Source organism: Aethalodelphis obliquidens, unplaced genomic scaffold (assembly GCF_003676395.1).
Source record: "Aethalodelphis obliquidens isolate GAN/ISIS:26980383/991018 unplaced genomic scaffold, ASM367639v1 scaffold3, whole genome shotgun sequence".
In the NCBI taxonomy this organism is placed as follows: Eukaryota; Metazoa; Chordata; class Mammalia; order Artiodactyla; family Delphinidae; genus Aethalodelphis; species Aethalodelphis obliquidens.
In genome coordinates, this window is record NW_020837947.1 from 63,368,926 (window position 1) to 63,441,014 (window position 72,089).

Genomic DNA, 72,089 nt, shown 5'->3' on the forward strand with positions numbered 1-72,089 from the left:
AAGGCAACATGGTTTTGATTATTACCTGCAATCCCAAAGAAATTGCAAATAAATTCCTAAAATCAAAGTTGAATGCAATTGTTTGAGTAGTTGATTGAGCTCATTAGTTTCATTTATTTGTCTTATATTGTAACATTTTTTATTTAAATATTTATTGAGCATCCACAGTGCGGTGTGCAGTGATGTTGAGAAGATGAATAAGGTAACTCTAGCAGTTCACAAGAATCTCAAAGCCTGGTGAAAGAATAAAAATCATTACAATTTAAGTCAGAAACTGCTGCGGGACTAATATATAAATTATTGTTATACCCAGAGGAGCTAATAAGTCTGAACCTTGTATAATCACAAGGATTTTACTGGTCTAGCCATAAAAGAAAGTAGACTTTAAGCAGAGAAAACAATATATGTACAGGCATGCAGGTGTGTTCCATTTGTAGGGCTGTGGGCTCAGTTACTACAATGAAAAGAGGAGCATGGCAGGAATACACACTTTCAAATAGGTGGAAGCAGCTTCCAACATGATAAATGTACGATACAACTATCAAAGTAAGAGTAAATGAAGGTTAAAATGTGATTCAAATAAGCGATGGACAGAAAATCCAGAAAAAAAGAATTGGCTGCAAATAAGCATAAAACTCAGCTCCGAATTTTTCGGCAGCAAAAGTAAAAATATAATAATTTGAAAGGAAGGAAACAAAATATCTTTTTTAATCATAATGTTATTAATTCATTCATTAGGAGAGTCTAACTTTTCACTAATATAAATTCAAAGAAGAATTTATGGGACAAATCGTTATATGTATTTGTTTAACATAAGGGTCTAGGTCAATAGTAACAACTTTTAGAGCATGTGAAAAAGTTCTCAATAGGCATGCTTTTAAAAAGCTTCCTTTAAAAAGTTGCCTTCATTTTCCGATTATAAACTAAGGTAGGCTTGCTATAGAATACTTGGAAACTATAAAAGGACAAAGAATAAGGAAGAAAAGTAAAGTCATACCACTTAGAGATATCACCGTCAACATCTGTATGTACTCACTTCCTGTCCTTCTTCTCCCTAAGTCATCACTACATGAACATCTACATTATCTAAATGAGATTTCCATTAACCTCACGGCTGACTTTTCAGACTACCTTCAATTTTGAGGCAGATTTAGTCCTTTCAAAAACAACCCCCAAATCCCAAACCCAAGGAGTATATGTTTACAATGACAATTTTTAGAGAACTTCTCCATAAGAGTCTTTACAACTTAACTGAAGATCGATGGCCTTACAAGGATGGGTCCCCTTGCATAGTGACCCATTTTTCTTGGTATATTCACAGTAGAAGTCCTCTCCCAAAGGTGCTCCCCCTACCTCTCATTGCCTGATTCTGTCGTGACATCTAACAGACAGGGTCACAAACCACTGCCACAGGTTGGACACACATGCATGCGCGCGCGCACACACACACACACACACGGTCTCCTCATGAGAGGTTCACAAAGTATGGGAAATTATACAAAAGTTTATCCACATCTCTACCTTCTCATCTTCAAACATAGCCTTTTAATGTTTATATAACACAATAGGAGAGTATAAAATATATATTAACCATTCTCTTATTCTTGGGATATTGAAACAAAGACGTGTGTGTGTGTGTGTATTTTCCTTACAGTAATAAATATCACTATGAAGAAATTCTTGTGTATAAAATTTGAAGGCAGCTCTGATTATCTCTTTAAGGCTCTTGACTTCTTTTTAGAAGGATAAGTGCCTTTCCTTATCCTTTAGAAGGATAAGTGCCTTAGAAGGATAAATGCCTTTCCCAGCATTGTATTGATTCCTATTTTTAAAAAATATATAATAGATACACATACACAATCATTGATTTACACATACACAATCATTGATTTAACTTTTTTTATTACTTGTGAGGATAAAGCTCTTTCATCTGTAAATACTTCATCTAAATTCCATTTATACTTCATCTTATGTAGATTTCCTGGTTCTTCCCCTTGTTTACTCTTGGGATGTGCATTGTTTAGGCTAACCTAGGTTTTTCCCCCCGGTAGCTTTCAATGACAAAGGTTTTTGTTCTATCGTTCATGCTAGTGTCCTGATGGGTTGACTGGGGTTCTGTGCCTTATTGCCCTTCCTCATCATCATGCTGGGACCCAACTGAAAGAACAGCCACTATCTGAAATTGTCCCTACTGTACATCTAATAAATATTAAATGTTCATTGTACTCTCATTTTACCTTTATGTAAATATGCATAATTAAAATAAAAATTAGAAAAATTTATAAAATTTATTTAAACTAAAATTTCGACTACTTTCAAGAATATTTTTCATCCAGCAAAGAAGCTACTTTGTCTCCTGGGACTATAATGCTGCTATATCTAAGGGATTGGAAATTCCTAGAAAGACTTCTCAAACAGGTAAACATGTTCCTCTCTAATCAAGAAGGAGCCAAGTGTGTCAGGCAGGGAACTTGCCTAAGCTTTTCAAAGACTCCTGTGAAAATCTTCAGAAATGGAGCTCTTAGCAGCCTTAATTCTGCTCTCCCACTTCGAGCAGATGCAAGTCACTCCAAATGCCATCTCACAGCTTCCTTTCCTGCCCTCACTGGATTCTCCTCTTGTTTGCCCAGCTGTCACATTTCTTTCCTTCCGCCCTTCACAGTTCAAGTTCTTTCCACTTGGCTCCAAAGCCAGACCTCACAGTAGGGTAAGTAAGGCAAGAGGGAACAGGTATCATTACCTGGAGCCAATTACATTTTTTCTTCTCCACTTATGCCCAGAAGAAATATGGTAAAACTATTAGAAACAAAAGTAACAAAAGACTTTATGTCACCTATTTCCTTGCTGTCCTGAAATTCTGTTGAAGACGGTGAGATCAGTCGGTCTTCCGTCAAGTCTGCGTGTTCAACTACCCATTAAAAGACACTCTTCAAAGTGTTTTTTCCCTAATGTGGAGCATTTTATATTGACACACATTACTTGATCAGTGTTTATTTTCCTTATGATTCACTTTAAATTGATTCAATTTAAGTGATTACTTATGATTTTTAAGGGGTTTTTAAATGCTTTGATACAAATTTTTCATTTCCAAAAACATATTCTATGGAAATGATTTATACACTGGGCTCCTCATTGCAATTTTATTTTCAGCAGTAAAATAAAGAAAATAACTTAATTATTCAATAATTAGAACTTATTTTAGAAAGCATGGTACATCCCCTTTAATCATTTAGAATGACAAATGAAAATATATCAATCAGTATATTGCTAAACAAAAAATACTGCACTCAAAATATGCATCATATGAAGCCATACAAAAACACAAGCACCTATATGTTTGGAGAAATATGGAAGGCTTTATAGAAAATAATAATTTTTTATGTCTGGGATATGGTATTTCACGTAATCTTTTTTACTGTCTTGTAATGAAAAACATCACTTTGGTAAACAAACAACAAAAAATAAAACAATAGTAAATGTCACAAACACATGCTACTTTCCCGTGTATATGTATGTGTGTACGTGTTTATATAAACATATAGAAAACTTCCTTTCAAGACACGTTTTCTGAGTTATGATGAAAATAACAGAGGAAATAAAAGTAAATGTAGATATAGTAAAATCACCTTTAGGGCTACTTTTCGCCTCCCTTTCCTCCACCTCCCCCCAGAAATATTGACCACCTTTTTGAAACACTCTGCTATGGTTTTCTCAACATTAAAATTTTCTGGCTGTGTATCATTTTTTCTTTTTCTCCCTCCCTTTCCCTCTCTCTTTCTCTCTCTCTTTCCGTCTTTCTCTCTTTCTTCCTTCCTTCCTTTCTTTCTTTCTCTCTTTATTCTTTCTTCCTTTCTTTTTCTTTCCTAGCTCTTTCTTTGTCTACTGTTACTAAACATACGTAATAACTACCGTGTATCAATAACTAATATTTTGTTACATGCTTTAAATATTTAATGCAATCTTATCTTCTCAGTAAGTCTGACATTTAGATATCACCCCCAGTTTACAGATTATGAAAGTGAGGATCAGAGAGAATAAATAATATGCCAGGGTTATGCTGGTAATTAAACACTGTAATTTGAATCCTATCGTATCCAAGTTCATTGCAAGTATTTGATCCATTACTCTTATTAAATGTGCTTTCTTATTCCTTATTGAATGTGCATATATCTGAGCGATGAGACTTGACCTGTGTGTTTCTCTCATTGTACTGTTTTTCTCACATAACTCATTTATTCTCATGGCTTCACCAACTGTTATAGACTCTTAAATCTCGGAATCTTAAATCTCTGTGCCCAGTCTTGAGCTGCCTCTAGACTTCTAGACTAATGTCTCAAACTCTAGATAATAGATACCTAACACTTAATATGTGGTAGTCATTGTTTTCAAATGCGACCTTAAGCTGATTGATGCATTTAATTCTCACAACACTACCAACAAGCTACGTACTTGCACATTTTACTAAAGAGGAATTGAGATTTAGATAAGTTAAGTAGATTGCCCCCAAACACAAAGTTTGATACTTCTTCTTGGATGGGCCTACTTTCACCACTAACAATAACTAAAGGTGCTTTTACCTCAGGACTTTCTGAAAAAGACACAAATATCTGTTGGAAATGATTGCCTGATCCCATAATTTGAGACAACATTTATTTGCATTACCTACCCACTTATATCCAGTCATGTCTAAATAGTAGACATTGCACCGTGACATCAGTTCGACATTGCAAATTGATACATTCCAGAACTAGGAGGTAGTTAGTGAGGCTCTGAAAACCCTCTGTGAGATTCTCCTCTCAAAGCTCCGTTATGTCATCAGTGGAGCTCTTAGCACACACAGTCTAATGTGTACTGGGATGTTTAATTCTCAATTCGGAGACCTTATAAATAACCACAGATACCTTTGAGTCTCTCAGCCAAGTGCTAGATACTGTGCTGGGTACTGGGGAAACAACAAATATTAAAAGAAAAGTTTCCTGATCTCACGGAGCTTCAATTTATGACCTTTCAGGTAAAGGCAATTGCATCTGCATTCACCCCAATTCCTCCCACCCTCAGGACCAAAATCAGACAGGCAACTGTGTGTGTTACTCTTATGCGCCCTCTCAGACCTGTGGTATGGCATGGAGACCTGGACCATGGCCCTTGAAGTAGGCATGATTCACTTCACAGAAGTTGTTCATTTACTGGTAGTTAAGTAAATTGCATAGTTCAGGAAATTCCCTATTTTAGCTAGTTTTTCTCAGTCATTTTTCCTAAGGATATATATAGCCCATAAAATAAAGAGTTTACCTCAATATTTCCTCAAATTTCCTCAAATTCATGGCAGTGACCATGGAAAACTTTGTATCCTGTTCTTATTATCACCTGTTGTTTTGCAAATTATTAGTAAGTAGTTTGAGAAAAGTGATGAGCCATTTATTTGGGCAACTACAATGTTACTTAGAATAATATTTGAAGTGGCAACCATCTTTTCCAATAGCATAACCAGATCAGTAACTCAGGCCAGGGACTATTTCCCCTATGTTCGTATTTCACAAACATATTATACTCCTCAATAAGGATTAGTATTCCTCTTTAATATCTTAGAAGTGGCCCAATGTCAGAGAAAAATGAGAAGGACTGGATTTTGATGGTTTATGTTTGCATGTGTATTTGTTGTTCATTTTGTTTCTGAAAGAGCGGACAGTGTTCTTTATTATTAATTGATGAATATTTTGGTCCAACATAAATCATTGATTCACCCATTATAAAGTAGTTGTGTTCACTAGATAATGCTCTTAAATCAAATGAATATTGAATAGTAGTACAGAGTAGAAACTTGTTGTTAAAAGGCCTTCTATTTGGGTGCAGTGGTCAAAGTCTTATTATAAACTGCTTTCTAAATCAGACTGAGAAAAGGTAGGACAAAAATAACATGAAAAATGCCAACAAAGCTATTTATTTACAGTTATTTACAGGAATCCCCTATTCCCCAAATAAAGGTTTTGTTTCCCTTCCTTCTTTCTTTCTTCCCTTTCTTTCAATAGTATTGTGATTCAAAGTAGTATATTTGAGTTAAAACACACATAATAGTTTTAGTGATCATTTGCATTGCAAAACTCCTACTTAAAAAAATGTCTGTTGGAATTTTGCTACAACTTAATGCTGGGGTCAATTCCATGGGACTTTTTAATAGGTGAAAGGCTATGGGTAAATAAACCATTGTTCCCCCCAACCCCCTTCTTCAAAACGTGATGGAAATACAGGTATTGTGAAAAGGAAAACAAAGAAGTTTAAAATTATAGCCCTTGTGTAGAAAAAAAGATAAGCTTTGTTGCACTGGTTTAAAAATATAGGATAGTTGCTAAAGAAGATATAAAAATGGCAAAACATTGTAGAAATATTTTCTAACCACATAACTTGTAAGTATGAAATAAGCTGATACCTGATTTTTTGAGTCTGTTCCTCAGATAAAAGGATGTATTTATTTTATGGTTATCAAATAAAATGGAAATTGCCCAATAAGTCCTTTAAAATGAATATCAGGAAATCGGCATTTTTGTAAGTATCACTATCAAACACATAATTTAAAAAATGATAATAGAATAAGTATTCTATTAAGTTGATCTATAACATACATGAAGTTAGAAGGGAGGACCTATTTCTTCCTCAACAGGAGATAGTTTAAGGCTCATAAAATATATGTTGCAGTAAGTTTTTGCAGCATGTACTTTCTACATGTATGGTGGTGACACCCATAAAAACGAATCCAGACTTTATGTTCTCCATGTAGAATTCCACTTCAAGAAGAGGTAAATAAAATATAACAGTACAGAAGTTGCTTCAGGTCAAATCCCCGATTTCCTTAGATCTACTCTTTTTTTACTCTAATTATTTGAATATTTGTTAATGGCTTTGTATGGGTATGTTTTCTATTGTGTATCATGTGGCTCTTCAGGGCTTCCAGGATCAAAGCATTGCCCATGACAAAATCTGACTACCAACAATGTATATATTTTAGATTATATGCATATCAATGTGTACATATGTGTGTACAAATATGTATATATAAACAAATATATATACATGGATATATGTGCATATACATTCATGTGCTTTAACATATCAATCTTCAAAAAATATTAAAATAATTTCTACAATGTTCCCCTGAAAATAAATGTATTTGAAGCACTAAGAAAAAGTAAAACAGTTCATCGGCTATCATCAATCTTCGTGTGTTTCTGTGACCTTCTTCCAGAAACAACAGCCAGTTTTTCAAAGGTTTTTGAGAAGGAGTTAGAAGGTAAAATGTGCAACTGCAAGAGGCGAGCACATCTTCAGATCTTAGTTTTCTACATTCTCAGAGAAAAAAAGACAAGCGTTTTCTTGTTTAGGTATGCCCGTGGGTGGGGGAAGCATTTAACCCAAGTAGGCTCTGGTAAACCAAGTTACTAAATTTCAAGTGAAGGGGACTACCTAGGATGAATATGTGGTTCACATAAAGACATTTTTCTTCTTCCAAGTTTGCCTTCTAATTAAAGAAATATAATTTGCTTCTTTTTTGTTTTCTTTTCTAATTTTCTTTTGTTTTTATTCCTTAGAAGTTGTTGATTGCACTTTGGAAATCGGAGGAGGATAAAACTAGTTTTAGTTAGTTAAACATGGAAAATGTCTTGTACGTAGTTTCTAATGTACAGGCATTGTTGTTTATAAGTCCACAAGATCAAGGTTTCTTGGTCTCTTTCTTTTACCATATTGATATCATAAGAGTTTTTCATTTCTTTCTTTTAGGGAAAACAGCTTTCCCTTTGGTCATATTTTCTAAATTTGTCATGCGAAGTAAGTCTAAAGAAAAATAAAAATTGAATTAAAAAGCTTTTTCTTATTTTTGATAAAATTTAAGAGCCATTTGTTTTATATTTTTGAATAAGACTTTGCTTTAGGGTTAAATTAGTTTTGAAAGGGCATAACTAACATAAAGGCAACATTAAATTTGGAATTTTATTTGCACTCTTTTGACCTTTATTTTATATCAGTCTGTCCTGTATTTTTTCACTTTGTGCCTCAGCCATTTTACTAGCTGTGTAACTGCGTGAAAGTTAATAAACACTTTTAAGCTTCAGTCTCCGGTTTCCTCAACTGTAAAATAGAGATGATATTATGATATAATGCTTGTAAGGATATAAAGCATGTTAAATTCCATATGTATATGTGCAAATGCCTTATATATATGTATATATACAGTATGTGTATACATATATAGTGAATACTTGTGTATATGCACATACATAAACATACACTCACACGCATATATAAGTGTGCATATATATGTCATTTATTGGTTTCATTTATTTTTCTTAATTTCATTTGTTTTTCTGGTAATCTTATCTCCTCCAGTCGTTTCCTTATATTGCTATTTAATAAGGTGTTTGGAAAAAACTCATTCAATTAAGGAATCAATAAAACACTTTGAATATATCACATTCAATGTCCACTTTCCCTTTATTGGGGGAAGATGTTTGGCTTTTGGTCCTGAGTTGGAGATTTCAGTTTTAAAAGATTTTCTGAGGAATTTGAAACTATAGAGAATGATGGCCTACTGAAAAAGAAAAGAAAGACTATGCAAACTTAAAAGAACATTTCTTCAGCTTGGTGTAATCTTTTTCTTTCTCTCTCTCAACAAGTTAAAAGGACAACATGGAAAAAGATAGGAGATGAAAATCAAAGATTTGTTTGAAATAAGAAAATTGTGAAATAGTAAAGAGTCCTTTCCGATCATCACTTAAAATTGAATTACATTCTAATTTAAGTTGAGAAATCTTAGAAAGTAGCCTACAGAAATCCACCCTCAGGCTGAAGCCAGACATTCTTTGCTGATTTAGGCCCTTAATTAGGCATAAACTAATCATGCTGTGAACTCTAGAAAAGAAATGACATAATTGTTAGTGTTAATTTCTTAATTGTTAGAAAGTGATACTTCAGTGTGTGCTTCATCCAACAAGAATGATCTGCAATGTGGCATCTCTTCTCTCCACATGTCAACAATTTACACTTCGAACATATCAAAGAAAGAACACTTAACAATGTACTTCATTCTCTTTACTGTATCTTCAAAACAAATTTGATGTTCTAAAATATAAACCCCCCTTTCACTCACAGAATAATTGATGTGGTTTTTCAGTATTGAGAATGGGAAATCTAGTCAAAACGCAGAAAAGTATTTTTCACAGGAAATCACTGGTGCTAAATTATCCAATGGTAAGTCCAAATGGCATCAGAGGACAAAAATATCTATCGGATGCATCAACTTTCCTAACTTTCCTCCACTTAAACTCTCTTGAAGAGAGAAACTGGGATAATAATTAAAATCATTATTAACTCATATTCATTCTATGCTGTGACTTTAAAATAGAGGTCAAGAAATCAAACACATAATGGAAATCTGTATTTCCTCCTTTTGAAAGAGAGCGGGATTGCAGGACGGCTATAGCCATTATAAGAAGTGCTTTACTTGCATGTTCTTGAATAAGTAATGAAAAATATGGAATTAAAAATTCTAGAAAATGGCAATTAGAAAAATGAAAGTGATATGGGAATAAAAACAAGATTGTTGTTGTTTTTGTTGGTTAATAAACAATGAGATCTTTCTAATAGGAACCAAGTAAGAGTTATTCTTGTGCCTCTGGCCCATTTAGATGGCATAAACACAGAGGTGGAACCAAATATGCTTACTGGAGAAAAGCTGTTTTATATTGTCCATAGAAACCATCATGCAGGCTCAATATATGGTAATACATTTCCTTCTTCCTTCTCAACTCTTGACCCATTTGTTCCACTGAAAGCACCTCAAAGGAATGAAAAGAAAACAGCCTAGCAGGAAGTAGGTTTGTGTATTAGACTGAAATTAAAAGGAAAAAACAGACTTTTAGGCAATGTTGTTAGTGAATTTTAGTACATTGTGGTTTGCAAATATAGAATTGTGGCTATTTTGTGTTCAAACTTCATTTCAGTGAGTTTTTTCTTTCACTAATAGGACAACAGTGTGCATCCATTAGGTGATAGCCTAATATTAGAGAACACATCGAGAATTCTGAAAGCTAAATTTTCCAAGTCCTGGGAGAAGTCGCTGCAACCCAGCTCAAAGCAGTCAAGAGAGTCTGAGCACAGCCTGTGTGCCAGGACCCAAATGCAGGTCCCCAGGGGCTCCCAGGCTAGAGAGAGGACTCTTCCAGAGCAAACAATAATGATGAGAGCTGCACAAGACCAGTGTGGACAGTGTCCGGGGAGCAGAGGCAAAGGGAGAGACACTTGCCTTTCCATGTCTTTATCAACAGCACAGCTCCCAATGTCCTTAAAATGTGCTGTCTCCCTTTCCCAACTTCCTAACAAACAAGTAACCTTGCATATGAACATATTTTCATTTCAACACCTATATTTCTTATCTTTCCTAATAATTTACCACTGATTCACGATCTTTTCTGTTAGAAAGTCTATTCTGTTCTTTACAGAAGTGCAGTTAAAATATGTTTCATTTTAACAGTTTAACATTTAAACGTTGGCACGTTTCCTATGAATTCCCTCCAAATTGATCCTGATGCATGTTTTCCAAGAAATAATATCCTCTCCTTCATACTTATTTTCTTAAAGGCTGGCTATTCTTTGAATATACTATTGATAATATCTGAGATGATGAGTCTTTTTAAAGGGCTGAGTTAGAGTCATACCTAGGTAGCTCTTATACATTCATGGGAACATAACCTGTCTATAATTTCCACATATTCTTAAAAGTATTTATAAACATTAATAACATGTGTAATGTCAAGTGAAATGAAATATTCCAGATCACAGCCATAGTAACAGATCGATAAATTGTGGCTATCCACCCAGGCATTCTTCTGAGAAAATTAATAAACCAGGGAAAATAATGGAGTTAAAGTATATAAACATCATGAAAGTCTGGGTATAACAAACAAAGTGTGTGTTTCTGGGAGATTAGCTAAAGCAAAACTTAGATATAATTAGGTAAAATGCACTTATGGTTTTAAATGGCATGGTTGTGTCACACATTAGTACGCCATAGAACTAGAAACCTCATTATCAGTAATATTTACAATATATTCAGACACTTAACCTATCACTACAAGAATTCTTTCCCCTAAATAGACTAGTGTGATCTGTGTATATATCTATCCATATATTCTGTATTATAGTTTATAACAAGTTCACTTAGGTTTTATAAATAAAGCAATGATATACTTAATAATGATTTGCAAATGTACATTAATTGCATACTTATGCAAAATTCTTTTTTTTTTAATTGAATTAGAATAACTCCTATAGTTCCTCAACTAGACAGAAAACAACTAGAAAATAGTATTAATTTTTACAGTAAGGGGATTTTCTGATTTTATTAAAGGTTGAAAACCAAGGCCAGGCAGACAAATGCGTCTGTCTAAAAATTTCAATAGCTTACGTAATCACTACTTATCTGAAATATTGTCTAGGATTCATTACGTATTTTCAAAAGGTTATTTATTTATTTATTTTGAATGGTTGAATTTTATTTTATTTTTTTTTATGCAGCAGGTTTTTATTAGTCATCCATTTCATACACATCAGTGTATACATGTCAATCCCAATCTCCCAATTCATCCCACCACCACCACCACCGCCTGCCACTTTTCCCGCTTGGTGTCCACACGTTTGTTCTCCACATCTGTGTCTCAACTTCTGTCCTGCACACCGGTTCATCTGTACCATTTTTCTAGGTACACATTACCACATTTCCACTTACTGAAGTCACTGTCAACACTACATATTTACTCTACTAACCAACTAATTCAACTAAAATGAGACCTGGTAAAACTCATCTTTGCATACCTGCAGAATCTGATTTTTGAAACTATATGCAATCCTTACTTACATTGTTTCACAAATCACTGCACTGCTCAATTGCATTATTAACCTTTATAATTGATTTTAAATCTAGTATATCTTACATCTGAACTCTATATATTCATTAACTTTTGACTGACTGCAAAATTAGTTGAACAAAACTCAACTGTTATTTTACCATAAGGACCCCAGAGTTTCACTGGTTCGTGTAGCAAATTGTATCTACAGGCTTTCCAGAGAAGGCATTTCAACTCAACTTGATCAAGCTTAACAAATATTTCTGGAACGTTCCAGAGCCTTCAAGATGCTAGGCGAACAAAGATGGGTATGTTTTCATTCCTGTCTGTAAACATGTTTTAAACAATAATGCTAAAAGGAAAGTAAGATGCTGCAGGACTACTATTTAAAAGCTGCAGCAATTGTCTGCCTCTGGAAATGGAGATTGGGATTTACCTTTGGGACACAGTACCTTCAAGATTGACAAAATTGTGGAGCCCTTTTACTCATGTAGCTGTAGAGAAAATACCTTCTCATCTTTCCTGAAGGTCTTCCCAAATGCAGATATTGAAAAATCAGTTATATTGGGTGCTTCTGACGATTTAGAATGATTTTCCTTTCTTATATCTGGAATTAGATTTCCCAATGTCTAAAGATTATTATTCTTAGAATATACTTTAAAATTTTTGTCCTCAGTTGTCACAGAGATTGGAAGCTAGAACCAGAAGTGTTAGTGAGGATTAAACTTCTTTTTAATCTCATCCTTTAGAAAAGCCCATGAAAAGACAGTTGTCTTGGTTTGGGTTCCCCTCGAAGCAGACTCTGAGGTAAGATTTTGAATCCAAGTAATTGATTTAGAAGTGATACCAGTGTGACAAAACATCAGTAGGAGAGTAGACATGGGCATGGGAGAGAGAGAAAAAACAACAGAGTTTGCATGAGGAAGCCAGTGACCACGGAGGGCAAGTGGAGCTCGACCCTATTGGCAAGATCTGAGAGACAGTATAGATGATACCTGAGAGTTAGAAGGAGGTAGAAGTTCAGGTTTTTATCACTAACATCTTGTCCATTATTAGTCTAGGGCACATTTGTGAATATCAATCCTTTGGCACTTTCAGCTAGTCCCATGGCCAAGAAAAAACCTTCAGGCCAAAAGAATCATGGTATTCACAGTGAGCAGCCTTTAGTATATAGATGTGTATTAAAGAAAAATAAAGACTAGAGAAACCAAAGATTGAACACTGAGTAGAAAAAAAAAAAGTTTTACTGCTAAGCAGAGAACCTCATCTAACATGGAGTTCAGGAAGGCTCCTGAAGAGGAAGAATGGGGTAGATGTGGAGTGGGTCTTTTAAACCTCAAAGACCCCAAACTCTCTCTGTCCCGTGTTAGGAAAGCCAAGTCTCCGGATGTGGCTGAGGGGCTAACTGTACTGGAGTTTGTTTGTTATTTAAGCTCTGAGTTAGCTGCAGATGGTCAGCCGTGAATGTGCAGTGCTCAGTCTGAGTTGGTGGTGTGTAGGTGCTTCTGCTTTGCATCTGAGGTCTCCACTGTGTGTGACCCTGCTTTCTGTGTGACCTCCGAGAGATGGGATTGCGCTGCCTGTCAGGTCTGCCCCAGTATCAGCAGACTAAGTAAGGGTTAATCAGGTGAGTGCTAGCGAGAAAAGAACTCCATTTTTTGAGAAGTGTTGTATTAATCTTAGCATCTGGGGAATAGGTCACATCCTTCCCACAACTGGCCCTGAAAAAAAAAAAAATGACGTCCCCACAACTAATCATCATGGGACTTGGGAGTCCCAAGGAGGAAACTAGGTGAGATTTCCTTAGTCTTAATTATGTGGTTTCTAGAAATTAAATGTTGTAGTGTTAATGTAAGGTTTGTCCATATTGTAGAAATCTGGGATACAACAAAGGTAATAATTTGTAAATGGAGATAGGTTTAACAAGGTTTGGCCTAAAAGCATGTGATTATGTTTTTGTTTTGTTTTGTTTGTTTGTTTGTTTTGGTCTAGAAATGTAGCCAAGAGAGATTAAGATTATTGTAAAGATGATGAGAAGAAAGAAGATAGCACCAATGAATGTTTAATATATATATATATATATATATATATATATATATATATACAATTATAAGAATGTAAGAGAAAGACACATATTTTATATTTACAATAACCCTAATTATATAGATTAGGAAATAGGTATTTCCTAAAGACCTAGAGATAAAAATTTAATCCAAGACTCTCAAATGCCAAATCTGCAACTTATTACAATATACCACATAATTTGACACCCCAGAAAGACCCAGAAACACAACAGCGGCACTTATAATGTGCCATCAGTTTAATTAATTTTGCCCTGTTAATATTAGTAGATTCTGAATCAGAAGAACCTATGGGGCCAATGAGACACTGAGCCTGTTAGCATACAATCCCCATGTGTCAGACCCCCATGTGTCCTGGTTGAAAAGTGCAGTTTGTGTAGAATACTTCCACTCAGAGAGAGGGGGCCTCAGAAGACCCTGTTTAATTGAATATTTAGTCAGTTAAATATCATCCTGATCTATGTAGTTGAAACACTCAATGGCAAGAATGAAAGTCACTTCTCATTTCTAAAACCAAAATGTATATTTACAATATGAGAGGTAATTTTCTTTTGTTATATTTAAACAGATGAGACCCAATGGTCTTATAAAAAACAATATATTTATTTACACTGCAAAAGGTTATTTATAGTAAAGTAATTTTATATTAGTTTTCATTTTTCTCTTTTTGGAAAAAAATATAAATTAAAACTGAACGAAAAATGAAATGAACACAACTTTACTTCAAATAAATCTTAAGCAAACTGAAAGGAAAAGGAAAAATAATCTAGTCCAAATAGTTCATGAATATATTTCAATCTTTAGTGGTGTGTTGGTGGGAAAAACTGCAAACAAATCCTGAACACTTTTTCAATAGTGGTTTTTTTTTTTTTTTAAATGGTATGGGCATAGCAACTCTGAAACTATAAAATGTATTATAGGATTCAGCAAATAAGTAAATATGTTGATATTTTGGGGAGCCAGAGTTCTCACTATGGGGGAAGAGGCATTTAAATCAGAAATAGGGGAAGGTAAAAAAGAATCTTATGGGGGGTTGCATGGAATTGAAGGTATTGGTATGGGCTCATGATTTCTAAAATGTGTGCATATGTATATATATGTGTTTATGTGACATACATATAGGTGCTTAATTTAATGTATAGTTACGTATGTATAATTAGATGTATGAATATATATATATATGCATAGCTCTAGATAGCAGCCAGGTCTAGAAGGAACAACACCTCAGCAGCAATGAGTATACCCACCACCCCACATCTTGTTCTCTAATAGCATACATCTCCCACTCAAAGGAAACAAGACTTCTAGATTGGGGCAAGATGGGTACAAGATGAGGCTGCAACAGCTTGTTATGCCAAGAAAATTAAGATGTGCTCAAAAAAGTCATGGAGCATCTCACAAAGAGAGACTTTGGGCCAGCTTGAAAAATCCCCCCACTGGCCAAATATAGAGCAATTTGTGCCCCCAAATAATTAACGACAGTAACGAATTGTAGATCATTTCTAAAAAGTAAGCATTCATGATTCTAAACCAATAGTAAATAGATAAGTAACTGAGAGAGAAGGGAGGGCTTTCCTTACTGTAGAAAGTGAAAGGCCAACTGGCAGATATGGAGAAGTGCTGGAGTTGGATCAGGAAAGGATCAATGTACACTAAATCTAGAGAGAAATTTTGAAGAGGTGTAGGATATTTGCATCGTCATGAGGTGTCTTTCCAAGGATTGTTCAGTAATTCAAGAGGAAAAACATTAACTATACGGTGGAGAAATGGGATGACACTTTGACAATTTTGTCAAAATTAGCATCGGCAAAAAAGCCAAAGGTCCCCGTGTGCCTCCCATGTAATGCCCTGGGAAGGATACCTTTCACTATTACAGCATTGCAACTGGTAATGCATCTGAGTCTAATCATGAAGAAACCTCAGACAAACCCCAAATGAGGAACATTCTAAGAAAGGGGAGGGGAGAGGATATATTCTTCAAAAATGCCAATGTCACGAAAAACAAAGGAAGGTTGTGGAAATGTTCTAGATCAAAGGAGAAGAAATAGGCGTGCCAACTAAATGCATACCTGATTCTAAACTAGGTAGAAATTTTACTATAAAGAATATTATTGGGTCAATTGAAAATATTGGAATATGGTTGTAAAATTATATAAAGCTTTGTATTAATGTTATAATTTACTGAAGTAGATATCTGTACTGTGGTTATTGTAAGAGGATGTCCTTATTCTTAGAAAAGACATACTGAGAAATTTAGAATAAATGGCCATTACGTATGCATTTTACTCTTAAATGGTTCAGGAAAAATTATATATAATTATATTAATTTTAATATATAAATATATAATATATTAATATATAACATAAACATAATACATATAATATTTATCATTAATACTTATATGTTATTAATATTTCTTTATATATATTTATATGTTTATTATATAAACAGAGAGAGAGAAAGAGCACATAGCAAAGCAAATGGGACAAACTGTTAACAAGAGGTGAGTCTGGGTACAGGGTACATGGGTATTCTATGTGCTTTTTTTTTTTGCCACCTTCTGTATATTTGCAATTACTTCCAAATAAAACTCTTTTTAAAAAACAAATCATGGGTTTTAACTCAGAAAGATATAGGTTGGAATCCTGAGTGATCTTAAGTCAGCTACTTCATTTTCTCTGTCTCAGTGTTCTGTTCCTTGAAACAGAGATAATTAATCACATCACTTCACAATATTATCATGAAACAAAATGAATTGTTGTTTGGAATACAGCAAATAGGTGATCAGCAAAGGCTAGCCCTTCCCTCAGAGCCCAAACTCCTCTCCCAGATAAGTATCATTAAATCTAGTTTCCACAAGATTGATTAAATTCTCAGGTCTTTTAAATAATTTTTACCTAACAATTTAAATTTGATTTAACCTAATAATGCTTTTAAAATTACACAACGGTAGAGATTTTAAGTCTAAATTATGGTCTTACTCTGATAGAATGGGAAGTCTTTCAAGTTCAGAAATATTTTGTATTCATGTTGGCATTCCTAGCAATATGATTCTTGGCACTTAATAGATGTTTCACTGTGTGTTTATTGACATGAGTACAATAATCCATGCAGATATAACTAAAGTTTGACATAATTACGGAATTGAAAAGATGATAATATTTCTGCATTGTAAGATATGCATCTGAATACCTTCAGGATTAAAGAGCCATGTGGCTAGTCTGAGGTTACCTGAACTGACTGAAGTGCCTCCTTTAGTTTCTGCTCTAACCATTCAGATCTAGACCACATACCAAGCCATTTTTCTTTCTCCTGCAACCCATACTGGTTCTTTCAAAGAGATTCAATGCCAAGAATTTTATGTAGTCTGCAGTCTTATTCCATAGAACAGCTTGGTTCTAACATTTTTTATTTTTAACATCTTTATTGGAGTATAATTGCTTTACAGTGTTGTGTTAGTTTCTGCTGTATAACAAAGTGAATCAGCTATATGCATATGTATATCCCCATATCCCCTCCCTCTTGTGTCTCCCTCCCACTCTCATTATTCCACCCATCTAGATGGTTGAAAAGCACCAAGATAATCTCTCTGTGCCATGTAGCTATTTCCCACTAGCTATCTATTTTACATTTAGTAGTGTATATATGTCAATGCTACTTTCTCACTTCATCCCAGCTTACACTTCCCCCTCCCTGTATCCTCAACTCCATTCTCTACGTCTGTGTCTTTATTCCTGTCCTGCCCGTAGGTTCATTAGAACTATTTTATTTTATTTTTTTAGATTCCATATACATGTGTTAACATACGGTATTTATATTTCTCTTTCTGACTTACTTCACTCTGTAAAACAGACTCTAGGTCCATCCACCTCAATGCAAATAACTCAATTTCATTTCTTTTTATGGCTGAGTAATATTCCATTGTATATATCTGTCACATCTTCTTTATCCGTTGGTCTGTCAATGGACACTTAGGTTGCTTCCATGTCCTGGCTATTGTAAATAGAACTGCAATGAACATTGTGGTACATGTCTCTTTTTGAAATTACGGTTTTCTCAGGGTATATGCCCAGTAGTGGGATTGCTGGGTCGTATGGTAGTTCTATTTTAGTTTTTTAGTTTTTGAGAACTCCATACAGTTCTCAATAGTGGCTGTATCCATTTACATTCCCACCAACAGTGCAAGAGGGTTCCCTTTTCTCCACACCCTCTCCAGCTTTAATTGTTTGTAGATTTTTTGATGATGGCCATTCTGACTGGTATGAGGTGATACCTCATTGTAGTTTTGATTTGCATTTCTCTAATGATTAGTGATGTTGAGAACCTTTTCATGTGTTTGTTGGCAATCTGTATATCTTTGGAGAAATGTCTATGTAGGTCTTCTGCCCATTTTTGGATTGGGTTGTTTGTTTTTTTGATACTGAGCTGCATGAGCTGCTTGTATATTTTGGAGATTAATCCTTTGTCAGTTGCCTTGTTTGCAAATATTTTCTCCCACTCTGAGGGTTGGCTTTTCGTGTTGTTTAAGGTTTCCTTTGCTGTGCAAAAGCTTTTAAGCTTCATTAGGTCCCACTTGTTTATTTTTGTTTTTATTTCCATTTCTCTAGGAGGTGGGCCAAAAAGGATCTTACTGTGATTTATGTCATAGACTGTTCTGCCTATGTTTTCCTCTAAGAGCTGTATAGTGTCTGGCCTTACATTTAGGTCTTTAATTCATTTTGAGTTTATTTTTGTGTACGGTGTTAGGGAGTATTCTAATTACATTCTTTTACATGTAGCTGTTCAGTTTTCCCAGCACCACTTATTGAAGAGGCTGTCTTTTCTCCATTGTATTCTCTTGCCTCCTTTATCAAAAATATGGTGACCATATGTGTGTGGGTTTATCTCTGGGCTTTCTATCCTGTTCCATTGATCTATATTTCTGTTTTTGTGCCAGTACCATACTGTCTTGATTACTGTACGTTTGTCGTATAGTCTGAAGTCCGGGAGCCTGATTGTTCAAGGTCCATTTTTCTTTCTCAAGATTGCTTTGGCTATTTGGGGTCTTCTGTGTTTCCATACAAATTGTGAAATTTCTTGTTCTAGTTCTTTGAAAAATGCCATTGGTAGTTTGATAGGTATTGCACTGAATCTGCAGATTGCTTTGGGTAGTATAGTCATTTTCATAATGTTGATTCTTCCAATCCATGAACATGGTATATCTCTCCATCTGTTTGTATCATCTTTAATTTCTTTAATTAGTATCCTATAGTTTTCTGCATACAGGTCTTTTACCTCCCTAGGTAGGCTTATTCCTAGGTATTTTATTCTTTTTGTTGCAATGGTAAATAGGAGTGTTTCCTTAATTTCTCTTTCAGATTTTTCATCATTAGTGTATAGGAATGCAAGAGATTTCTGTGCATTAATTTTGTATCCTGCTACTTTACCCAATTCATTGATTAGCTCTAGTAGTTTTCTGGTAGCATCTTTAGGATTCTCTGTGTATAGTATCATGTCATCTGCAAACAGTGACTGTTTTACTTCTTCTTTTCTGATTTGATTCTTTTATTTCTTTTTCTTCTCTGATTGCTGTGACTAAAACTTCCAAAACTATGTTGAATAATACTGGTGAGAGTGGACAACCTTGTCTTGTTCCTGATCTTAGACGAAATAGTTTCAGTTTTTCACCACTGAGAATGATGTTGGTAGGGGGTTTGTCATATGTGGCCTTTATTATGTTGAGGTAGGTTCCCTCTATGTCTACTTTCTAGAGAGTTTTTACCATAAATGGGTGTTGAATTTTGTCAGAAGCTTTTTCTGCATCTATTGAAATGATCATATGGTTTTTCTCCTTCAATTTGTTAATATGGTTTATCACATTGATTGATTTGCATATATTGAAGAATCCTTGCATTCGGAGATAAACCCCACTTGATCATAGTGTATGATCCTTTTAATGTGCTGTTGGATTCTGTTTGCTAGTATTTTGTTGAGGATTTTTGCATCTCTGTTCATTAGTGATATTGGCCTGTAGTTTTGTTTCTTTGTGACATCTTTGTCTGGTTTTGTTATCAGGGTGATGGTGGCCTCGTAGAATGAGTTTGGGAGAGTTCCTCCCTCTGTTATATTTTGGAAGAGTTTGAGAAGGATAGGTGTTAGCCTTTCTCTAAATGTTTGATAGAATTTGCCTATCTGGTCCTGGGCTTTTGTTTGCTGGAAGATTTTTTAACCACAGTCTCAATTTCAGTGCTTGTGATTGGTTGGTTGATATTTTCTATTTCTTCCTGGTTCAGTCTCGGAAGGTTTTGCTTTTCTACGAATTTGTCCATTTCTTCCAGGTTGTCCATTTTATTGGCATTTATTTGCTTGTAGTAATCTCACATGATCCTTTGTATTTCTGCAGTGTCAGTTGTTAATTCTTTTTCGTTTCTAATCCTGTTGATTTGAGTCTTCTCTCATTTTTTCTTGATAAGTCTGGCTAATGGTTTATCAATTTTTTTTTATCTTCTCAAAGAACCAGCTATTAGTTTTATGATCTTTGCTACTATTTTCTTCATTTCTTTTTCATTTATTTCTGATCTGATCTTTATGATTTCTTTCCATCTGCTAACTTTGGGGTTTTTTTTTGTTTTTCTTTCTCTAATTGCTTTAGGTGTAAGTTTAGGTTGCTTATTTGGGATGTTTCTCTTGTTTCTTGAGGTAGGATTTTATTGCTACAAACTTCCCTCTTAGAACTGCCTGTGTTGCACCCCCTAGGTTTTGGGTCATCGTGTTTTCATTGTCAGTTGTTTCTAGGTATTTTTTGATTTCCTCTTTGATTTCTTCAGTGATCTCTTGGTTATTTAGTAGCGTATTGCTTAGCCTCCATGTGTTTGTATTTTTTACATTTTTTCCCTGTAATTGATATGTAGTCTTATAACGTTGTGGTCAGAAAAGGTACTTGATACAATTTCAATTTTCTTAAATTTACCAAGGCTTGATTTGTGACCCATGATATGGTCAATCTGGAGAGTGTTCCATAAGCACCTGAGAAGAAAGTGTATTATGCTGTTTTTAGATGGAATGTCTTATAAATATCAATTAAGTCCATTTTGTTTAATGTATCATTTAAAGTGTGTTTCTTTTATTTAGGGTGATCTGTCCATTGGTGAAAGTGGGGTATTAAAGTCCCCCACTATTACTGTGTTACTGCCGATTTCCTCTTTTATGGCTGTAAGCATTTGCCTTATGCATTGATGTGCTCCTATGTTGGGTGCATAAATGTTTACAATTGTTATATCTTCTTCCTGCATTGATCCCTTGATCATTATGTAGTGTCCTTCTTTGTCTCTTGTAATAGTCTTTATTTTAAAGTCTATTTTGTCTGATATGAAAATTGCTATTCCAGCTTTCTTTTGATTTCCATTTGCATGGAATATCTTTTTCCATCCCCTCACTTTCAGTCTGTATGTGTCCCTAGGTCTCAGGTGGGTCTCTTGTAGACAGCATATGTATGGGTCTTGTTTTTGTATCCATTCTGCCAGTCTATGTCTTTTGGTTGGAGGATTTAATCCATTTACATTTAAGGTAATTATCAATATGTATGCTCCTATTACCATTTTCTTAATTGTTTTGGGTTTGTTATTGTAGGTCTTTTCTTTCTCTTTTGTTTCCCGCCTAGAGAAGTTCCTTTAGCATTTGTTGTTAAGCTGGTTGGGTGGTGCTGAATTCTCTTAACTTTTGCTTGCCTGTAAAGGTTTTAAGTTCTCCATCAAATCTGAAAGAGATCCTTGCTGGGTAGAGTAATCTTGGTTGTAGGTTTTTCCCTTTCATCCCTTTAAATATGTCCTGCCACTCCCTTCTGGCTTGCAGAGTTTCTGCTGAAAAGTTAGTTGCTGACATTATGGGGACTCCCTTTTATGTTATTTGTTTGCTTTTCCCTTGCTGCTTTTAATATTTTTTCTTTGTATTTAATTTTTGATAGTTTGATAATATGTATCTTGGTGCGTTCCTCTGGGTTTATACTGTATGGTGCTCTCTGTGCTTCTGGGACTTGACTATTTCCTTTCCCATGTTTCCCAACTTCCCAGGGGAGTTTTTGACTATAATCTCTTCAAATGTTTTCTCTGAGTCTTTTTTTTTCTCTTTGTCTTCTGGGACCCCTATAATTCAAATGTTAGTGATTTTAATGTTGTCCCAGAGGTCTCTGAGACTGTCCTCAATTCTTTTTATTCGTTTTTCTTTATTTTGCTCCCTGGCAGTTATTTCCACCATTTTATCTTCCAGGTCACTTATCCGTTTTTCTTCCTCAGTTATTCTGTTATTGATTCATTTTAGAGTATTTTTAATGTCAGTAATTGTGTTGTTCATCATTGTTTGTTTGCTCTTTAGTTCTTCTAGATCCTTGTTAAATGATTCTTGTATTTTCTCCATTCTGTTTCCGAGATTTTGGATCATCTTTACTATCATTACTCTGAATTCTTTTTCAGGTAGGTTCCCTATTTCGTCTTCATTTATTTGGTCTTGTAGTTTTTTACCTTTCTCCTTTGTCTGTAACATATTTTTTTGTTGTTTCTTTTTTTTTTTTTTGATGGGTGGTTCTGTATTCCTGTGTGTTACTGGTTGTTTGTCCTGAGACGTCCAGTACTGGAGTTTGCAGGCAGTAGGATAGAGCTGGGTCTTGGTACTGAGATGAGGACCTCTGGGAGGCCTCACTCTGATTCATTCCTGGGGTCTGAGTTTCTCTGTTAGTCCAGTGGTTTGGACTCAGAGTTCCCACCACAGGAGCTCAGGCCTGACCTCTGGCCTGGGAACCAAGATCCTGCAAGCTTCGTGGCACGGCAAAAGAAAGAAAAAAGGGGCCAGTACAATATCAAAGAATAAAAGACAAAAGAGAATTAGAAAGATAAAAATTATATTAGGAAAAATAAAACTATATTTGAAACCACTGCAACTTGGTAAAATAAAACCACAACAGAAAAAAGAAAAAAAATAGTGGGGGTGTGGGGGGAACAAGCCAAAGAGAGAACAATAACAAAGTATAAAGAATAAAATAAAATTAGAAAAATAAAAGATTTATTAGGAAAAATTAAAATATAAAAGAATCAACAACATTGAATTAACAAGGTAAAACAGCACCCCAATCTAAAAGAGGAAAAAAAAAAGAAAAATGCCTTGGCTATGGGGGCAGAGTTTAGGCAGGGGTGGAACTTAGACAAGGGCAGGGTTTAGGGTGGGGAGGGACCTAGGCGGTGTGACATTGAAGGCTGGGGCGGCGCCTCTGCTTGGGACTCCCGCAGAAAGGGAGAGGCAGCACGTGGAAAGGAGGGCCTCTGGAGTGTGGAGTTCCAGAGTTTGGAGGTAGGAACCTGGTGAGGGTGTGTGGGTGGGGTTTAGGTCCAGCCTGGTTGGAGGGGTCTCAGAGGGGGTCTCAGAGTATAGAGGTGGGGACCTGGGTGGGGGTGTAGGGGTGGAGCTTGGGCTCTGCGCATCAGGAGAGAGGCTCCGAGGGCAGAGGATTAGGCCTGGGAGCCCAACAGGCTCTCCGGTGCCTAAGTGGACAGGGAAAGCACTGGCCCCGTTCCCTTCCCTTCCTTCACACCCTTCCCCCCACCATCTCCCCCAGGGTCTCCCCCGTCACCGCCGGACCCCTAACCGTGGGTGGGTCTCACTGGGTGTAGGAACCCCTCCCCTTCCCTCCCCTCAGGGGTGCTGGTCCTGTAGGTCCGGCCTTTACTTTTGCTCCCCCTTCCTTCCCTCCCACTTCCTCAGGACCTGTGTGGCTGGAGCGGGACTTGGTGGGCAGAGGATCAGGCCGGAGATCTCAGCAGGTTCCCGGGGGCCCAAGTGAGCAGGGGAAACCTGGCCATGCTCCCTTTTGATCCTCTGCCCTCCCAAAGGTTCCCCAATTTCCCCCTTCGGGCTTGGGATCCCTCCCCCTCCTCCAGCCACCCCTCAGGGGCGCCATTCCTGTCCCACCTCCACTTCTCCTCCCCCTTCACTCCCCTCACATCCCACAACCTACCTGGTCCCTGGGGGTTCCTCCCATCCCCTTAGGTGTCCGTGGTCCCCCCCCAGTGCCTGGTGGGTGCCCTAGTTGTGATGAGACGCGAATTCCACTTCCTCCTAGTATGCCACCTTGACTCCATCCTCGATTCTAACATTTTCTTAAAATTTCTGTATATATATATTTTTTCTTGAGGCAGACAATGTTTAAATTGAAATCAGTCTTTGTTTCCCTATTTCTCATTTTGAGTCCAGGAAATGTTTTTAAATGGAAACAATGAAGGCAAATTTTTTTTTTTTCTTTTTTCTTTGCGGTACGCGGGCCTCTCACTGTTGTGGCTTCTCCCGTTGCGGAGCACAGGCTCCGGACGCACAGGCCCAGCGGCCATGGCTCACGGGCGCAGCCGCTCCGCGGCATGCGGGATCCTCCCGGACCAGGGCACTGACCCGCGTCCCCTGCATCGGCAGGCGGACTCTCAACCACTGCGCCACCAGGGAAGCCCAAGGCAAATATTGATTGAAGTTGCATGTGTGTGGTAGTCCATTTAACACAGTGGTTCTTAACTGGTGTAATTCTGTCCCCAGGGGACAGAAGGTAATGTCTGGAGACATTTCTGGCTGTCAGAACTGGGGGTGGGGTGGGGTGGGGGTGGTGATGCTGACATCTAATTGGTAGAAGCCAAAGATGCTTCTGAATATCCTACAATGCACAGGACAGCTCCCAACTAGGAAGAGTTATCCAGCCCCAGATGCCCATAGTGTTGGAGTTGAGAAACCCTGATTTAAGTGAAGGGGAAAGATTGCCATTATGAACATTTAGGTAGATTTGATTTTCAGACAGAAATGAAACTCTAAATTACTGAATTGGAGTCATCCTTGCGTTTTGTAGCAACTTTAATTACATTTCAGCCTTGCATTTTACCATTACAATAGGTCCAGCACAGATGCTTACAGATTATCCATACTATCACGTGACAGTGATGCTTTCCATTTATGAGAGCTTTTCTAAGGCTTGTCCTACTGTTTTCAGAGCCATCTAAAGTTTGAAAATCAAAATCAAGTTACTTTTTTGGAAATTACTTGCATTTCTCATTGATTTCTAATATTTCCCACAGCCTATATAGCATTTGGTGAAAATGTTTTCTATTTTCTCACCTTAGTATAGAGGTTCTCCACTTAAGATCTGTGTTGGCATCTCCTGCAGAGCTTTTAAAACTCCTACTGTCTGGGTCCCACCCCAAACATTTTGATTTGATTGATTTGGGGTGAGGCCTGGACATTGATATTTTTAAGAGGTCCCCAGGTGATAGTAATATGTAGCCAAATTTTAGAAACATTAGTATATTCTCTTTCACTAAATTTACCCATGACAGTTATGATATTTTAATTATTAAAGTGCCTTATTGCAAAACTATGACTTTTTTCTTTTGAAATCAACAAAATAAAATAATACACTGTGAATAGATTCTGAGAAATAAGTCCTTAACTACCAGGGTCTGTTATTGTTCCAGGAAAAAAATTTTATTAGCCTCTTCCTCCATCATGTTAATGAATGTGGGGATGATCCTATGAGGCTGAGCTCATAAAACGAACTATAATTTTCTTTGAACCTTTAACTTTTGTCTCAGTACCTAATTACTTTATATAAGTTGTCAATATCATGCAGCATATACACCACCTCAAGTTAATTTATTATTCCTAAGTGTGTTCTAAACTTTATGGCAAGTGCTTATGGATGTCATGTCATCCAATTCTCAGCATATCTCAGTGAGGTGGTCATTATTTTCCTCCTTTACAGATGAGAATTATTGTTTTACTTGCGACACCTCTGTTGCCTCTGACTGGATCCGACTGGATTCTTCATCCCTCTTTTCACTCTTATCTTTCCAGAGGTGTTGGAACTGATATATCCAAATATCACTTTCTCAGAAAACACACATCTGAGATCAGGAGGGCAAGTCACTAAGACCTCTTCTGGAGATGAACCCTGAAGAACACAGTTCTTCAGGCCAAGAACTTCTACAAGACCTCTCCTCTAAGCCTCTGTGTTTTCCCTTTTAGTACTGCTTCTTTCTGAATCATTCAGTTTCCATTGTTCTATCAAACTACCAATTTAGTCCATTAAGACATTTGCCACTTGCCCTGGCCCATGCATCTGGAGGCCCCTTAGACTTTGACATTGACCCATTTCCCAATAAATAAAGCCAGAATTCATTCTCCAGCTGGTCTGGGAGGAACAGTGATTCCACACATGGCCATGAAGGCACTAATGATTCCCTGTGCCTACTGTCCCAACATCTTCACCTGACACGTAAATCATCTACGGCTGGTTGTGTATGGCCTTTGCAGCTGTCCTGGAGAAATCCCACCATAGACATGATGTTTACTCTTCAGCCGATTGTGCTGGGATACAGTCAACAGTCAGCTTCATGCATCTTTTTTATCTGGCCTTTAAGTAGGCATTTGAGAAATACGTGAGGGATAGAGCAAAGTTTATTATGTCACATCCACAGAACATTTTCTTCTGACAAATGGGGTGAAAAGATTGAAAAACTGAAGAGCTACAGAGAAAAGTGAGCAAGGTATCTTGGAGAAATCTCCCTTTTATGTGTAGCCATTTTAACACATAAATATCAATCGTAGCAAAAGATTTTTGTTTTAGCTCTCTAGGGATTACTGCATAAAATGTGCTTTGGCTTTTCTGCTTAGGTAGGCTAATTAGATTAAGAAATAAGGAAAGACTAAAAACCCACTGACACATACATGTGTGAGCAGGGGGTGGGTGGGGGCTGATGTGATCAGAGCCACCTGCCTGCTTCCTGCCATATGGGTCAATTCATTCTTATGGCCTTTGACTTATAGGTCTGTAGGTAACTTTCATCAACCAAGCCCACATTTCAGGGTTCAGATTAAATAAGTTATTGTTTGTCCCCCACCCTCCACATATGTGCTAATTAAAAAAAATTGTCAATCCAGTCTACAATGACAAAATAGAATTTTTTATGCTTGGCTACCACTTTATTCTCTCTTATTTGTGTTGTACTTCAATTCTATCTGTTTGAAAATAAGCTTTATTCCCATTTTCACTATTTTTAATGGCTTATAGATTTGTATGCAAGCTATTTGGATAATACCTTACTGTAAAACTGATTTAAATGCAAACAAAAATAGCAATGGCAGCACCAATTCTTTCTTTCCTTTGAATTTTTGCTCTAGAATTTTGTAGTCCAGAAGAGGTTATGACATTTAGAGAATGTGTTATCATTCTGTACTCAAAAAGATAGGAAGAAAGAATATAGGGGAACAAAACAGAATTTCAAGAAGGGCCACACAGCTAGAAGAGGTCTGGGAGGGCAGAATATCTTGGAATCCTTTCAGAAACCTGTTCCAGCTTCTTCCTGAGAGAAGTTCCTATCCCTGCACATATGTGAGTACACGGGGCTGCAGAAAAATGGCAGGACAGAGAAGACCTATAATTATCCTACAGACACAGGTTTATAAAGGGACTTCTTTAAACTATTCCTTGGGGTTTGATTAATTACTGGCTTATTGCTGAAGGCAGAAGAGAGTGACCAGAACTGGAATTTTAATGGAGAAAATGAAACAGCAGTTGGACAATTCTTAGTAGGGGAGAAGTGATGCACTAAAGATGTAAATTCTTTGGATTTAGTCTCCCTCCTCTCAATCTCCAGCTCTAGGAGACCTTGAGGTTTCCTCGGCTGCTGTGGTTTGCAATGAGACATTTAGCCTTCAGATGAGAATGCTAATCTCATTTGTTAAATTCCATTTTAGAGCTCTTTGGGCAGCTAGATTACCAGACAGTAATCATGCAGAGTTTACCACCATGTGCCTTTAATAACCCAGGCCTCTGTGTTTATGGGTTTAGCATGGATTAGAATATATATCAGCTGAATGTTAATGGATTTAATCAATCCTTTCTTAATTCACGAGATTTTTTTTACACTTGTAAATGCACATTTAGGCTTTGACTTTTGCCCACAGACACTTTAGAAAAAAGCAACAGAATAATTTTATTGTATCATTGTCAGCCTCATTGTCATATTATCTCATTTAATTTATAATAAGCACTGATATCACTCCATTGTTTGGGATGCTGTGTGAGCATCTACAGATGCTTTGTTTTTTCTTTCCCCTAGATCATGAACAGAGGCTTCACTCAAACTTCCAGTCAGACTCCAAATAAATATGAAATATTGGCATAAAACAAGAAATCCTCTTTTACTACTGCAGAAGAAAAAAATACAAACACCCTCTGCTGATGGAGTGGACACACATATACATTCACACATTCATATAGGCACACACACGTCAGAAAACATATATCACACTCAGAATGACTGAACCAAAAATTATATAAGAAACACTGTTTACTTAGTTTTTATTACCTTTTTCAAAGGAGCGCTACAAACTTTGAATGAGACTTATACAGTGCTACCATCTGTGCTAGGTTTTAGGGGTGGAAAGAATAATCAAACATGGACTCTAGCTTTGTAGACCTTCAAGTCCAATGTGTGCTTAGGAAATGAGGAACTTGGTTCACTGCTCGGAAACTGCACACACACTACAGCTTATTGATGTTGCTCAATAACAGTATTATTTTTCCAAACTAGTTACTTCTTGAAAGTAAACAGAACAGAACACTTTGTGGATGAGAATGGAAGAGTTTTTCATTTTACTGTATGTAACTTTCATCAACCAAACCCACATTAAGTTCTTCAATCCTTAGAACAATGTCCAAAAATATACAGTGGGTACGCCTAGCTATTTCCTACAAAACAATTGGTGACTAGCATTATTCAGTGATGTAAGAGTACTAGACTAACAGATTCTGTGTGTGTGCATGTGTGTGTGAATGTGTACATCCAAGCTACTTTTCGTGTATGGCCAATTGTGTCCATTTCCTATGGCAGTTGTAATAAATTGCCACAAATTCGGTGGATTCAGACAACACAAATGTATTATTTTGTGGATCTAGAAGCCAGAAGGACTAAAACCAAGGTGTCATTGGACTGTGGCCCTTGTGGAGCCCTGGGGGGAATATGTTTCCTTGACTTTTCTAGCTCTTAAGGGAACCCTGTATACCTTGACTCATGACTACTTCCTTACCTTCAAAGCCAACTGAAGTATCTCCTAATTCCTCTCTCTCTCTCTCCTCCCCTCTCTCTCTCTCCTTCTCTCTCTCATTCTTCTTCCATCACTACATCCCCTTCTCTGACCCATCTTTGCTTATATTTCACAGAGATAGTGTGAAGATGTTTAACTTTTAATACTGATAAAAGAACAAGAAAACAAGCAAATAAAGTAACCGTAAAATGAACTTATCCATTTCTTAGCAATGAATATGGTCTTTGGTTTCACTATGGCAAACCATTGTGCTGTGACTATAATCTCTTTTGGGCACTTTCTCTGTAAGGAGGCAGAGAAGCATCTCTTTTGCTCTTATTTCATAAGGAATGACCTTCACCACAGACTCACTTGGCATTCCTTTGTATAGCAAATTGAGTGGCAGAAACGCTAGGTATTACATCAACAAAGTGTAAAACCAAGAGAGAATTTAAATAAGAGATTGGGAGACTACCAAACCTTTGGGATGGGAAAAAAAAAGAAAACTTGGTAAAACCATACACTGCTTCAGACATTCAGTATTTGTGGGTTTTGAGGGATTTGCTGATGGTGTAAAAGTTTTCTTAACATTAAATATATGGAACTTATTTGAATATAGACAAATAGTAATAAGTATTAAATAAGATTAAATACAAGGGACTTTATGAGAGGAGAAGCCACCCGCTAATTTAAGATACAGGTGAAGAAAAAGAAGGAAACATTTTCAGTTATTTTTTTAAAGACATATGCAAATGAGTGGCAGAAACTAGTGGTTCGTGCCAAGTGGAGTGAAATGAGCCAAAGAATTGTCTTGGTATGAAATTTTCTTCACATTTCTTATCCATAAGTGGATTTAGTGACATCAAAGATGACAAGTATGAAAAATGAAACTAAGTAAGACTTTATCTTTTGCTATGTTTGTGAAATGCAAAGGAAACTTTGAAACTGCATAAGTCCTTTTAATTTTTTAAAATCTTAAATTTTAATATAAGAAAACTAAAATATTAAAACAAAATGAAACCTTAGAATACTAACCTATCACATATATATTTGGAGTTAGATGTGTCACCTGAAAGACCATTATACAAATATTTATTTGTGAATAGAAAGTATAGTAGCCAAAGGAAGATTATTTTAACAAATAGATACTAAAGAAATAGATGAATCAACCATCACAGTTGAAGGCTTCAAACCCCTTTATCATAAATGGACAGATCCAGCAGGCAGAAAATCGGTAAGGACATGACTGAGCTCAACCACACGCACTACTTCATCCAACAACAGAAGAATAATCATTCTTCTCAAACTCACATGGGATATTCACCAAGAGAGAGCACATCCTGGGCCATAAAACACATCTTAATCAATTCGAAAGGATAGAAATCTTAGTGTCTTCTCTCAGACCACAGGGGGGTTAACTCAGAAATCAATAACAGAAAGATAACTGGAAAATACCAAAATACATGGAGATTAAAGAACTCATTACTAAATAATGTACAGGACCAAGAAGAAATCTCAGAACGAGGTGGGAGAAATGACAGAGTAGGAAGATTCTGGACTCATCTCCTCCCATGGACACACCAAAGTTACAACTACCTATAGAGAAACTCCTATAGAGAAACTATCTCTGAGAATAGCCTAAGGACAAGCAGAAAAGATTTTCTACAACTAAAGATAAAAAGGAGAAACTACAGAGTTGGGCAGGAGGGACACAGATGCAATCTGGCCAGGACCCACACTCCTGGAGCAGCAATCCAGAGGCAGGAAGGGTATCACAGCCTCGGAGGTTTCCCCTGAGGAGTGAGGGCTCTGAACCCCACATCAGGCTCCACAACCCAGGGGAACTGCATAGGGAAGATGAGGCCCCATTAACATCTGGCTTTGAAAACCAGTGGGACTTATGTCTGGGAGTGCTGGAGGGCTCTAGGTTACCAAGACTTGGCTCTGAGAAGGTGTGCACAAAAACTCACTTGCTCCCAGTCCCAGTAGAGAGATTCGCTGGTTAAATTTAGAGTGTGTGTGGGCTTCCTTGGTGGAACAGTGGTTGAGAGTCCACCTGCCGATGCAGGGGATATGGGTTCGTGCCCCGGTCCGGGAAGATCTCACATGCTGCGGAGCGGCTGGGCCTGTGAGCCATGGCCACTGAGACTGCGCGTCTGGAGCCTGTGCTCCGCAACGGGAGATGCCACAGCAGCGAGAGGCCCGAGTACCGCAAATAAATAAATAAATAAATAAATAAATAAATAAATAAATAAAAATTTAGAGTGTGTGCCCAAGAGGCATAGAACTGTTGGAACTTTCTCTAGGTACGGAGGAGCTAGTGGGTGCTAGCTTTCTGTTTGTTTGTGGCTCACCCTCTACCTAGCTAGCCCAGCACTAGCAGGTACCATTTCTGACTCTTCACATCTAACCTATTAGCACTGTTTGCCCCATCCTGGGTTCACCTGCAGACCCGACACTCCTAAGCAGCTGCCCTCTATGCCAGACCTGGTGACGGCCTTCAGTCAGCAGCTGAACCCCCTAAATCAGCCCCCAGCCCCACCATACCTGGTGGGTCCCCTCAGCTGGCACCAGAGCCCTTAGAACCTGGTCCCCTGCCCCACCACTCCCAGTGGATGCGCTTGGCTGGCACCAGAGACCCTCCAAAGCAGCCCCTCACTCCACCTGTCCTGGCAGAAATCCTTAGCCAGCACCACAGCCCCTCTAAAGTGATTCCCTGCCAGACCCAGTGGATTCCTTCGGCCAGACTCGCATTCCCCCAAAGAGAGTTCCACCCCCCAGGGGCTGGCCTCATACACCAGAGTGTGTGCAACAATTACAGGCAAGCCATACGGCCAGCTGTACCAGGGTCAGCTTTACTAGCAATCTCGCAGCAAACACAGCCCAGTCAAAACAGGAGGACATACACAGCTCACACAGGGGACACTCTTGGAACACCCGGCTCTGGTGACAAGGGCAGACCACACTACTGGGCCACACAGGACACATTCTACACAAAACCACTCCTTCAAGACCAGGAGACACACATGATACACCTAATACACAAAGCAAACACAGAGAGTTAGGCAAGATGAGGAGACAAAGAAATAGGTTTTAAACAAAAGAATGAGACAAAACTTCAGAAAAAGTATTAAACAAAGCAGAGATGAGCAACCTTCCAGATAAGGTAATGGTCATAAAGATACTCAATGAAGTCAGAAGAATGAAGAAACACAGTGAGAACTTCAACAAAGAGATAGGTAATATAAAAAAAGGGTCCACCAGAGCTAAAGAATACAATAAGGTAAGTGACAAATACACTGGAGGGAACTAACAGCAGATTAGATGATGCAGAAGAAAGCATCAGTGAACTGTGGAAATCACCTAATCAACAAAAAGAAAAAAGAAATAAAAGAAATGAGGATAGTTTAAGGAAACTCTGGGACATCGAGCATATTCATATTTGCATTATTGGGTCCCAGCAAGAGAAAAGAGAGAGAATGGGACAGAAAACCTATCTGAAGAAATAATGGCTGAAAACTTTCCTAACTTGGTGAAGAAAACAGACATCCAAGTCCAGGAAGCACAGAGGGTCCCAAGCAAGGTAAAGCCAAAGAGACCCACACTAAGACACATAGTTAAAGTGTCAAAAGTTAAGGATATAGAGACAATCTTAAACGCAGCAAGAGACAGCTAGTTACATATAGGAGAACTCTCATTCATGGCTGGTGGAAACGCAAAATAGTACCACCAGTTTGGAAAATGGTTTCCTACAAAACCAAACATACTCTTACAATATGATCCAGCAATTACATTCCTTGTTATTTACCTAAAGAAGTTGTAAACTTATGTCCACACCAAAAACTTCACACAGATGTCTATAGAAGTTTTATTCTTAATTGACAAAACTTGCAAGCAAACAAGATGATCTTCAGTAAGTGAATGGATAAATAATCTGTGGAATATTACTCAGCACTAAAAAGAAATAAGCTATCAAGGCATGAAAAGACCTGAAAGAAATTGACTGCATATTACTAAGTGAAAGAAGTCAATATTTAAAGACTACATATTGTATGATCTCAACCATATAACATTCCAGAAAAGGAAAACTATGGAGACAGTAAAAAAAAAAAAAAAAGCAGTGGTTGCCAGAGGTTGGTGTTGGTGGGTGGAGGAGGGATGAATAGTAGAGCACAGAGGAGTTTTAGGGCAGTAAAAATACTTTGTATGATACCATAATGATGAATACACGTCATTCTACATTTCTCCAAACCCATTCAATGTATAATATTAAGGGTGAAACATAAACTCTGGTCTTTGGGTGATTATGATGTGTCAATGTAGGTTTATCAATTTTAACAAATGCACAACTGTGGTGAGAGATGTTGATAAGAGGGAAGTTATGCATGTGTGGGGCAAGCGGTATGTGGGAAATCTCTGTACCTTCTGCTCAATTTTGCTGTGAACCTAAAACTGCTATAAAAAATAAAGTCTTAGTAAGAGAAAACAGATACTGTATTTTGATACAAAGCACATTATTTTTCCCCTCTGAGATTGTGAATGAGAGTTCAAAGAACTGTATATTCAGGAATTAAATGCAGCCATAATTGCTTCTGGCAGGGGTGTGAAAGAATCATACTGTTTCTTGTGTGGAAGAAATCAACCTCCTGACTTAAGCCTGAGTTTCTAGCTTTGTGTAAGAAATTGGTGAAAAAAACATTTATGGAGTCTTCTACAAGGCTTAGGTAAGTTGAATGCTTAAATGTTCAGACATAAATGTTACATAGCCTGTGGGGAAAATTGTAATGTTATTCATATGAATTCTATTGCTACTGTCTTGATTAGTACTTACCACAAACTGATTGTATTTGATTTCCTACAAAGTGAGAAAGATATGCTAAGGTATTAAAGAAATAATTAGCAGTCTTATCAAAGAGATTGTTTAGATGAGTTGGTTTTTTTTGTTTGTTTTGTTTTGTTTTTGGTAAGTTGCACTGCACTCATTTTCCAGGAAATAAATTATTCATCTAATTTAATATGACCTTACATTATCTAGGACAGCTAAATATTTTGTGAAATTAATATCAAGCTAGAGATGAGCAAGTTCATTTCCAAATCACTTCCAAGTTAACAGGTGTTATATTTTAATAGAAGAACTGAACATACAATGATTATTTTAGTAATTGAAAGATAATATATATTTTAGATATTTCTTTCTAATATGCAGCTTTTTCAACTATAATTATTAAAATATATTGATTAGTCTAGTTATTAACCTCTTTTTAAATATATGTGTATGTATACATATACATTTATGTATTTACATAAGAACATATTGTAGTGTTACTAATGACCTTAAGAGGTAAAAAGGAAGCAAGTTATATTTCTTTCTTTACCTCTGCTGCTGTGCTTGTCTTACTGTCACTGAAACATTTGTTTAATAATAATAGTAAAACAACAGGGAATTTCCTAAGTTAAGACTACCACATTTTGGGTCCTGCAACTTTATTTGAAACCACAGAAGAGAATAATTTTAAAATTTTCTTTAGAATATTATTGATCACTTAACATAATTATTATATAAAAAGTGATGGGCAGGGTGAATAAAAGTTATGTCACAAGTAAGTACAGCATCTAGGTAAGAGCATTGATTTCGCCTTGAAAGTGTGGGCACAGAGGTTTGAATCTTGGCTCTGCAATTTCCTAGGTATGCAACATTGTATTATCTGTTGAAACTCTCTGACTCTACTGTTGCCCTCTGTAAAATCCTAGCAAAATTACATTGTGTATAAGGCTGTTGAGAGGTTTTAATTAGATAATGTCTGTTGAGTACTTATTCTTGTATCTTGTACCTAGTAAGTACTCAAATAATATTCCCGTCCTTACGAGCAGAGAGCATTTTTCTTTTCACATCTGTTGTCTGTGGGTGAGATTGCAGTTGTTTGATAAATAATTTGGTGCTTACAATTTTTTTAAAAAAATGAAAAGGAACATGATATTTTGACTGTCTTAAATTGTGCCAGTCCATATTCCTTGAGACAGTGATGAATTTCTGATTTCAGAATTCTGTTTTCACTACAGGTTAGAGCTGGAACATTGATATATTAAATTGGATTTTCTTTATTTAATCTTTTCGTCAGCAGCAGCAAAATATGCTTGAATTTCCCTGTTGAGTATAATGTACACTTGCTTTGCCATTTACTTGCCTAGGAAAGACATTAAAGTACTTTTGCTTAGCAAATGTTATATTGTTGGATTAGAGGCAACCCTACAGATACACTGTAAAGTATAATTTAATAGCAAAATGCAATAATACCTACTCCAGTTCATCACCATGTGGCTGTTTCTATACAAAGCCTCCTAAGGTGTGTTGCAAACTGACATACCTTGCTAAAAATCATAAACAACAGACTAGGCACTCGTGACAAGTGACTCCCATCTACTCTCAATGAAGCTGTCCTCATTTTAGAACTTCAAATCCAAACTTCTGCTGGAAGGTACTGTTGCTCTTTGAGTTTGAGGATAATGCCTGGAAATTTGTAATATCTGGTTCAGTAAATTCTCGTAATGTGTCCATATGACAATACTCAACTCAAAAGGGGGGATACACGTCTTTTAAAAGTATTCTAGGGTTCTTTTTATATATATATATATATATATATATATATATATATATATATATATGTATACACACACATACATATATATATATATACATACATACATATATATGATGTATACATAGGCTTTATCATGTCATGGCATGTCCTCTGGTCAACAAATTTCAAATGCTGTCTTATTGTCACTCAATTTCCATAGAAAATCAGGTAGAAAAAGGTTTGACAAACATATTTTAAATTAACATATACACCTTTCCAAGGACATTAAGAGTTTGGAGGGAAATTGAAAAACTTAATCCCTAAAATGCTCTGGTGGAAAACCTTGGGAGAGCTGAATGGTAAGAATTTGAGAACAGACCAAACTCCTCGCATTGTGTTTAAACCTCAGTGTCTCTATCACCATCAGAGCACAGAGTTTCTATTCCTTTGTTTCTCATCGGGAAACAATAAATTCTAGCTTTGTGGGAGAGCAGGGCAGAGGGTATGGTAAGAACTTCAGCTATGGAATCAGGACACCTGGCTTAATCTAGCTCTGCCGCTGCAGTGGGGTATGAATTTGAATCTGAGTATAACTCAAGCTCTTCAAACTTCAACTTTTTCGTCTGTAAATGGGCACAGTAAGGATCACCTTTCAGGATTGTTCCACACCCCAGATGATATAATGTCCAGAAAGTGCATGCTATACAGTAAACACTTTCAGTAATGATTGTTCTCATGCTTACTACATCGGCGGACAGAATGGGGTATAGTAAGATAATAAAATACTGGATAAAACTGTGTGCTTTTGTTCAAATCTGTGTAAGGAAGGGAGGCCAATACTTTGTTATCCACTGAGATATCATGGATATTTTATATATTAATTAAAAAGATAGATATTTTATATATTAATTAAACATTTTAAATTCTTTCAAGTCTGATTTTTAAAAATCCAGCTGTCCATTGTATCATCTCTTTGCAGTAGAACACAACGATTTCCTCCACTGATGGCCTTTTTCATTAGCTAAGTAAGTAATTCCATGTGTGAATGGATGAGTCAGAAGCTGCATTTTACTCCTAGTCTACAGTCTAGTTAACAGGATCTCACTAACACCCATCACTGAGGGAAGTTCAATCCAGCCACAAAGAAAATAATCCCATATCCATATGCATGGATCTGTTCCTCTCTGAAACAGAAGCTTACTTTACCCAAACTGCCCTACAGACTTGCTGGTTCAGAACTTGGTATGAGTTCCTTCCTCCTTGGAAGTAATCCAAAGTATCTTATAAAAAAATGCCAGAAGGCCTTAAATATTAATAAAACTTTATCTACAGCATTTTCCTCTGTGCTTGGTTGACTCTTTTATCCAGTCATTTGGGGGGTTTTAATAAGCACTTTTATTACCAAACAGTAATTCCTACATTGGATGTCCATCTCCAAAACGTTTCCCATAAATATCCCATATTAATTATCCCAACAGCACATTTAGGAGTCATGGATAGGATGGAAATACACAAGGCTGTGGTTTGCTTTCACCTCCTCTTATCCCTAAATGGGTTGGAATCAATTTTACATAGAATAAAATAACCACTTCTTTCAAAGATTTTAACTTTCTCCCACCGATTTAAGATTTATATAGGCAACTTTACATGAACCTTTTCCTTTGTAGAAAATGGGAAGATGGGTCAGAGCAGGGTGGGTGGGGTAGGGGAGGAAGAAATGTGAGTCATGGTCCAGTGTTAAAAAAGGGAGAAAACAGATGCTTTAATTGTGTCTATTAAGAGGAAAAGAAACAGATTGATATTCTTTTCCCTGGCAATTCTACTGTCCAGGAATCTCTACTAACCAGTTTAACTGAGCAACTACTGTATGAGCCCAGACAGGTAAGGACTGGTTTCCTAAAATTTGTCACTTTAGAGGAAGGCCCTGTGGTAGTTCTTCAGCCAGCTCCCTGGTCCCAGAATGAGGGCTACTACCAGATATAAAATTTGAATCACATGCCTTCTTCAGGGTCTGGCCCTAAAAGCTGTAACTGGGGTCTTACCAGTTATGACCACCCCCTTTAAGATTCCTACAAAAATGTTTCTACAATTCTCTCTAGATTAAAGTAACCCGTGTAAGTTTAATAACTTACATGACTTGCCATTTATATTCTATAACGGTGAATTGAATGCCTACTAAAATATACTCTTCTTAACTTGTAAAGCAATAGTATTGATTAAATATACTCTTCTTAACTTGTAAAGCAATAGCATTGATTAGAGCACACACAATTATGAAAGGATACAAAGGTGTAATAATGGTAATTATGCTTTACCTATAATTTTTTTTTTTTTTTTTTCAGTACACGGGCCTCTCACTGTTGTGGCCTCTCCCATTGTGGAGCACAGGCTCGGGACGCGCAGACTCAGCGGCCATGGCTCACGGGCCCAGCCGCTCTGTGGCATGTGGGATCTTCCCGGACCGGGGCACGAACTCGTGTCCCCTGCATAGGCAGGCAGACTCTCAACAACTGCGCCACCAGGGAAGCCCTACCTATGAGTTTTGAATCACATTTTTTACATAATTTTATTAAACTTTTTCTCTCAGTTTTTAATAACTAAGCCAATGCTCACATAGCATCAAAAATCTAGCTTATTATAATCATTCTTGTTAGCAGTTTTGCCAATATATCATTTTATTGTTGTTTCAGATGGATAAATATATATGTTATATTGATATTATATATATAATTTATAATTTGATTTGCAAATTTTCAAGCAACTTGCCTCAGAACTTTTTCTATGTGGATCACCTTAGCTTTATACAAGCTGATTTAACTTCACTTTTGCTTTCTCATATAAGTCATTTAGTTTCAGAATCATAACATCTCAGAATGGAAGTGAATTTAATGGTCACCTAGTCCAATCAACTATTTTGGGGAGAAGAGGGTGGAAGTGAGGGTATAAATCCTAAATAAATGACAAGATGTATCTGCCTATTGGGATTTAACACCCGTATGGAAGTCAAAAAAATTATTAAACTACTGGACAACTTATTTTTACCTAGTCAAGTAAGTTAGCCCTAAACTCAGTGGAAATCGGTATATAAGATGATTAACATCAGCACCTGATATATAGCTATTAATGAATATGTGTTATAAGTTATACAAAAATAGTATGGGTTTCACCCTTATCCTCAAGAAAAGCAAACAAACAAACAAAACTTTTGGATTTCAACATTAGAGAAAGCGTTGGCTTACACTGGGTAAATACTGATAGCAAATAGAGCAGCATTAGAAAGGGAAAATCTCAGTGGGGTAGAATATCATGGAAGAAGAAAGACATAAACTGGATCTTTAAGGACTGGAAAATGTTGATAGCTAAAACAGGTGAGAGGAGGTAACTTTTATAGCCAAGTGAGTGGAATAGGTTTTATATATGTTATGTATAGTGTATTATATATAGCACATAGTAAAAGTATAATCTGCATATTAGGGAGTAGTAATGAAAAATAGTATTTATAAGAGAAAAACAGACAATGTAAAGACATTGCACATTCTTGAGCAGGGAGCTGATCCATTAAAAATAATTTTTTAAGAAAGCTTGCTTAAGTGAGAAGTTTAGAGATAAGTGACTTCAGGAAACTGAATTTAAGAAGAGTAAATAGGAGAACATCAACTGATTTGAATATGTGGTGATGAAGAATGGGGTAACGGACAGGAATGTGAAGAAGAATTGGAACATACAACTTAAGAGAAATAAATGTAAGACCTTGTTTCTATACATATGAGTGATTAAAGTGTGGAGGGGATAAATTGTATGAATTCTGAATTAAAATGAGAGGTTGAATGTTTCTCTTGGGATAAAGGTGGTTTTCAATAGTTGAAAAAAATACTGTTTGTTCATCAGAATTTTAGGACCAAAATGCCCTTTAAAGTCTACTGAATTTGGGGCTTCCCTGGTGGCGCAGTGGTTGAGAGTCTGCCTTCCGATGCAGGGGAGGCGGGTTCGTGCCCCGGTCCAGGAGGATCTCACATGCTGCGGAGCGGCTGGGCCTGTGAGCCGTGGCCGCTGAGCCTGCGTGTCCAGAGCCTGTGCTCTGCAACAGGAGAGGCCACAACGGTGAGAGGCCTGCGTGCCAAGAAAAAAAAATAAAATAAAATAAAGTCTACTGAATTTAAGATGATGGTAGATATATCCAGTAGCACTAGAATACAGGTAAGAGATAATGAGAGATATATAAATTTTGGAGTTCCCCAAATAGACGTGATAGTTGAAGTCAAAACTAGATAAATTTTTATGTGCTTATTTATATTTATATTTCAGTGTTCATCTTCCTTTCTCTTCCCTGGTGTTATTTTACACAGAGCTGCATTCTGACATTCTCCAACTCCACCACAGGCTAGTCAGAAATGTATCACAGCAGTTAACCAGAGTCCAAGGTGCTTTTGGCCTCATTTTGAATCCACCACTACGCTCTTCAACTATGAAAACTGACTCTTAGTGGGAAAAAACTAAGAACCATCATGTGCACCTTATTAAAAATCTTATCTAATATATTCCCTTAACCATGAATATTTGCATGTTAAGCCTTATCTGTATTAGTACATTTAAAAATATTTGTCCTCTGGTAAAATCACTTCAAACATTTTTGAACAGCCAATAGGAGGCGTGCCTCTGAAATCATGCTTATAAGACAGTCCCTGTTTCACTCTGGGCCCATGATAAATGACTCCTACAGAGCAAACTGTGAGGTAGCATGGAAATGAACTATCTTCTGAATTACTGAATATTTAATAAACTGTGCTTAATGCATTTTATGTAAGTGGCTATGTATTTTGAAACTTTGAAAATACTATCTTAAAAAATTAAAAATTAAGTAATTGACCAGAAAAATCCCACTCTGTTTTTATGCCAAAATATTTGCTATGATTCTTTCAAAGGCTTGGTAACTATTGATAAAGAGTCAGGGACAAAGGACAAACCACTTCTCCAAATTTTGATCCATAGACACAAAACACCAAGCTGATCTCCCTGCGCTACGCAGCTGCTTCCCACTAGCTACCTGTTTTACATTTAGTAATGTATATATGTCCATGCCACTCTCTCACTTCATTGCAGTGTACCCTTCCCCCTCCCTGTGTCCTCAAGTCCACTATCTACATCTGTGTCTTTATTCCTGTCCTGCCCCTAGGTTCTTCAGAACCAATTTATTATTTTTTTTTAGATTCCATATATATGTGTTAGCATATGATATTTGTTTTTCTCTTTCTGACCTACTTCACTCTGTATGACAGTCTCTAGGTCTACCCACCTGACTGCAAATAACTCAATTTTGTTTCTTTTTATGGCTGAGTAATATTCCATTGTATATATGTGCCACATCTTCCTTATCCATTTATCTATTGATGGACACATAGGTTGCTTCCATGTCCTGGCTATTGTAAATAGTGCTGTAATGAACATTGTGGTGCCTGACTCTTTTTGAATTATGGTTTTCTCAGAGTATATGCCCAGTAGTGGGATTGCTGGGTCATATGGTAGTTCTATTTTCATTTTTTTAAGGAACCTCTATACTGTTCTCCATAGTGGCTGTACCAATATACCTTCCCACCAACAGTGTAAGAGGGTTCCCTTTTCTCCACACCCTCTCCAGCATTTACTGTTTGTAGATTTTTTGATGATGGCCATTCAGACCGGTGTGAGGTGATGCTTCATTGTTGTTTTGATTTGCATTTCTTTAATGATTAGTGATGTTGAGCATCCTTTCATGTGTTTGTTGGCAATCTGTATATCTTCTTTGGAGAAATGTCTATTTAGGTCTTTTCTCCATTTTTGGATTGGGTTGTTTGTCTGTTTGATATTCAGCTGCATGAGTTGCTTGTATATTTTGGAGATTAATCCGTTTTCAGTTGTTTCGTTTGCAAATAATTCCTCCCATTCTGAGGGTTGTCTTTTCGTCTTGTTCAAGGTTTCCTTTGCTGTGCAAAAGCTTTTAAGTTTCATTAGGTCCCATTTGTTTATTTCTGTTTTTATTTCTGTTACTCTAGGAGGTGGGTTAAAAAGGATCTTGTTGTGATTTATGTCATAGAGTCTTCTGCCTATGCTTTCCTCTAAGAGTTTTATAGCATCTGACCTTACATTTAGGGCTTTAATCCATTTTGAGTGTATTTTTGTGTGTGGTGTTAGGGAGTGTTCTAATTTCATTCCTTTACATGTAGCTGTCCAGTTTTCCCAGCACCACTTATTGAAGAGGCTGTCTTTTGTACACTGTATATTCTTGCCTCCTTTATCAAAGATAAGGTAATGATATGTGTGTGGGTTTATCTCTGGGCTTTTTATCCTGTTCCAGTGACCTATATTTCTGTTTTTGTGCCAGTACCATACTGTCTTGATTACTGTAGCTTTATAATATAGTCTGAAGTCAGGGAGCCTGATTCCTCCTGTTCCATTTTTCTTTTTCAAGATTTCTTTGGATATTCAGGGTCTTTTGTATTTCCATACAAATTGTGCAATTTTTTGCTCTAGTCTGTGAAAAATGCCACTGGTAGTTTGATAGGGATTGCATTGAGTCTATAGATGGCTTTGGGTAGTATAGTCATTTTCACAATGTTGATTCTTCCAATCCAAGAACATGGTATATCTCTCCATCTGTTTGTATGATCTTTAATTTCTTTAATCAGTGTCTTATAGTTTTCTGCATACAGGTCTTTTGTCTCCTTAGGCAGGTTTAGTCCTAGGTATTTTATTCTTTTTGTTGCAATGGTGAATGGGTGTGTTTCCTTAATTTCCCTTTCAGATTTTTCATCATTAGTGAATAGGAATGCAAGAGATTTCTGTGCATTAATTTTGTATCCTGCTACTTTACCAAATTCATTGATTAGCTCTAGTAGTTTCCTGGTAGCATTTTTAGGATTCTCTATGTATAGTATCATGTCATCCGCAAACCATGACAGCTTTACTTCTTTTCCAGTTTGGTTTCCTTTTATTTCTTTTTCTTCTCTGAGTGCTGTGGCTAAACTTCCAAAACTATGTTGAATGATAGTGGTGAGAGTGGGCAACCTTGTCTTGTTCCTGATCTTAGTGGAAATGGTTTCAGTTTTTCCCTATTGAGAACAATGCTGGCTGTGGGTTTGTCATATATAGCCTTTATTATGTTGATGTAAGTTCCCTCTATGCCTACTTTCTGGATGGTTTTTACCAAAGATGGGTGTTGAATTTTGTCAAAAGCTTTTTCTGCATCTATTGGGATGATCTTATCATTTTTCTCCTTCAATTTGTTAACATGGTTTATCACATTGATTGATTTGCGTATATTGAAGAATCCTTGCATTCCCCAGATAAAACCCACTTGATCACCGTGTATGATCCCTTTATGTGCTGTTGGATTCTGTTTGCTAGTATTTTGTTGAAGATTATTGCATCTATGTTCATCAGTGATATTGGCCTGTAGTTTTCTTTTTTTTTGTGATATCTTTTTCTGGTTTTGTTATCAGGGTGATGGTGGCCTTGTAGAATGAGTTTGGGAGTGTTCCTCCCTCTGCTGTATTTTGGAAGAGTTTGAGAGGGATAGGTGTCAGCTCTTCTCTAAATGCTTGATAGAATTCACCTGTGAAGCCATCTGGTCCTGGACTTTTGTTTGTTGGAAGATTTTTAATCACAGTTTCAATTTCAGTGCTTGTGATTGGTTGGTTTATATTTTCTATTTCTTCCTGGTTCAGTCTCGGAAGGTTGTGCTTTTCTACGAATTTGTCCATTTCTTCCAGGTTGTACATTTTATTGGCATTTAGTTGCTTGAGGTAATCTTTCATGATCCATTGTGTTTCTGCAGTGTCAGTTATTACTTCTCCTTTTTCATTTCTAATTCTGTTGATTTGAATCTTTTCCCTTTTTTTCTTGATGAGTCTGGTTAATGATATATATTTTTTGTTTATCTTCCAAAGAACCAGCTTTTAGTTTTATTGATCTTTGCTATCATTTCCTTCATTTCGTTTTCATTTATTTCTGATCTGATCTTTATGATTTCTTTCCTTCTGCTAACTTTGGGGGTTTTTTGTTCTTCTTTCTCTAATTGCTTTAGGTGTAAGTTTATGTTGTTTATTTGAGATGTTTCTTATTTCTGGAGGTAGGATTTTATTGCTATAAACTTCCCTCTTAGAGCTGGTTTTGTTGCATCCCGTAGGTTTTGGGTCATTGTACTTTCATTGTCATTTGTTTCTAGGTATTTTTTGATTTCCTCTTTGAGTTCTTCAGTGATCTCTTGGTTATTTAGTACTGTATTGTTTAGGCTGCATGTGTTTGTATTTTTTACAGATTTTTTCCTGTAATTGATGTCTAATCTCATAGTGTTGTGGTCAGAAAAGATGCTGGATAGGATTTCAATTTTCCTAAAATAACCAAGGCTTGATTTGTGACCTAAGATGTGATCTATCCTGGAGAATGTTCCATGAGCACTTGAGAACAAAGTGTACTCTGTTGTTTTTGGGTGGAATGTCCTATAAATATCAATTAAGTCCATCTTGCTTAATGTATCATTTAAAGCTTTTGTTTCCTTATTTATTTCCATTTTGGATGATCTGTCCATTGGTGAAAGTGGGGTCTTAAAGTCCCCTACTATGATATTATTTCTGTTGATTTCCCCTTTTATGGCTGTTGGCATTTGCCTTACATATTGAGGTGCTCCTGTGTTGGGTGCATAAATATTTAGAATTGTTATATCTTCTTCTTGGATTGATCCCTTGATCATTATGTACTGTCCTACTTTGTCTCTTGTAATAGTCTTTATTTTAAAGTCTATTTTGTCTGATATGATAATTGCTACTCCAGCTTTCTTTTGATTTCCATTTGCATGGAATATCTTTTTCCATCCCTTCACTTTCAGTCTGTATGTGTCCCTAGGTCTGAAGGGGGTCTCTCTTATTTTTTTTTTAACATCTTTATTGGAGTTAAATTGCTTTACAATGGTATGTTAGTTTCTGCTTTATAACAGAGTGAATCAGCTATACATATACGTATATTCCCATATCTCTTCTCTCTTGCGTCTCCCTCCCACCCACTCCCTATCCCACCTTAGGTGGTCACAAAGCACCGAGCTGATCTCCCTGTGCTATTTTGCTGCTTCCAACTAGCTGTCTATTGTACATTTGGTAGTATATATAAGTCCATGCCACTCTCTCACTTTGTCCCAGCTTACCCTTCCCCCTCCCCGTGAAGTGGGTCTCTTTTAGATAGCATATAGACGGGTCTTGTTTTTGTATCCATTCAGCCAACCTATGTCTTTTGGTTGGAGCATTTAAACCATTTACATTTAAGGTAATTATTGATATGTATGTTCCTATTACTGTTTTCCTAATTCTTTTGGGTTTGTTTTTGTAGGTCTTTTCTTTCTCTTGTGTTTCCCGCCAGAGAAGTTCCTTTAGCATTTGCTGTAAAGCTAGTTTGGTGGTGCTGAATTCTCTTAACTTTTGCTTTTCTTAAAGGTTTTAATTTCTCTGTCAAATCTGAATGAGATCCTTGCTGGGTAGAGTTATCTTGGTTGGAGGTTTTTCCCTTTCATCCCTTTAAATATGTTCTGCCACACCCTTCTGGTTTGCAGAGTTTCTGTGAAAGACCAGCTGTTAACCTTATGCGGATTCCCTGTGTGTTATTTGTTGCTTTTCCCTTGTTGCTTTTAATATTTTTTCTTTGTATTTAATTTTTGATAGTTTGATTGATATGTGTCTTGGCACGTTTCTCCTTTGATTTATCCTGTATGGGACTCTCTAGGCTTCCTGGACTTGATTGACTGTTTCCTTTCCCATATTAGGGAAGTTTTCTACTATAATCTCTTCAAATATTTTCTCAGTCCCTTTTTCTTCCTTTTCTTCTTCTGGGACCCCTATAATTCGAAAGTTGGTGCCTTTAATGTCGCTGCAGAGGTTTCTGAGACTCTCCTTAATTCTTCATTCTTTTTTCTTTATTGTGCTGTGCAGTAGTTATTTCCATTATTTTATCTTTCAGTTCAGTTATCCATTCTTCTGTCTCAGTTATTCTGCTATTGATTCCTTCTAGAGAATTTTTAATTTAATTTATTGTGTTGTTCATCATTGTTTGTTTGTTCTTTACTTCCTCTAGGTCCTTGTTAAACATTTCTTGTATTTTCTCCATTCTATTTCTAAGACTTTGGATTGTCTTTTCTATCATTTCTCTGAATTCTTTTTCAGGTAGGCTGCCTATTTCCTCTTCATTTGTTTGGTCTGGTGGGTTCTTATCTTGCTCCTTCATGTGCTGTGTATTTCTCTGTCTTCTCATTTTGTTTAGCTTATGGTGTTTGGGGGTCTCCTTTTGCAGGCTGCAGGATTGTAGTTCCTGTTGTTTTGGTGTCTGCCCCCAGTGGGTAAGGTTGGTTCAGTGGGTTGTGTAAGCTTCCTGGTGGAGGGGACTGCTCCCTGTGTTCTGGTGGATGAGGCTGGATCTTGTCTTTCTGGTGGGCAGCACCACGTCCAGTCGTGTGTTTTGGGGTGTCTCTGACCTTATTATGAGTTTAGACAACCTCTCTGCTAATGGGTGGGGTTGTGTTCCTATCTTGCTAGTTGTGTGTCATAGCGTGTCCAGCACTGTAGCTTGCTGGTTGTTTAGTGGAGCTGGGCTTTAGCATTGAGATGGAGATCTGTGGGAGAGCTTTCACCATTTGAGATTATGTGGGGCCTGTAGGTCTCTGGTGGACCGATGTCCTGAACTTGGCTCTCCCACCTCAGAGGCTCAGGCCTGACAGTTGGTCGGAGCACCAAGACACTGTCAGCCACTCGGCTCAGAAGAAAAAGGGAGAGAAAAAAAGAAAGAAAGAAAAAGAATAGTAAAATAAAATAAAGTTATTAAAATTAAAAATAAAAAATACTTTTTAAGTAACAATAAAAAAGAAAGGAAGAATGAAGACAGCAACCAAACCTAGAAAGAAATCCACCAATGATAACAAGCACTAAATACTGTACAAAAAAAGAAAAAAATAAACAAACAAAATGGACAGACAGAACCCTAGGACAAATAGTAAAAGCAAAGCTATACAGACAAGATCACACAAAGAAGCATACTCATACACACTCACAAAAAGAGAAAAAGGAAAAAATTTATATTAAAAAAAAAGGAAGAGAGCAACCAAATCAATAAATAAATCTGCCAATGATAATAAGCTCTAAATACTAAACTAAAATAAACATAAAAGTAGAAACAAATTAGATGCAGAAAGCAACCCTAGTCTACAGTTGCTCCCAAATTCCACTGCCTCAATTTTGGGGTGATTTGTTGTCTATTCAGATATTCCACAGATGCAGTCTACATCAAGTTGATTGTGGAGATTTAATCCACTGCTCCTGAGGCTGCTGGGAGTAATTTCCCTTTCTCTTCTTTGTTCGCTCGGCTCTTGGGGTTCAGCTTTGGATTTGGACCTGCCTCTGCGGGTAGGTCACCTAAGGGTGTCTGTTCTTTGCCCATACAGGACGGGTTTAAAATAGCAGCTGATTAGGGGGCTCTGGCTCACTCAGGTCCAGGGGAGGGAGAGGTATGGAATGCGGGGCGAGCCTGCAGAGGCAGAGGCTGGAGTGATGTTGCAACAGCTTGAGGCGTGCCTGTGTTCTCCTGGGGAAGTTGTCCCTGGATCACAGGACCCTGGCAGTGGTGGACTGCACAGGCTCCCAGGAGGAGAGATGTGGATAGTGACCTGTGCTTGCACACAGGCTTCTTGGTGGCTGCAGCAGCAGCCTTAACGTCTCATGCCCGTCTCTGGTGTCTGTGCTGATAGCTGCAGTGCGCCCATCTCTGGAGCTCGTTTAGGCAGTGCTCTGAATCCCCTCTCCTCGCACACCCTGAAACAGTGGTCTCTTGCCTCTTAGGCAGTTCCAGACTTTTTCTGCTAACTGTGGCGCACTCACTCTGTTCAGGCTGTGTTCATGCAGCCAACCCCAGTCCTCTCCCTGGGATCTGACCTCCAAAGCCTGAGCCTCAGCTCCCAGCCCCGATCTGCTCCTGGCGGGCGAGCTGACAAGCCTCTTGGGCTAGTGAGTGCTGGTCAGCACTGATCCTCTGTGCGGGAATCTCTCCACTTTGCTCTCTGCACTCCTGTTACTGCGCTCTCATCCATGACTCCGAAGCTTCCCCCACCCCACCCGCCATCTCCGCCAGTGAAGGGGCTTCGTAGTGTGTGGAAATTTTCCTCCTTCACAGCTCCCTCCCACTGGTGCAGGTCCCGTCCCTATTCTTTTTTCTCTGTTTTTCCTTTTTTCTTTTGCCCTACCCAGGTACGTGGGTAGTTTCTTGCCTTTTGGGAAATCTGAGGTCTTCTGCCAGCATTCAGTAGGTGTTCTGTAGGAGTTGTTCCACATGTAGATGTATTTTTTTTAACATCTTTATTGGCGTATAATTGCTTTACAATGGTGTGTTAGTTTCTGCTGTATAAAAAAGTGAATCAGTTTGTAGATGTATTTTTGATGTATTTGTGGGGAGGAATGTGAGCTCCACGTCTTAATCCTCCACCATCTTGAGGGTCTCCCCTGGTGGAATTTTAAAACTGATTTCTGTTATCATACAAATGGCCACCAGAGAAAAAAAATATAAATACTTTCTACATTGGTTAGTCCTGCTATATTCAACACTAAGAATTTTCTATCCATTATTTCATTGTAAAAACTTAAGGGACTTTGCTTTTTCTGATCATTAGTTGCGATGTAAACATAGATATATATTTTTAATTAAGTAATTATTTTTCTCTAAATTTTTCACTGAGCATTATTTCTGTGGATTGCATAAAGAAATTTCTCTAAATAAACTGAAATGACTCTAAAGGATGCCTGTGGCATGTGTAATCTGCAAACAAAACCAACAGTTATAATGCAAGCATATGGTAGCTACATTGCTTCTCAAATTATGATGTAATTTCATTACTTTCACACCAATTAGAGTGGCACTAAGCAAGTTCAGTGTAAAATGACTATCAAAGACTCTCACCCATTTACTGACAAGCATGCCTGGAGAAGTACAAAACAATATTGAATACTAGTTTTATGTGCTACTGATATTTATTTATGGAAAGTGGCAGCTATAATTAATGTAGTCAGAGTTCATAACATGTAAATGGGCTGTTAAAACAGTGAAACTAGATATATTTCAAATACTGCTGGCAACTTGCCTCATAGAGGCTGAGCTGTATTGTGCATTCAACTCTAAAATGGCACTCCACGGAGGTTTCAGAATCCTTTTGGAATTACCATTGTTCCTTTGCATTTTCAGGATTGGCAAACTGGAATCCAGAGGTAGTGACACTACTTGCTCTGCCAATAGATTCAGCCATCATTTAATAGCAAGTGAACTCTAACTTGATTTCTGCAATAAACATGGATCCAGGTTTCCTAGAGTCTGTTCCCTATACAAGTGAACCAACCTATTTATTTAAAGGACTGTTACCACACCCTATAGGAGAAGCAGAGGATCGTGGAGTCATTAGAGAATCCACTAAAAATACTAAATAATTCACCAGTTATTTACTGAGATCTCCTTACGTGTGAACCTGAAGAACTTAGAGTAGATTCTATTATGGAAGTTAGAGATTGTGGAAGGTTACACAGAAGCCAGACAGACTAGGATTCAAATCTTGACTTGTCCATTTGTGAGATGTATAGATGTATACAGCTAAGTCTTTTAGCCTTCCAGATCCCAAGCTTGCTCCTCTGCCCAAAGGACATATCCCTAACAGCAAGATTTTTGCCTGGATTGTATAAGATAATATTTGTAAAGTACATAGCACAGTTCTTGCTATAGAGTGGGTGCTCAAAAAGTGCTGCTTTTGGTGTTGTTACTATTATCCATGCTATTATTATAATCTAATGAGATAAATACTCATGAAGCACATGAACACAATACCAGAAGAAGGGTAAAGGGGGCTCAACCACAAAGAATGAAAAGGATTTTATGCTATGGAAAAGGGTAAAATTGGGAGAGGAGACGGGAATAGGTCAACTAGAATAAGCATAGTCATGAAAACATGTGATTTTGCACATATTCTGGCTTCCCTACCTAGTTGTGGTTATACAATGTGCTTCGCTGATAGAATGGGAACATAAATTATAGGTATCACTTCAGAATAGATGCATGCAAGAGCCAGTTCAAAATGTTCTAAGTTCACCATTCCCCGCTGTTTCCTGCAGGTGTGGTCAGCCTGCATCCCTGAGTGAGGAGGACATGAAGCAGTCCTCTGTCAACTTGTGATAACTGTGAAATAAACCTTTGTTGTTTAAAGTCACTGAGATTAAGGAATTATTTGTTCAGCTCCTACAATTCAACAACAACAAAAAGCAAACAACCCAACTGAAAAATGGGCAGAAGATCTGAACATACGTTTCTCCAAAGAAGTCATACATATGGCCAATAGGCACATAAAAAGATGCTCAACATAGCTAATTATTAGAAAAATACAAATCAAAACTATAGTGAGGTACCACCTCACACCAGTCAGAACAGCCATCATTAAAAAGTTTGCAAATAACAAATGCTGGAGAGGGTATGGAGAAAAGGGAGCCTTCCTACATTGGTGATGGGAATGCAAATTGGTACAGTCACTATGAAGAACAGTATGGAGGTTCCTTAAAAACTAAAAATAGAGTTACCATATAATCCAGCAATCCCACTCCTGGGCATATATCTGGAGAAAAACGTGGTTCGAAAGGATACATGCACTCCAGTGTTCACTGCATCACTGTTTATAATAGCCAAGACATGGAAGCAACCTAAATGTCCATAGACAGATGAATGGATAAGGAAGATGTGGTAAATACATACAGTGGAATACTACTCAGCCATAAAAAAGAATGAAATAGGGCTTCCCTGGTGGCCCAATGGTTGAGAATCTGCCTGCCAATGCAGGGGACACGTGTTCAAGCCCTGGGCAGGGAAGATCCCACGTGCCGTGGAGCAACTAAGCCCGTGTACCACAACTACTAAGCTTGCACTCTAGAGCCCATGAGCCACAACCACTGAAGCCCACGCGCCTAGAGCCCATGTGCCTAGAGCCCGTGCTCTGCAACAAGAGAGCCACCACAATGAGAAGCCCACACACTGCAACGAAGAGTAGCCCCCGCTCGCCGCAACTAGAGAAAAAGCCCGTGTGCAGCAATGAAGACTCAACAAAGTCAAAAATAAATAAAAAAATAAATTAGTTAATTAATTTAAAAAAAAGAATGAAATAATGCAATTAGCAGCAAAATTAATGGAACTAGAGATTACCAAACTAAGTGAAGTCAGAAAGAGAAAGACAAATACCATATCATATCACTTATATATGAAATCTGAAATATGATACAATCTAAATCTATGAAACAGTAACAGACTCACAGACATAGAGAACAGACTTGTGGTTGCCAAGGGGAAGGGGGAGTGGGGGAGCGATGGACTGGGAGTTTGGGATTAGCAGATGCAAACTATTGTATATAGAATGGATAAACAACAAGGTCCTACTGTACAGTACAAGAAACTATATTTAATATCCTGAGATAAACCATAATGGAAAAGAATATAAAAAAGAATGTATATATATGTATAACTGAATCACTTTGCTGTACAGTAGAAATTAACACAACATTGTAAATCAACTATACTTCAATTAAAAAAAAGAAAAAAAGGGACTAGTTTGTTACTATAGCATATCCTATTTAATCCTGACTGATATGGCCTGATGTAGTAGTATTTGAGGAGTAGGTGTGGTTAGAATATGAGGTAAAGAGATTAGAAAAGATCTGGGAATGAGACTGTCATCAACTATAAAGAACCTAGAACATCATTATGAAGAGTGTGGAATGTTTTTTTATAGGCAACATGAAAACTTCAGATGTACTCTGCACTTTTTTCTTTTTTTGGCCTCACTGCGTGGCATGTGGGATCTTAGTTCCCTGACCAGGGATCAAATATGAGCCCCCTGCATTGGGAGCTCGAAGTCTTAACCACTTGACCGCCAGGGAAATCCCATACTCTATGCATTTTTAATAGAGATGCTGACATAATAGATTTATAAGGATGGTATGCGGCAGGTAAAAACTGGAGGCAGGAAGAAGCTTTTGTGGTAGACAGTAATGCAGAAATAGGAACGTAAAGGGAAATAGGATGAGAAGAATTTGGAAGATTTCAAAGTATTGGTGGAATACGTTGGTTAAATTTATAGAAAACAGGAGATCTGAGAAACAAACAAACAAAAAATGTCTATAACTTCTTCCTCTGTTGACTGGGTAGGTGTTAATGACATTAACTGAATGAGGTAACACAGAGGAAAATCATTAACCAAATGCATATGATTTTAAAAGCTTAATCTTTGGAAATTTAGGGATAATTACAAATCATCTTGCATATAGATAATAGGACACCTTTAGGGAAATTATTGGACCTAGTTTAAGAAGTGCATAAACCTCATAAGTATCATAAATTGTCATTCAAAAATTTTGAGTTGTCGATCATTTATGAACTATTTGTATTGAAATAAACAGGAAAGAGAGACCCAAATAGTAGTGAAAGTAATTAAGTATGAAGATTTCGATCATGGGTTCTGTGCCTAATGATTCCTATAATTTAATTTAGAAGCTATTTGCAGTGAGATATTAAATCAAAATTTGTTATATATATACAGAGCATTGATTTTCTAAAATAATCAAATGGAAAATAATTTCTCTTCTGGAATATATGTGTTATCATTAGAATGCTTGCATAAACAATTTAAGTATCAATGCATTCTTTATTATAATCCTAGTTGGATGGTAACAAAAATACATTTAATCAGAAAAAAATGAAATGTATTTTATAAGTCTTTAATCGTTAAAGTGTATTGTTTGAATGTATACTGGTCTCTCTTATTAGGCCTTGAACTCACTGATTTCAGGAGCTCTATGGTTGTCCTTCCCTAAAATTTCATCTCATAGTAAGTACTCAATGCTTTTTGGTCACAGGAACTGACTCAGTGATACTTTTGATGCAAAAATCCAAAGATGTTTTCATATGCATAGCATAAATCTCCTGAGAAACAATTTCATGGTAATTCAGAGAACATGAAAAGAATGGTAAATAATGAATGCTTCTAGAAATATCCATAGCATCAAACTGTAATTATGCTCCAAAACACTAGTGTAAATACTGTAGCAAAGAGTTCCAAATTGTTGAACTATTGATATGGAGCAATTTTAGTTTTCCTAATAATGGCCACTAAGTGCTTGTGGCTGCCCCCTCTCACTCTGAGTAACAGACTTCATCAATAATAAATATATCAGTCAGACTCTCTAACTTTGCATTCTTTTCTTCTTTGTTTACTAGATCAGTATAATTCCATTTTTATGACTTAGCCCTTAGTCCTTTAAGATCATCAATCTAATACCTGAATCACACTAGAGTTATAGTTTCAACAGCTTGGGTCTGGGGTAGGGCTTCTCCTTTCCTGAGACATATCTTCTTCCCTGTGTTGGCATTATCTGGAATCACTGTCTACTTGTTTGATTTTTTTTTTTTACTCCAATGTATGTTTCTTGACAAAGGGCTCTCTCCACCACTGGTGGTCCTGTGACTATATTTATGGACTGAAACTCACCTGGGAATATCATACCTGAGGGCTTCACGGGACTGAGATTCCAGGCAAGACTGGAGCCTCCAATCTTACCTGCCTTCCATAGTACCAAAATTCACGTGCAATAGGCACAGTAAAATTTATCTTCCGTATCACTTGGAAACTAAAAAATTAAGGGGGTGGCTCTGTACCTCCTTTTGGTCAACCTCCCCTTCCCCCATCTCATCATCTGTTCTCAAGTCTCCCTTGATCTTTTCTTTTTTTTTGGCGGTACACGGGCCTCTCACCGCTGTGGCCTCTCCCGCTGCGGAGCACAGGCTCCAGACGCACAGGCTCCGCGGCATGTGGGATCTTCCCGGACCGGGGCACGAACCCGTGTCCCCTGCAACGTCAGGCGGACTCCTAACCACTGCGCCACCAGGGAAGACCCTCCCTTGATCTTTGTATTAATCTGTTTTGACTGTCATAACAAAGACTGTAAACTGTGTGCTTTAAACAACAGAAATTTTCTCACAGTTGTGGAGGCTGATGGCCAAGATTTGGGTGCTAGCATGGTTGGGTTCTGGTGAGAACTCTCATCTTGGCTTGCTGAAGGTCACCACCTTTTCTCTGTGTCCTCACATGGCAGAGAGAGAGAAACAGAAAGAGAGAGAGAGAACCATCTTTGGTGTCTCTTCTTAGAAACGTACTAATTCCATCACGAAGGCCCCACCCGCATGACCTCATGTAAACCTAATTACCTCCCAAAGGCCTGACCTCTAAATCTCATCACACTGGGTGTTAGGACCACAACATATGAATTTGGGAGGACACAAGTCCACAGCACACGGCCAGCCGCAATTTGGGTGCCTTCGCGACATCCACTCAGGCAACAAAGTCAACAGCTTTCGCCATAATTATTTCCTAATTTTAGGAGCAATTCATTTTTCTTAGGGGCTCTGTACCTGACTCTGTTATGGGGAGAAGATGCACCACTTTTCCCTTCTTCAGCAGGGATGCGAGAGGAGAGAACATTCTCTTTTCAAAAACACTACATTTACTTAAAATGTGATTTTGCTCTCCAGTCTTCTCCTCAGTCCTGTCCTGCACTGCCCAGGGAGAATGGTGAGCTGGGGGCCAGTACTAGTCCCTTGATGGGCCTGGGCTCTCAGCAAAGGCTGGTCACTCTTGGATCCTGGATTCTGGTGTTCCTGCTGCTGCCTGTTCTCAGCTATGATCTCTGAGTAGGATTCTTGAAGAGGGGATCCCATTTAGAATTAAACATGATTCATCTTAAATTTGAACCACACGCAAGTGCTAATATTGGACTTATACAAGTAGCAACGCCATACAGTGTAACCCAATCCATTGGTGCCTATCAGGATTTGTAATCTGCTCATGTTTTGAACTGTGTGGGGACCAGGTAGAGAGAGGAGGTATTCTTAGAACATTTTCTTGTTTGGTGATTGGAATCCATGAAGTACAACATTGTTGCTGTTCATGATAATATGCAGATCACCTCCCTAGACCCTGGTCCCTAACGAAGTGGGGTGCATCAATTTGCCATAGTTTGACTGTAGCAGATGTGCTTGCTACATGTGACAAATGACAAACATACTGGAAACTCTCTATTAGAACAATGCTGCCTCTGTGCTCTGAATTTACATCCTAAGACCATGTCATCATCAATAGGAAGTGGTATAATAACAAAACAACTGCATTCTATCTGTCCATTTAAATTGTCTCAACTTTAACTCAGTTTGAATTAAAGCCTTCTCCATACCAAGAGCACAGCTTACTTTCTAAGCTATTTCCAGATGCCACTTTTAATTTCAAAACGAGTGAATCAAACACTTGCCAGTTTCCATTTGGAGTGTGCTGCTCTCATGCTCTTGGAATGCATCTTCAGGCTGTCTCCCTCACAAGGGGGATAGCAGGCCAGCTTGACTGTTAAAGTAGTTTCCAACTAAAGAATCACTGGGATTCTCTCTCTCTCTAATCATTCATTCATAAATGGATTATTTTTATTTCCAATTTTATTGTAAAAACCTGATCATTTTATTATTTTATATTTCAAGAAAATCATATTTCTGGAACTAGGTTTAAAATATAATAATTTGCTTCTAAAAGAAATCATATTTGGTGGAACATATGAAATAAACCCCATCACACAGTTGCTCTAGATGATGGAGAATTATGAACTCTTGGTAACCATTGAAACAATGACATGACTAATGCTTTCTTTTAACCTTTATTATTCTATTTCTCACTGGCTAAATCATATTCACATTTGGCCCAATTTCATAAAAATTTACAAGTGTGAAAAAAGGGAGAAAATTCTCAGATAGTTTAAAAGTTGTAGTTAAAGCTGCTCTCTGCTATTGTAAAACAAATCATTTTCTTATTTGTGTACAAACACATGCCAAATTTAATAACCACTGAAACTAAAATGCCTGTATTGGTCTTATGCTCTGGACCTCTCTTTCCTCTGACTTTGTAATATAATTTTTTTCTTTACAGATATCTTTAATGAATGTTTTCCATTCTGAGATGATTTCTAAATCATTGTGATATATCTGTTCTGGACCATTCATTTCAGGAACCACACCAACCAATGCTGGTATAATAACAATGCAAAATAATAGCATGATTCTAAACCAGAAAGATAGTTTTCTAAAGTTTAGCCAAAATAAGCCGCAAGAGAGTTCTTGTAAGTCAGCATGAAATGTTAATAGAAATATAAGTAAATGAATGAGTTTAAAACCAGACTTCTGGTGTCTCTCTTCAATAATACTCTGTTAACTGAAGTTTGTAAGATAAGAATAGAAGTAGTTCATTTCTTTCTTATAGAGACAGATAATTCTAGGTATAATAGTTTTCCTCCATTATTGCACATAATATATCAGTATTTTTATGATTATTTTATGTAATAAATTATCTTTAGTTCTAGAACTATTAATATTTATAACATATTAAAATTGAAACTAAGTACTTAAGTGTCCAGGTAAGCAAAGGTTTTTGTCATATTTCAATATACATGCTTATATAAGCCCAATGTCTATTTTGCTATTCCTTACCTAATTTTTTTCTTATGACCTTTTACTAATGGTTTGGCCCTGTATGATAGGGAATAATTGGTTTTTTAAGGAATAATTAGTTTTATTAAGACTCAATAAAAAGTGTATTGTGATTTACTTGGAGGTCATTGGCAAGAAAATTAAATTATAAAACCCGAAAAATGAAGCATATCTACCTGCATTATGTGAAAAAACAGTAAATAACCAGAATTGAATTGATAATCCATAACTGCGTTGAATTTTGAGACAGTAACAGAAATTGCCAAAACTTTTCCAGCTTGTTTCTCCATTCAGCTAGCTGAAGAAACAGATCTGTATCCAGAAATGTATCCAAGAATCAAATATGAGTATGGGATTTGGATTCAGACTCTTGACATTATTGAATATGATTAACTGTAAAATTGCAAGAATTCACTTTATGTTTTCCTCATATAATTGATAATTCTGGAGGTATTCTGAAGTCACAAAATTCTGCCTAATAAATAGACATTCGTCACAAATTGTGCATTTTGACACTGTGCAATTCATTTTAAAGACAGTAATCTAAAATTTTTCACAGTAGCAAATGACACACTGTTTTTCCACATATATTCACTATATTTGGCCACTGGAAGGTTTCATAACACATGAAAACTCAGAAGCAAATATTCCATGGAAAAAAATTAAAAGAAAAATGTAAAAATGTTATAACTCTTTAAAATATTCTACTCTTTGTTATTCAGGATTAATGTCAATACTGAAGATACATTTGAAATAAACACATTTCAATAAGGTTTAAATACAAAATAATCTAGTCAGTTTCTTTCTAGTCTGACACAAAATTATCACTATTACAAATCTAAAAATAAGAAAAAGGAATGTGGCTATCCCATTCAAAAGCTGGTTTTCCCTTAGATGTTGACAGATATTGGAGGGAAATTTCAATCAATGAAAACAGAGCAATGTAGCCAAACTGTCCCTAATTAGAGACTATCTGGGAACACCTTCTGGAAAAACAGTTCTGCATAAGATTTCTAAAATAAGATATTGTTTCTATTTGCCTTCTAAGTATATTCTTTCCCTACATCAGCTCAGGCCATGATACTTTTATAAATGCAAATATAAAATATGTCTATGAGATTGCCCTGAATAAAGAAGAAAAGATATCATTACCTTGTTTTATCATGGAAAATCCACTAGAAGCCTGAATGATGCTAAACCCTGACATGATCTCAAGTGAGTCAATATGACCTCCTACCCAGGTTTTGGTTTTTGGGTAGTTTGAATGTTAAAAATCTTAATGACGTAACTCTAATTGAAACAAAATGCAGAGTCCTCAGTGTGTAATATCCAGACAGACCAATATTCAAGGAAGACTATATTGTCATATGGAATTACAAGGGCTAGCTTGCTTATGAACATTTGTAAAGGTATATAATTAAATAATTTCTTAAAGATTATGCACACTACTGAACTTTTAAAAATTCATCATATTATATAGGTGAACAAATTTTTAAAATTTCTTGCTTAAACTTATTTTAAAAGCTCTAGGATCTTTCAGTGAAGAACTTCAAATAGTTTCATTCTCTTATAAATTTGCTTATACCTATAAATTATAAATCTTCAAAGGAAGTAAATCTAAGTAGACAAATATCTCATCAGTTTATAAATTACACTTGTAGTTTTTATTTATAAAATTTATGTGTAGTAAACTTTTACAGTTGTCAATTTAAAAATTACATTTTAGCTACTCAGATGTTATTAGTGTGGAATGTTGTCTTTCCAATGTTTGAAAACTGGCTGGTAAGAAATATAGTTACCATTTGCAATGCAAAGCACAATTTTATTACTATACTTACAGGATAGATATTGAGTTCTTTACTGCAAGTATTTCACACAGTTTTCCTTTCACCCTTCATGATATTCATCTTTGAATAAAAGCTACAATATTTTATTCTTACAATTTCCTAGGGAATAAAAAATGTAGTCAATGTGGTAACCTCTGAATTAAATTAGAGATGCCAAATATATCTTCTAATTTAGGGAACCTGTTGGTATTTGCGATGGGTTATGGCACCTTTAGTTTGATTGCTCTGCATGTATGTGTTTGCAATACGTCTCCTTTAAGCGAATGTGAAAATAAGTTGTGTGTTGTTCTTTTTTTGCGGTACGCGGGCCTCTCACTGTTGTGGCCTCTCCCGTTGCGGAGCACAGGCTCCGGACCCGCAGCCTCAGTGGCCATGGCTCACGGGCCCAGCCGATCCGCGGCAAGTGGGATCTTCCCGGACCGGGCCACGAACCCCCGTCCCCTGCATCGGCAGGCGGACTCTCAACCACAGCGCCACCAGGGAAGCCCGAAAATAAGTTTTTGTCATTTGAAGGAAATAGTTTATTGTGACTAGTGTTTGTAGCTTATTAAACTTCAATACATGGAATCTGAAGTAAAAAAAAAAAACAACTGTTGCATTAATTCATCTTGAATAAATCATAAAAATACAGAAAATGGAAATGGGAAAAATGCTGCAACTTATCTAGTCTATCCCCTGAGGCTATAATAAAATTGTCCCACGAAATATATCCACTAGTGTTTTATCTTTCCCATATTAAGCCATTTAATGGCCCCTGTTCAATATATATTCTGAGTAACTGCAACACTCGACAGCACAAAATGCACACACGACAGAGTTGTAATCTTTAGAGCCACTTTTCAGGTGGTTGGTTTATCACATATACAAATACTACAACCAACAAATACCCTTAAACGGGAATTTGCTTTTCAAGAGGTAATTTAAGCATTATGTAGAGCAGGGGTTGGTCAACTATGGCCAGCTGGCCAAATCTGGTCCCCGCTGCCTATTTTTGTAAACAAACCAGTGGTTAAAAGAGGGGCAAGAGAAGAGGGTAGGGGCAAATTAGGGGTACAGGATTAAGAGATACAAACTACTATATATAAAATAGATAAGCAACAAGGATATATTGTACAGCACAGGGAATTATAGCCATTATTTTGTAATAACTTTTAATGGAGTATAAATACTGAATCACTATGCTGTACTGAATCACCTGAAACTAATATAATATTGCAAATAGACTATAATAAAATCAACTTCATTAAAAAAAGAGAAGGATTAAAAAAGGTTTAAAAAAAAGGTTTAATTGAAACAGAGGTACATTCATTTATGTTTACATATTGTCTATGACTGCCTTTGCATTGCAAAGGTAATACTGAGTAGTTGTGACAGAAACTGAATGACCCACAAAGTCAAAAATATATACAGTCTGGTCCTTTACAGAGAAATTCGTTGACTCTTGCTGAAGTGGTCCTAACTGAAGAGAGTCAAGATTGGTTTCCTTCTCTCATCCAAAATATCTCATCTTTGTGTACGTACTGCATCATTTCATCCTCTTTGTTCAAAATATGTGGCCTTATGATACTACTGGTTCCTTTTATTTCACTATATTGACTGGGGTACATTTAGTATGGTGGATTTATTGTTATTTATTGCTTGTAAGTTTAATTAAAATAATTCATGCTCGTCTTTCTGGCTGATTAGGTGATATTCATGTGGAGAACAGCAATGGCCTTAAGCTTTGTCACACTCCCTCCAGTGCCTAACCTTGTGTTTTTGTTTTTTCTTGCGGTACTCGGGCCTCTCACTGTTGTGGCCTCTCCCGTTGCGGAGCACAGGCTCCGGACGAGCAGGCTCAGCGGCCATGGCTCATGGGCCCAGCCACTCCGCGGCATGTGGGATCTTCCCGGACCGGGGCACGAACCCGTGTCCCCTGCATCGGCAGGCAGACTCTCAAACACTGCGCCACCAGGGAAGCCCTAACCCTGTGTTTTATACATAACAGGAACTCCATTCATATGTACTGAAGTTATATCATTTACATTTCAAATTGATTTCTCTAATAGATAAAATTCTGGCATATTTTGAAAACGAATGGCTTTATTTCTGTAATTTCATTAGACTTCCATAAACTATCTAGTATTTAAATGACTATTTTAAATGCAAATATCCAACTGAATAAATCCAAGTGGTGAGATAAGAATGTGCTTCTCTAATAAAAACTTTTGGAGGTAATAGGGTAGAGAAGTTCTGTTTTGACCTAGTCTGCAACCCACTATTCATTAATTCTCACAATCCCCTTATATCACTTAGATCAAGAATACTTAAAAGTAGTCTTTCAAGTACTGCTGAATCCCCAGAGGTTTTACCTATACTGTGATGTTTTATTTTTTTTTTTAAAGAACAACTTTTCCTTTCACTTTCCAGCAAAGTTTAATTCTTTTATTAAAAACACAAGAAAGCCCTCACTGTGGATATTACATGCATATAGACTTTCTAACATTATAAGGTATGAAAGTTCATGCATGATGCTCGCAGTGGGAGAAGTTTGCATCCAGAATTGGAAAAGGAGAGGTCGCTGCTCTAACCCTAGAACATTTTCTATAGGAGTCCCTTTGACATGAAGTTACATCATTTTTACTTATCATGTGACCATGTAAGCAATTTGGAGAGGTTAGATACAATGTCTAAATGCTAATAGTTTAAACTGTGAGTATTAATACAATTCTGGTGATTTCAAATCAATGATGCAGATGTATTTTTAACTATGCAACTTAAATTTTGCTTATTAAATTACTGTGATTACCTGGACACATATTTTACATTTTCTGCTTATTTGAACAACAGAAGAAACTTGTCCTAGGCAAATGCAATTATTGCCAGTTTCTGATTTTCTCAACGCAGGCTAGAAGACATTTCCTATTACCAGAAGTGTGAAGTTCACGGGGACATCACAAAGCTTCCAGCAATCTAGCTGCCTGAGAGGATTAGATTAGGGGTCTGGGCTTGCTACAGTCTCAACCTACCCAGTTGATGAGAAAGTGTACGTAGTATGTGATCACATTTTCACAAAGCTGAATGGATTATCTATGACGTGGATCGTTTCCCCAGATGTCAGTCCTCAGAAACCACTAACTTTCCAGGTTCCCTCTCCCACCATTAAACAGAGGCAGAAACAGACGCCATCACTCATTTGTATGTTCAATTTTCAGTTTAAAAAATGTGGTTAAAATCTGAAGAATGCTCCTCCAAGTAGTAATTATAGGGACACTTTTATTTTTTAATGAAAAAGACTGACAAAATGTCTAGTAGTAAAGCATAATTGTGGTGGATATCATAGAATAGTGTGCCGTAAGTTCTCAGAACTTCCCCATTTTATTGCCCAATTAGAATATTAAAAACAGGTTTAGGGGGCTTCCCTGGTGGCGCAGTGGTTGAGAGTCCGCCTGCCGATGCAGGGGACACGGGTTCGTGCCCCGGTCTGGGAAGATCCCACGTGCCGCGGAGCGGCTGGGCCCCTGTGGGCCATGGCCGCTGAGCCTGCTCGTCGGAGCCTGTGCTCCGCAACGGGAGAGGCCACAACAGTGAGAGGCCCGAGTACTGAAAAAAAAAAAAAAAAGATTTAGGAAAGAATTTAAAAAATAAATGGGGGAAAAGTCCAGTCTAAGTTACACTGTTTTTTTTTCAGATTTAATACCCAGGTTTGTTACATTTTGTCCTAAACTCCCAAATTCAAGTACCATCAGAGGAATGAGAAACTAGTTAAGTTTGATGCTAAGTTAAGAGGAGAATGTATTTGCCTTGTCATGCTTTCCTCTCGCTTACTTCAGAGAATGGCCTGACATTCATATTCCAACGATTTATCTTTACCAAAAAGCTCCCTAAATCTGCGTATAAACGATTCCTGAAGAAAATGACTTTCGGGGGTATTTTCTATCTTATAGCTCTTTTGGGGAATAAAAGAACACATTTAAGGCATTTTTCTCAAATCAGAGGCAGTTATTTGTTGTGAATGATACTTTTAGAATTGCACACTGGATTGCTTAGTATTACAGGACATAGGACATATACAGCATTGGAGCCAAAAGCAACAAAAATAATGAAAAAGAAGCAGAACTGCACGGCCATGCTGAATAGTACTGATACATTTTGGAACCCTGGCAGACTCTGCAGGTAAAGCCATGGAAACAGAATTATTTCCAGAAATGCACAGGCTCTTTAGGAGGCAACAACTGGAAGGTGTTCTGAAAGCAAACACCTTCCTCTTTTAAAGACAATGTTTGTGTGTCAACTTCAGAATGACTCACTAAAGAGAATAGTAACCCCTGACCACAAATTTACAAAATTAAGCATTGTTTTAACAAATTTCATTCACAATTCTCCACAACAGACAAAATATGTTTGCTCACTCTTAAGATTTTTGACTTAGAGACATCGAGCAAAGCAGTGTTTTAAAGCCATGGGTTTCGAACTTTAATATACCTTCAAATGGGGATCTTGATAACATACCAGAGTGATTTTCACTCAGTAGGTCTGAGGGTGGGGCTGAGATCCTGAATTTTTATAAGCACCCAGGTGATGCTAGAGCTGCTGTCTGAGGAATACATTTTTAGTAGCAAGATTTAAAAGGCTTTCTGAAGTCTCAGTGGTTAAAATTAGTTGCTGGTCAATGGGTATAAAGTTTCAGTTAATGCAAGAGGAAAAATTTCCAGAGATCAGCTGTGTGACAATATGCTTATAGTTAACAATACTGTACTGAACGCTTAAAATTTGTTGAAGGTAGATCTCATGTGTGTGTGTTTGTTTGTTTGTTTTAACCACAAGAAAAAAAAATAGTGCCCTGAAGGTCATTTCTCCGTAGCTACAAATACAAATGTCTTGTCTGTTCTTGTAACTCACCTAAGACTGGCAAAGTGAGCTACATCAATTTCTAGAACAAGTCTATGTCCTGTTGACTATTTTCTGGTAGAGTCTGAAAAATCTTCAGGCATAAACAAAAGAAGTCATAAGATATGATAATTTAATCTAAGAAACATTATTGCCCTCCTCTTATCTTGTTTTTTTTTAAGTCACCAGTGTCCCCTGAGGTACACAAACCCTGAACGAGTTGGTCTGTGTGTGTATAGGATATACAGACCATTTGTTGATACAGCTCAGTGTATGTTCACTATTGGGTGTGTAGTACATTTACAGTACCATTTTGTTAGATTGTTTGTTTTAAAGGAAGATTTCCTAGATTTGGCAAAATCTTCCCAAACTACACAGAAAAATGATTCAATCTATCCCCTGCTCTTTATATACTCTTATAATGATACTGATATGTATAGAGTTAATCAGAAAGATTTTTTTGGTTTTGTTTATTTGATTGTTTTTCATTTTTCATGATTTTTATTTAAATGATCTTTAGCTATATGGAGTATTGAATTTACTTTAAAGCTTTTATGCCTGAAACCAAATTCCACTATTCAAATTGTTTTCTCTTATATGTACCCCATTTTCCAGCTTAAACTACAATCAGGAAGTTACTCTTCTTACCAAAATATAGTTTAAAACCCAACTCAATATATTCTGTTATGGTACAAATATTCATCCTGAAAAACCAGCAGGACATAGAACAACAACAAAAAATAGCTACATGTAATCCTTATTTAAAATTAGTTTTAATAAAATAAAGTTTTAAATATCCATACATTCTAAAATAACCATATAATTAATTCATATTGATAATAAAGGAATACGTATCTAGAGGGGAGTTTTATTTTGATGAAGCCAGGTGAAGATAAAAAAAAGAAAGAAATTCAAATGCTGAATATGCTCAACAAGTAATAAAACATAAAACTTTTATTGTGTAAAATGGTCATCTCTTTTATGAGAGAAAAAGGGCAAAGCTACTTTCAGAGAAAGCAATTGAAAGTTATAAAATTTCACTAAAACTTTGAATAATCACTCAAATATATACTACAAAAGCTGGTTTAAAAAGGAAACACAAAACATGAATATGTATACATGGAGGTTCTAAACAACGTATATTTAGAGGCAGCACTGTATATGTGTCGCACATGATGCTGAGTTGGAAATCATTAAAAAAGAGTTTCATCCAGAATTGTTGTGGCCAAAAGTCTGTTTAATGTTATCACTCAAGTTCCATAGAACTTTCAATGGTTTCCATGATTCCGGCCAATGGGGAAAATCAGTTTTCAATTTGGATGTCAATCACGAAGTCAGTTGCTTCTCAAAATATTATAAAACATAGATCCGGGGCTTCCCTGGTGGCACAGTGGTTGGGAGTCCGCCTGCCGATGCAGGGGACACGGGTTCATGCCCCGGTCCGGGAGGATCCCACATGCCGCGGAGCGGCTGGGCCCGTGAGCCATGGCCGCTGAGCCTGCGCGTCCGGAGCCTGTGCCCCGCAACGGGAGAGGCCACAACAGTGAGAGGCCTGCGTACCAAAAAACAAACAAACAAACAACAATAACAAAAACATAGATCCCTTCTCTGTAGTCTGATCAGAATTGTAGAATAGGAGACATTGCAGGGAAATAGATAGGCAGGAAGCCAATATTCCTCATAAACAGAAACAGAAAAGCACAAACCAGCAGAGATGAAAGCAGTGTGAGACACAGAGAGAAGACAGCAGAACTTGGAAGAAGTGGAGGATTATTCATGGAATATGAATGGAAAGAATATTCCTAGCAATAGTGGCTTACTCTAGTTTTTTAGTGAGTGACTAGGAAACAGATATTGATATTAGGACTTAATTATTTAACAGTTAAATTTTGTTAGGTATATTTATGCTTAAATTAATTGTATTACAACTGGGACAGTCCTTGGGCAAACTGGCAAACTGAAAAATAGGTCTGAGTACTTTGAAACCCTGGGGCCTATTTTTCTAACATAATTTAGCAAGTATGTTATTTTTCCTAATTCTGAGCTATTATTTCATTTGGACCAAAGGAAAAAAGTGGGGCAGCTAATTATTTACTTTGAAGAGATGATGAGAAGGAAGAGAAATATTTAAAACTCCCCTCAGAGTGACTCGTTCAGTTTTTGTGTCTCGTGCTCGTGTTTTTGTCGACTATGTTAACTGGTTTGGTTCTGTCAGAACTCAAATCACTACACTTGTTTGTAAGGTTTAATTACCTTTTATCAAAAAGAAGCCCTGCTGTTAAGGCATCTGGCCAGTCTCTCATCTTTATAAAATGAAGGGAATACAGGATTCCAGCCACACGTCTTGGGCCTAGTTGGTTCAGTTATGTGATGTTGCCATTCTGTGTAGCAACTCTGTTGCTTTGTAATTAAAACTCTGGTGAGTTAAGTCGGCTGGGCTCAGTAACTTGGAGATCATGAAAGCAAAAAAAATCAAGAGAAATTTACTTCACCACATGAGTCAAATAGCTAAGAAAGAAAGAGAACAAAGATGTAACCCTGAAAGCACATTTACCTTTCAGTGTTGTTTCTTAGAGTCACATTGATTTATTTGAGCTTGCCAGGATGTTCCTTTTTTAAAAGACCTAATTTACTAACAGTGTGGGATTTTCCAAGTTATTCACTCCCCTCAGATTGCATTTTCATTTGCTCTAGCAATAAAGACCTCTAATATAGAGACATCACAATTGAACTCAGTGTGGGAGTCTCTCCAAGGCGGAGGAACTCCCATATATCTTGTCATCTTGTATGGAACATTTTCAGAGTCTTTGGGTCCTAAAAATGGAGAGCAATTTGGCACTTGTTGCAATTTATTACTGGTATTTACCTCCTTTGCTTTTTTTGTTCAGTTGAGGGAAGTTGTGTCCAACCAATTTTATTTTTTAATAGACCAGGTTAAATAACCATAATAACTCATCAGAAAAAACAAACAAACAAACAAAACCTGTAGCTGGACTTCTGCCTCTGTTTGACTCTAGTCTAGTTCCTAAAAGGGGTGAATTTCATTTCTTTATTTTGAACTTGGGGAACCCTGATGTTTTTATACTGGGTGTGAAAAGACTCAAGCATGGTGGCCTCAACCAGGAGTAGGGGTACTATATAATTTGTTATCTAAACCTGGCACTTTTCAGAGGGAAAGGGAGTGTTGTTAATAATTATGCCTGGACACCTGGTGCAAACCAACTCCATCCCAGGCAAACCAGGACTTGTGGTCACACTTAAGAGCCTCTAGAAGTATAACAGTGCTCAGTTCCAAACTGGATTAAAGGGTACCAAGAAAAGATAAGGTCAAGGAATTACTATTCACACTACTTATCAACCTGCTCTTATAGGTCAAAGGGACACTGGGAATTCTATTTCAAAACACTCACAAAAAGAAAAAACAGGGCTTCCCTCGTGGCGCAGTGGTTGAGAGTCCGCCTGCTGATGCAGGAGATACGGGTTCGTGTCCCGGTCCGGGAAGATCCCACATGCTGCGGAGCGGCTGGGCCCGTGAGCCATGGCCGCTGAGCCTGCGCGTCCGGAGCCTGTGCTCCGCAATGGGAGAGGCCACAACAGTGAGAGGCCCACGTACCGCAAAAAAAAAGAAAGAAAAAACACATTCATTTAACAAACATTTGTCAGTTACTTATCATGTGCTAGGTATGGGACTAGGTTCTCGAAATATAATGGTGAGCCAAAATACAGATGGTCCTTGATTTACCATGGTTTGACTTATAATTTTTCGACTTTACATGGTGCTAAAGGAATAAGCTTTCAGTAGAAACTGTACTTCAGATTTTGAATTTTGATCTTTACAGGGATGATACTCTCTCATGATGCTGGGCAGTGTCGGTTAAGCCACAGCTCCCAGTCAGCCACAAAAAACTGATACACTTACAACCATTCTGCATCTATGCAACCATTCTGCTTTTCATGTTCAGTACAGTATTCAATAAATTACATGATATTCAACAGTTTGTTATAAGTATAGCAAAGTATAACAAAATATAACACTTTGTTAGGCTTTGTGTTAGATGATTTTGCCCAACTGTGGGCTAATGTAAGTGTTCTGAGCATGTTTAAGGTAGGCTAGGTTAAGCTATGATGTTTAGAAGTTTAGGTGTATCAGATGCATTTTTGACTTACAATGTATTCAATTTATGATAGGTTTATCAGGACAGAACACCATCGTAAGACACGGAATATCTGTAGAGTCCTTGCCTTCACAGAGATGATAATTTTGTCAGTAAGCCATGAATTAATGAAATAATCACAAATATAAATGTATGCTTATAAAATGAGATTTAAAACTGTAAATGGGGGGCTTCCCTGGTGGTGCAGTGGTTGAGAGTCCGCCTGCCGATGCACGGGACACGGGTTTGTGCCCCTGTCTGGGAAGATCCCACATGCAGCAGAGTGGCTGGGCCCGTGAGCCATGGCCGCTGAGCCTGCGTGTCCGGAGCCTGTGCTACGCAACGGGAGAGGCTGCAACAGTGAGAGGCCCGTGTACCGCAAAAAAAAAAAAAAAAAAAAAAAATATATATATATATATATATATATACATATATATATATATATATATATATATGGCAGTACACAGCCTTGTGAGAACAATATGGGAAAGCCCAGACCTAAATCTGGTGGTCTCGGAGAGGCTCTTCTGAATTGGAGTTGAATGGTTTGGGGGGTAGCGGTGGGCAGCATAGGCCTTCCTGGCCAGGCTTGGGTTCCTAATTGCTCACTGGGAGTAGCTCCCCTATCAATTGTTCCTCATGGCTCTGGGGTCTGCTCACTAGAAGTTCCTTGGTTTTCAATTTGCCTTCTTGGTTAAATCTGAAGGGAAATTAGAAAAATACGTCTTCCTTGGGGGCTGAGCAGATTTCTCAGCCTGCTTTCAGCTAGTACAGATTGGGATTGCAAAAGTGAGTTAAGTTTCTAGGTCTTTTAGTCTGTTGGTTCTTTTGACATGCAGTTCTCTTAAGAACCTGAGTCAGCTTTTTATCTATTTGGTTACAATCAGCTCTGCTTGTAAATCGCCAAAATCCACATGTTTAATAAAACAAGTCTTTCTCTCTCAATGTATTTTGCAATGATTTGAGTCTATCAATTTTCTTAAGATAGCAATACGTTCAGTTTCTTACTTGAGTCATTTTAACCATTTGAAAAGATTCACTGGGTGCCTAGATTCTCATGAATTCTTTTCTTTCTCTTTCTTTCGCTCTTTTTTTCTTTCTTTCTTTCAGGGAATTACAAGTATGCCTTGATTTGCTGCATATTTCTAGGGAGACTGAGTTTTAATCAGCCATTGTTTTTCAAAGGCCTTCTCAGTTTATATTTTTTCTTGTTGGATATGATAACCAGTTACATCTCCTACCCTATACTTCCTGGAATTTCAGGACTTTCTCAATCATCTTCCAAATGAATTTGCAATCTGTTCAAGTCTTGTTTGAACTCATTTCATTTTGTCTTGTCAAATGCAAAAAACTCAAGCTCTTAATATCCTAATTTCTCACTTCTGCAACCAAAGCCAAGATGTACATTAGGTACCTTATCTGCTTTCTAAGATATAGCAGATAATAGTTTTACTGATTGTTTTGCCACTGCAAACATATGTCACCATCTTTCCTGCCTTCATTAATAATTTCCTCACCATCTACCATGTGGCACTTCAAAGACAATATTTTGCATTTTTGTTTCGTTATAGCAGCATTTCACTTTTGGGTATCATTTTCTGTGCAATCAGCTTAGATTACTTAGGCTGTAGCAATAAATGACATCCCAAATCTCAGTGGCTCAACAACAACCATTTATTTCTCACTCATGCTGCTTGTTGATCATGGGTCAGTTTAGCTCTTTACTCCAGAGTCCAAAGTAATGGAGCATCCCTCATCTTGGATACAGGTAAATAGAAGAATGGATTAACCAGTGGTTCTTCAGGTTTCTGCAGAGAAGTATCAGATGCCACATCCAATAGAATGGGAGGATTATTTCCTCATCAGGAAGGAGCTTCAAAAAAGAGAAACTTCAACTTTTAGGGAAATGGGGCTATAATGTCACTAACTGTTCTTTCCCACCAGTCCCCTGACCACCATTTCATTCCCTGCTTCCCCTTTGAGAACTGTCCCATTCTCTTTTCTTTGTTCAACAAGGCAGGTTCAAGATATTATAGACAGGTTATAAATTAGTATATTTAATACAAAAAATTCACCCATGTCTGTTTACCAGTAGTTCAATTTCCTGTTAGATGATAAAGGGCTAGAAATGTAAATAAACATAATTAAATGTAAATAAAATTTATATTGAATTTTATTCTTTTTCATAAACTTTATAGACTAAGAGATTAGGTAGATTTATATTTTCAATATATGTTTAGAAAAGGACTAATATGATTCATGCATTTTGATAAGCAAAATGTAAATAAAGGGAGAAAAAGAATATAGTTAAATATAATATGAACCAATATTTCATCAAACTGAGTGAAAATTTATAATTTTATATGTATATTTGTATCAAAACTGTTTAAAATATTTCATCAAACTAATGAGTGAAAATTTATAATTTTATATGTATATTTGTATCAAAACTGTTTAAAATACTCTTCTGTTTTAGCACTACACTATTTTTCATCAGTCTGACCCTCAGTTTCTCACTATAAAAATTAGGAGTGACAATATTTACTTTATATTTTAAATTTAGGATAAATAATATATGGAAAGCACACAGTTCCTATATGGTTCATTTTGATTGCTCAATAATTGCTGAAAAGTATTATTTCAGTAAAGTTTCAGTTGTAGGGTACATATGTATAAAAATAAAAGAAATTACAAATATTCAGAGATGGTTAGAAATGCAATAATGCCAGGCCACAGAATGTGTAGGACCCATGAAAGATTCAAACACTGCTATCCTTATGACTCACACACCCTTTATAAAGTTCCCTGATTCTCTACTCTTCCTATTGTTATTGGATACCTTGCTCTCTTTCTTAATTCTGTACAACTCGTGTCTATCTCTGAGCCCCTTCTTACTTAGAACTTCTACATCTTTTTTCATATATGCCCTTATTCCTCATAATTTTGTCATTAAAAGATGCTGGAGAGTCATGGAATAGTTTTCATGCCATCATCAAGCTCACAGATTTTCTATCATTGCTTTGACTTTTGGCATAGTCACTTAAAACTGCTGCACTGACTTCCCAGGTAATATCTTCACCTCAGAGTTCTTTACTCCTCTGCACTGGTAGTGGCCATGACGTATTTTGGGCACATCGAATGTAGCTACAAGATCAAAGCACAGTATCTGGAACATTTTAATGCAACTTTCAGGTGTACAGCATTATAATTTGACATTGGTATACACTACAAAGTTATCACCACCACAAGTCTAGTCACCATCCATCATCATACAGTGAAACTCCTTTACCTATTTCATCCACCCTTCCAGCACCCTTCCTTTCTGTAAGCACTAATCTGATCTCTGTCTATGAGTTCATTTTTATTTTATTTTGTTTGTTCATTTTTTTCAATTCTATATATAAATAAAATTGTACAACATTTGTCTTTCTTCCTCTGACTTATTTCACTTAGTATAATATCTTCAAGTCCATCCACATTGTTACAAATGGCAGGATATCATTCATTTTTTTTATGGCTGAATAGCATTCCATTCTGTATATGTTCCATATCTTCTTTATCGATTCATCCATCAATGGACACTTAGGTTGTTTCCATATTTTTGGCTATTGTAAATAATGCTGCAATGACCATTGGGGTGCATACATCTTTTTGAATTAGTGTTTGCATGTTCTTTGGACAAATATCCTAGAGTGGAATAACTGGGTCACATGATACTTCAGTTCTTAATTTATTTGAGGAATCTATACTGTTTTCCATAGTGGCTGCACCAGTTTACATCCCACCAACAGTGCATGAGGGTTCCCTTTCTCCATACCTTTGTCAACACTTATTTGTTGTCTTTTTGACAATAGTCATTCTGACAGGTGTAAGGTGATATTTTATTGTGGTTTTGATCTTCATCTCCCTATTCAATCTCTTTACTAGTATTCAGTCTGTTCAGATTTTCTGTTTCTTCATGATTCAGTCTTGGAAAATTGTATGTTTTTAGAAATGTATCCATTTCTTCTAGGTTATTCAATTTGTTGATGTATAATTTTTGTAGTATTCTTATAATCCTTTATGTTTCTATGGTATCAGTTGTAATTTCTCCTTTTCCATTTCCAATTTTGAGTTTCCTCTTTTTTTCTTGGTTAATCTAACTAAAGTTTTGTCAATTTTGTTTACCTTTTCAAAGAGCCAGCTCTTAGCTTTGTTGATATTTTCTATTGTTTCTTTCTTTAGTCTCTGTTTAATTTATTTCCACTCTGATCTTTATTATTTTCTTTCTTCTACTAATTTTGGGCTTCATTTTGTACTCCTTTGTCTAGTTCCTTTAGGTATAGAGTCAGATTTTTTTATTTGGGCTTTTTCTTGTTTCTTGAGGTAGACCTGTATTGCTACAAACTTCCCTCTTAGAACTGCTTTTGTTGCAACCCATAGATTTTGGTATGTCATATTTCTGTTTTTATTTGTCTCTAGGTATTTTTAATTTCTATTTTGATTTGATGACCTATTTGTTGTTCAGTAGCCTGTTGTTTAATCTCCACTTTTTTGTGATTGATTTCTAGTATAGTATAGTATCTGTTTGTTGAATGAAAGACACTTTGGGGGAAAGTTTTCTTTCTTCATGGACAAAAGAAGGAGAGGATGGAGTGAAAAGTGTAAAAAAAAAAAAAAAACTAAAAATCTCTATCTGGGCTTTACTTACTTCAAACAAGGAAGGATCTGTATAACTGGGCAACATAAGAAAAAAGGGACATTAGAAGACTTCTTTTGGAATTCTAGGGACAGAAGGCTGCAGGAAATAAAGTTTCCAAGTCCTCCAGAGCATGGTCCACAATGCAGAAGCAGGGATTTAGGAATGTGACAAACAAGGAATCCATCAATGTATGCCTCAAAACTTCTGGTGCCAAAACGAGGATGGAAAAAGTTTGACCCAAAGGGATTCCTGGTAAGCATACAGCTGGTCTTTGGTAATGAGGAGAAAGCAAATCAGGG